This window comes from Monodon monoceros, unplaced genomic scaffold, assembly GCF_005190385.1.
Source record: "Monodon monoceros isolate NGI ecotype Baffin Bay Population unplaced genomic scaffold, NGI_Narwhal_1 Super_Scaffold_6, whole genome shotgun sequence".
In the NCBI taxonomy this organism is placed as follows: domain Eukaryota; kingdom Metazoa; phylum Chordata; class Mammalia; order Artiodactyla; family Monodontidae; genus Monodon; species Monodon monoceros.
Window position 1 is genome coordinate 91,698,935 of NW_021703783.1, and position 70,016 is coordinate 91,768,950.

At 51.6% G+C, this 70,016-nt stretch overlaps 1 protein-coding gene and 1 long non-coding RNA gene across 4 annotated transcripts; one reads left to right on the forward strand and one right to left on the reverse strand.

The window, feature by feature from the left end:
• Nucleotides 1–4,150: 4,150 nt before the first annotated feature.
• LOC114885360 lies at nucleotides 4,151–19,051 on the reverse strand. The gene is made up of 3 exons (XR_003791085.1): nucleotides 18,820–19,051; nucleotides 9,710–9,823; nucleotides 4,151–5,476 (listed from the first exon to the last, which is right to left on the reverse strand). It is a non-coding gene; the product is annotated as an uncharacterized LOC114885360 (long non-coding RNA).
• Nucleotides 19,052–19,222: 171 nt separating this feature from the next.
• Nucleotides 19,223–45,304, forward strand: TAB1 (TGF-beta activated kinase 1 (MAP3K7) binding protein 1). Of its 3 annotated transcripts, none has more exons than XM_029205132.1 (11): nucleotides 19,223–19,312; nucleotides 32,805–32,941; nucleotides 33,314–33,467; nucleotides 34,555–34,641; nucleotides 35,140–35,278; nucleotides 36,240–36,353; nucleotides 36,979–37,090; nucleotides 38,866–39,010; nucleotides 40,578–40,800; nucleotides 41,758–41,920; nucleotides 43,499–45,304. In XM_029205132.1, exons 1-11 carry the CDS (start codon nucleotides 19,280–19,282, stop codon nucleotides 43,704–43,706), a joined length of 1,515 nt encoding a protein of 504 aa, XP_029060965.1. In that variant the 5' UTR covers nucleotides 19,223–19,279; the 3' UTR covers nucleotides 43,707–45,304. The 3 variants fall into 3 exon arrangements, with proteins under 3 accessions (XP_029060965.1, XP_029060966.1, XP_029060967.1); XM_029205133.1 differs by having other exon boundaries at nucleotides 43,395–43,679; XM_029205134.1 differs by having other exon boundaries at nucleotides 43,503–43,679.
• The last annotated feature ends 24,712 nt before the right edge of the window (nucleotides 45,305–70,016 follow it).

Sequence of the window (70,016 nt, forward strand, 5' to 3'; positions counted from 1 at the left end):
CAACATGGCAGACTCCCAGACCCATCCTTGGCCCTTTTCTCAATCCATACTAGCTTCCTGGGTGAGCCCATCTCGTCTGTTGGCTTTAAACATCCACCGTATACTGACCACTCCCAAGGTTACACCCCCAGCTCAGGTCACTTGTAGATCCAAGCGCCTTTACACGGAGATACCTCGTCGACATCTCCCATTTAACATACTCAAAGCCCAAGTCCTGATGATGTTCCGCCCTGAAACCCAGACTCCCCAGCTCAGTGAACTCCGTCTTCCACATGTTCAGGGTGAAATCCTTGGAGCGGTCCTTGGTTCCCCTTTCTGTCATATTTCACATCTGATCCATTGGCAAATGTTGTCAGCTCTTCCTAATTCTCCATTTCCACTGTGGCCTCTAGTCCAAGCCCTTCTCATCGTTCTCCTGGACCATGGCAGGAGCTGCCCAGATGGCATCCCTGCTTCCACCGTGGTCCCCTCCAGTCTGTTCTCAACGGCAGCAGCCAAGATATAACTATTCAATATTATCATAATCACTGCTGCCACTATACGGTGCTATAATGTGCCAGAAACTGTTCCAAGTGCTTTCTTTACATTAACTTTATATAATCCTCACAATATCCATACAGAGTGAGTACTATTATTATCCTCATTTTACAGATAATGAAACTGAGGCACAGAGAAATTAAATAACTTGTCCAAGAAGGGAGGGATAAATTTGGAACATGGGGTTAATAGATACACACTACTAAATATAAAATAGATAAACAACAAGGACCTACTGTATAGCACAGGGAACTATATTCAATATCTTGTAGTAACCTATAATAGAAAAGAATCTGGAAAAGAATACATACATACATATATGTATATATACGTATATATATACATAAAGCTTATCCAAGGTCACCCAGCTAGAAAATGGTGGAATTGGGAATCTAAAGACCAAAGAATTCTTAATCACTAAGCTTTTAAAATACAGGTTAGAGCTTCCCTGGTGGCACAGTGCTTAAGAATCTGCCTGCCAATGCAGGGGACACGGGTTCGACCCCCGGTCCGGGAAGATCCCACATGCCGCGGAGCAACTGAGCCTGTGCACCACAACTACTGAGCCTGCGCTCTAGAGCCCGTGCTCTGCAGCAAGAGAAGCCACCACAATGAGAAGCCCGCGCACCGCAACGAAGACCCAATGCAGCCAAAATTAAATAAATTAATTAAAAAATAAAAATTAAAAAAGATAAAATACAGGTTAGCTCATGGTCCTCTTCTGCTTAAGACTCTCCAGAAAGTTTTCCTGTCCTTCTGAGCATAAAAGCTGGAGTCTTTACAATGACCTACATGGCCCCACAGGATCTGCCTCTGCCACTTCTCGCATTGCGTGTTCTCCAGCCACACTGGCCTCCTCACTGTGTCTTGAACACACCTAGCACGTTCCTGCCTCAGGGCATTTGCACTTGCAGTTTCCTCTGCCTGGAATGCTCTTCCCCACTCCAAGTCTCTGCCCACATGACACCTTCTCAATGGCATCTTCCCTAGTCATGCCTTTAAAAACAGCAGTCCCCACCCCCACTTTATTTTCCTCCGTAGCACTTTTTACCATTTAACATGTTTGCCTGTTTATTTCTTTACTGTCTGGCTCTCCTCACTGAATGTACATCTCACGAGAGCAGAGATCTTGTCATTGCTCTATCCCAAATACAAAAGTACCTGGCATTAAAAAAAAAGAAAGAGTGGATATATGTATATATATGTATAACTGATTCACTTTGCTGTACACCTGAAACTGACACAACATTGTAAATCAACTATACTCAATAAAAATTTTTTAAAAAAAGGTACCTGGCATAGAGCAATTAGGTGCTTAATTGGGAATTGTTGAGTTACTGAATTGATCTTCCCACCAAACCTCCACTTTTCTCTGTGTTCACCATCTCAGAAAAAGGTGCCATCAGTCTCCAGTTCCCGCCGGGGGTCTTATCCGAGATTTATCCCTCTCTGCAGAAATCCACCCCTGGATCTTATTGACTCAACTTCCTAAATTTTTTTTTTTTTTTTTTTTTGCTCTACGCGGGCCTCTCACTGCTGTGGCCTCTCCTATTGCGGAGCACAGGCTCCAGACACGCAGGCTCAGTGGCCATGGCTCACGGGCCCAGTCGCTCCATGGCATGTGGGATCTTCCCGGACCGGGGCACGAACCCGTGTCCCCTGCATCGGCAGGCGGACTCTCAACCACTGTGCCACCAGGGAAGCCCCCTAAATATTTTTTAAACCATCCACTTCCCACCATCCCTTCTGCCACTTCCTTGGTTCTGCCCTTTCACAACAGATGCCAGGAATGCATACAGTAATACACTGAGTTTGCATATTTTGAATTTTTCTGTGTCTTCTCCACCCCTGCCTCTCTCCATCCATCCCCAAGTCCCCCCAACCCGGGCCCCAACCTGCTCCTCCTGTCTCAGAAAATCCTCCACCATTGGCCCAGCTGCCCGAGCCAGGCACCCGGGAGGCATTCTCAGCTCCCCTCTCTGCCAATCTAAGGCCATTCTTTCTATTTTACCTATTTGGATATTTTGGAAAACTGCCCATTTCCTTTCCTCCTCATGGCCACCATTCTAGTCCAGGCCACCACCCCTGGACTTTTATTTGGGTTTTCTTAGCAGCCTCTTAGTCCTGGTCTCCCTGCCTGCCGCCTGGCCTGGGGTGATCTTCCAAAAACACAAGTATGATCACGTGACTCTCCCACTTAAATGAAGCCCTACTCCTCCTTCCCGTGCACCCTCCCCAGCATTCTGCCACATTCAACTTCAGCCATTGCCCAACACCCCGCAACCCACCCCTTGGTCGTGCTGTTCCCTTGGCCTGAAATGCCTTCTCCCTTCTCTGCCTGCCCAATTCCTCTCCCCTCCTAGACCCAGCTCCGAGGTCACCTCCACTGTGAACTCTTCCCTGACCACCACTTCCCACCTCCCCAGCACTGTGTAATTACCACCTTCCTCACCGGGGGCTCACTCATCCAGTTCTCACGAGCAAGGTCACCCTGGCTGAGATGATTAACAGGCCAAAAAGCAGTTTGGGGGGCCCCAATGGCAAGGGCCTTAGTAAACACCTTCTGTGAATCTGGAACTGTTCGCAGAATCCCAAGGTCAAAGGGTAGATGCATGTGGCATGAGAAGAGGGAGATGGGACTGGGAGAGAGAGGAAGAAGGGACGAGGACCAACACGTTCGGAGCAGATTCTATGTTCTCGTGCTAAGGGCTCTGAAGAAGCTACTTCATTTAAACATCATCACATCGCTGGGAGGTAGTAGGGATTTTAAAAACAAAGGAACTGGTGTATAGGATTTCCAAAACTAATAAAGGTAGCATTTCAAAGCCGTGGGGCAAAGAAGAGACTACTCAGTAGAAGACTTTAATGTGAAATTGGCTATATACTTGGAAACAATCAAGTTGGATCCCTTACACTGCATTAAAACTCCAAATGGAGTAAACACAACCATTTAAGTGATTATTTATGTGAATTTGGGGTAGGGGAGGTCTTTCTCAGCATAACACAGAAGGTGGCCACCAGAAAGGAAAGTACTAAGAGACTTGACTACGTAAAAGTGTAAACGCTTTAGGTCAACAAATTAAGTTAAAAAGACAATGGAAAACTGGGAAAAATACTTCCTACATGTTACCAGAGAGAAATATAGGTTCCTAATCTAAACAGACAATTCACATAGGAAGAAATTTAAATGGGCCAGAGTTCAATTTTTCTAGTAATCAGAGAAATATAAATCAAATCAAATTGAAGTACCATTTAAAATTTACCAAATTAGGGACTTCCCTGGTGGCGCAGTAGTTAAGAATCCACCTGCCAATGTAGGGGACACGGGTTCGAGCCCTGGTCTGGGAAGATCCCACATGCCACGGAGCAACTAAGCCCGTGTGCCACAACTACTGAGCCTGTACTCTAAAGCCCGCGAGCCACAACTATTCAAGCCCGTGCACCTAAAGCCTGTGCTCCGCAACAAGAGAAGCCACTGCAATGAGAAGCCCGCACACTGCAAAGAAGAGTAGCCTCTGCTCGCTGCAACTAGAGAAAGCCCGTGTGCAGCAATGAAGACCCAATGCAGCCAAAATAAATTAATTAATTTAAAAAAATAAATTTTACTAAATTATCAAACATTCATTTTAATAAAATGAGAGCATCATGGGGCGCCATGGGAGAATGCATCATAAAACTGCCGATGGTAGAAACTGTGACAATCGCAAAGGTTATAAACATCTTTTGCATTCTAGGGCAGCAGAGGGGATCTGTTTACAGAGACGATCCTCCCTTGGTTCTGGATTGTTTTGGAAAGACCACTTTCTTGGACCTCTTGGTCAGGCAGCTGTGAAGTAAGAGCTTCCTGCTGTTCTTGGGGACGCCCAAAGACAGCTGCTTTAGACTAAGATGTTAAGTATTCTATTCAGTTACATAAACTGGGTCAGCTAGTTAAAGAACTTTTTTTTCCCCCTTAATCTCGATTTTGGACTGCTCTGTGCAGGAGGGTGCAGGAGAAGGAGGTGAAGCAAGCTTTAGACGGGAGGCCAGGATTTCTTCTCCCCTGGGGTGGGGGGCTGGAGAGGTCTACATGCTGGGCAATAGGGACCCAGTCAAGGGCACTCACTGAGCCCCTGCACAGAGGCCAGTGGGGGCTAAGAAGAAAGCAGGCATGTGGCCCCCGTGAAGAATCCCAGACTGTGGACTTCCAGTTTATTTTTAATTTTTAAATATTTATTTATTTATTTGGCTGTGCTGGGTCTTTAGTTGCGGCCTGTGGACTCTTAGTTACGGCATGTGGGATCTAGTTCCCTGACCAGGGATTGAACCCAGGCCCCCCTGCACTGGGAGCACGGAGTCTTAACCACTGGACCACCAGGGAAGTCCCTGATCTGCGATTTAAATCTGCCTTTTGTTCTCCCCAAACCTGCAGCCAGGTTTTGTCAGGTTGGTGGTAGTTGTGTTTTAGGGAATTCAGGGAGGGTGCTGAGCCCAGAGAAGCCATCCTGAGAGCTGAAGCCTGGAGATGTCACCAGATGGCAGGAGGTTACCCATTTCTGGGGAGAAGGGCAGTGGCCCAGAGGAAGGGAGGTGGCCGAGGTGATGAGTGGCAACCAGGTCAGAGCAGGAAACAGAAAGCATTGCTTGGAAGTCACTGGCAAAGCGAGCCTTGGAAGGCGTGGTCTCCCGGGCTGACACTTAGGTGATTTTCACTTCAGTATTAAAGAGCAGAGTGGCCCAGGGGATGCAGAATCCCAGGACCCCTGGCTGCAGGTTGGAGGCAGGAGAACAGGCCCTTTTATATGCTGGATGACTGGAAACTGCACCTGCAAACTGGAAGACAATTTTCCAATTGCAGCAAAACCTTTTAAAAATGTGCATCTTCTGACCCGACAAAACCATTTCCTGGAGTTTATCAGAAGGTCAAAGAAAGGTAACTGTACAGCAGGGATCTGTGAACCTGGATGGGGAACAAAAACATGACACCTTTATTTCCAGGAACATCTCGATGAAATTTAGCACTTCCTTCACTTACAAATATAGGTAGCAAACCACAGTAGAATTAGCCATACCTGTGGCTTTGCTGTCAACAGAAATCACAGCGTTGCAGAAATCAGAGCGTCGGCCACTCATCACCATTTCAGAGTTCCATCATTATTAGCCCCGCTATGGGATCTTGCTATTAAATGCGTTCATAAGAAGCACATCCATAAGTACAACCCATTTTCTTTTGTTTCATAAGACTATTTTTTAGAGCAGGTTCAGGTTTACATAAAAGTTGAGTGGTGATCATTTTGAAATGTACAGAAATATCGAATCACTATGCTGTGCACCAAGAACTAACATAGTATTGTAGGTCATTATATTTCAAAAACAACTGAACAAACTCATAGAAAAAGAGATCAGATTTGTGGCAGGGGTGGGGGGGTGGGGAAAGGGGGAATTGGATGAAGGTGGTCAAAAGTACAAACTTCCAGTTATAAGATAAATAAGTACTAGGGATGTAATGCACAACCTGATAAATATAATGAATGCTGCTGTATGTTACATATGAAAAGTTTTTAAGGAAGTAAATCCTAAGAGTTCTCATCACAAGGAAAACAACTGTTTTCTATTTTTTAAAATTTTGTATCTATATGAGATGATGGATATTCACTAAACTTACTGGGGTCATCATTTCATGATGTATGTTAGTCAAATCACTATGCTGTACACTTTAAACTTATACAGTGCTGTGCGTCAGTAATACCTCAGTAAAACCGACAGAAAAGAAAATTGAGCAGGAGGGAATTCCCTGGTGACCCAGTGGTTAGGACTTGGCGCTTTCACTGCCAAGGGCCCGGGTTCAATCCCAGGTTGGGGAACTAAGATCCCACAAGCCACGCTGCGTGGCCAAAAAAAAAAAAAAAAAATTAAAATTGAGCAGGAAGGGACTTCCCTGGTGGTGCGGTGGTTAAGAATCCGCCTGCCGATGCAGGGGACACGGGTTCGAGCCCTGGTCCGGGAAGATCCCACATGCCACGGAGCAACTAAGCCCATTAGCCGTAACTACCGAGCGTGCGCTCTAGCGCCTGTGAGCCACAACTACTGAGCCCACGCGCCTCAACAAAGAGTAGCCCCCGCTCGCCACAACTAGAGAAAGCCCGTGTGCAGCAACGAATTCCCAACGCAGCCAAAAATAAATAAATTAATTTTTTAAAGAGTGTTAACAAAAATTGGGCTTCCCTGGTGGCACAGTGGTTGAGAGTCCGCCTGCCGATGCAGGGGACACGGGTGCGTGCCCCGGTCCGGGAAGATCCCACATGCCGCGGAGCGGCTAGGCCCGCGAGCCATGGCCGCTGAGCCTGCACGTCCGGAGCCTGTGCTCCGCAACGGGAGAGGCCACAACAGTGAGAGGCCCGCGTACCGGGAAAAAAAAAGAAAAAAAAAAAAAATTGAGCAGGAAATACAGAAAGTTCCCACATACTTCTCATCTCACTGCCCCCAGAGTTTACCCTATTATTAATGTCCTGCATTACTGATACATTGGTTACCATTGTTAAACCAATAATGATGCATTATTATTACTACTTTTAAAAAATTTATTTTGTTGAAGTACAGTTGTGTTAATTTCTACTGTACAGCAAAGTGATTCAGTTATACATATATATATATATATATTCTTTTTTATATTCGTTTCCATTATGGTTTATCACAGGATATCGAATATAGTTCCCTGCTCTGTACAGTAGGACCTTGTTGTTTACCCATTCTATATATAATAGTTTTCATCTGCTAACCCCAAACTCCCAATCCCTCCCTCCCCCACCCCCTTTCTCCCTTGGCAACCACAAGTCTGTTCTCTATGTCTGTGTGTCTGTTTGTTTCATAGATAAGTTCATTTGTGTTATATTTTAGATTCCACATATAAGTGATATAAAATGGTATTTATCTTTCTCTTCCTGACTTACTTCACTTGGTATGATAATCTCTAGGCCCATCCATGTTGCTGCAAATGGCATTATTTCAATCTTTTTTATGGCTGAGTAGTATTTCATTGTATATATGAATGATACATTATGCTTAACTAAAGTCCACAGTTTACATCAGGGTTCACTCTTTATGTTGCACATTCTATGGGTTTTGACAAATGCATAATGTCACGTATCCACCATTACAGTACCATATAGAATATTTACATTGCCCTAGAAATGCCCTGTGCTTCACCTATTCCTCCCTTCCTCTCTCTTCCTGAACCCCTGGAACCACTGATTTTTTACTGTGTCTAGTTTTGCCTTTTCCAGAGTGTCATATAGCTGGTATCATACAGCACGTGGCCTTTTCAGACTGGCTTCGTTACTTAACAATATGCAGTTAAGGTTACTCCACGTCTTTTCATGAAGCTTAATAGCTCTTTTTTTTTTTTTGGCCGTGCTGTGCGGCTTGCAGGATCTTAATTCCTTGACTGGGGATTGAACCCCGGGCCACAGCAGTGAAAAGTGCAGAGTCCTAACCACTGGAACGCCAGGGAAGTCCCAATAGGTCATTTCTTTTTATCTCTGATAATATTTCCTTGTCTGGATTCCCACAGTTCTTTATCCCTTCATCTACTGAAGGATATCTTGGTTGCTTCAGTTTTGGCAATCATGAATAAAGCTTCTATAAATATCCACGTGCAGGTTTTTGTGTGGATGTAATTTTCAACTCATTTGGATAAATACTAAGGTGCGCAGTTGCTGGATCATATTGTGAAACTATGTTTAACTCTGTAAGAAACCACCAAACTGTCTTCCAAAGTGTCTGTGCCGTTTTGCATTCCCACCAGCAATGAAGGAAAATTCCTCTTGTTCTACATCCTTGCGAGCATTTGGTGGTGCCAGTGTTTTGGATTTTAGACATTCTAATAAGTATGTAGTGGTAACTCATTGTTGTTTAATTTGCAGTTCCCCAAAGACATGTGGAGCGTCTTTTCATATGCTTATTTGCCATTTCTGCTCCAGGTTTAATCGTAAGCGTAGGTGATGCTTTCTGTAGGAAGACTATCCTCCCCCACTGTTATCAGTTAGCCTTTGCTGTGTAACACACTATTCCGAAACTCAGTCGTTTATTTATTTTTAATATTTATTTCTATTTATTTATTTGGTTGTGCTGGGTCTTAGTTGCGGCAGGTGGGCTGCTTAGTTGAGGCTCCAGGGCTCCTTAGTTGCAGCACATGGGCTCCTTAGTTGTGGCATGCGAACTTTTAGTTGCAGCATGCATGCGGGACCTAGTTCCCTGACCAGGGATCAAACCCGGGCCCCCTGCCTTGGGAGTGCGGAGTCTTAGCCACTGCTCCACCAGGGAAGTCCCAAAACTCAGTGGTTTAAAATAAACTCACACATCTGTGGGTGTTGCGGGGTTCAGCTGATCACGGCTGGGCAGGGCTGGGTGGGGCTGGGTGCTTCAGGCCACAGCCAGCCTGAAGACCCGTGGGCTGCTCTGTTCCATGGGTCTCACACCTTCTTTGGACCGCTGTAGCCCAATTTTAAAACATATTTTGATAAATGTGTTTCAGGATAATTGGTTTCCTTTGCAAACTTTGGTATATTATTTTATGCATTTTAAAATATTATTTTGGGGGGTGGCAGGCTTCTCCTGGTGGCCAGGGGCTCTCTTGCACAGAGAAGGTTAAGAAATCTTGGTCTACAGGGATACCCCATGCAACCTGGAGTTGAATCCTGAGGAGCAGGAAACAACCAAGACATCATGCAAGGGAAACTGGTTAATTAATCTTGGTTGTATCTTTACAATGGAATACCATGAGGGAAATAAGAACTTTATTGTAGAAGAATAATGAAATAAAACATTAAAATTATATTCAGTGGAAAAAACAGGTTATAAAATAATATGTACAGTGCTATCCAACTGCTTCCCTGCACCCCTGGTACCTACTGACCTGCTTTTGGTGACTACAGTTTTGCCTAAGAATTACTCATTAAAGAAAATAAACAATTGATGAGATGTTTAGAGAAGTTAGCTGAATTCCCTAAGGTTGGGCACCTCCTCCGGGAAGCCTTTTGGATTCTCCATCCTCTTTATTCCTCCCCGCCCCCACCCCATCCAGCGTGTCTGTCCTTCTACGCCAAACCCAGGGTGTGTTTTTACTAATCACTGATTCAGGTTCATCTCTCTCTCTCCATTTGCTTCTCAAGGGCAGGGGCTCCACGTTACTTACCTTTCAACCTCCAGCACCTTCTATAGCAGCAACAAGGCCATTTATGGAGTACTCATTGGGTGCCAGGTGCATGCAAAACTCCTTACCGACGTCTATTCTATCTTCCCAGCAATCCTGAAAAGAGGATGGTAAAATTCCTTCCATTTAACTGATGAGACAAAGAAAGCTCAGAGAGGTTAAACTACTCATCTGAGGTCACACAGTAAAGGGCTGAACTGGGACTTGAACCAGGTCTGTCCGAGTCCAGAGTCGTGCATATACCGCCCTCTCTAAGGGTCTGATGCACGGTAGGTGCTAGGTAGGTATTTGTTGAATGAGTGGCTGGATGGAGGGCCATGCAGCTAGCAGTGTTCTAGCTGAGGCTCAAACACCGGTCCTCCTTTTTCCATAGCCCTCTGGATGCTCAGGAAAGACACCTTTTGCCCTTTTCTTTGTCAGCTCTGACCGTCTTCCAGCAAACTCCCCTTCCTTTGGGCTCCTGAAGCCTGGGGTGGGCACTGGGGGTCTGGGGTCTGGGGTGCTCAGGGAGGGGTCTGGAGTGCCGGAAAGGAGAGGCCTTGTCTCCAGGAGCTGCCAGGTGGGGAAACAGCTTGCAGATGGGCAGCCTGGTGGCACCGGGCTGGACTCAAGGAGGATCTGCTTCCCTTGGACGGCTCGGAAGCCAGGAGTCTCCACAGACAGAGCTGAGGGGCAGATGCAGGAGGGAGGTCACGACTGGGCCCTGGGGGTGGCTGGCCAGAGGAGTCCCCCGCACAGATATCCTCCAGAGGGTTGAGCCACAGGAGGCAGGGACAGGAGCCACAGGACATGGTGTTGTCCGCGAGCACCTGGCCATGGTCAGGAGCTGGAACCGAGCCGGGGAATGATCCCAGCCTCGGTCATGCTGCTGGCTGGGGGCCGGGGCACATTCCTGCAGGAGTTGGCTTCCTCTTGTCACGCTGGGCCATTTCCAGGGGTTGGCAGGGACCAGAGGAAGTCAGATCCACCCGGGGCTCTAAGGGGCCTGCGTTAAGTTCCTGGCTCTGCCACATTCTAGCTGTCACTTGAACTCCCTGGGCCTCAGTCTCCCTCTCTGTAATAAGAGCACCACCTTGCCTTTCCCAGTTTGGACATCTTTGCATACATTCCCCCGTGTGTTGTGAACCCACAACACTGTGAAGTAGGTATTATGGCTCCACTTTAGAGAGGAATTCACACCGTCATATTGGATTAGAGGCCCACCTGACTCCAGTATGATCACATATTAACATATTACATCTGGGACTTCCCCGGCGGTCCAGTGGTTAAGACTTCGTGCTTCCACTGCAGGGGGCGTGGGTTCGATCCCTGATTGGGGAACTAAGATCCCACATGCCATGCAGCACGGCCAAAACAAAACAAAACAAAACATATTACAACTGCAACGACCTATTTTCAAATAAGGTCACATTCTGAGGTACTGGGGATTAGGACTTCATGAATCTGGGGGGACACGATTCAACCCATAACAACACTGTCATGAAGTAGGGGGTCACAAAGACAGCCCTTGAAGCAAAGGAGCTCCACTGCTTCCTAGCTGTGTGACCTTGGGCAAGTGACCTAACTTCTCTGGGCTTCATTTTTCATGACTGTAAAATAGGGATTGTGCATATCACTGACAGACGGCTCCAGCTGCTGCCTTTCCAGATCCACCCTCATGTTCCTGCCGAGGTTGCAGGAATGGACTGCTCCTAACTAGTGACTGAGCAGAGGGGAGCTAACTCGGGCTGGTCCCCACGAGACACAGGATGCCTTTAACCAGGACTCTCCAGGTCACCTGACTGACACTTTCCTATGACTGCACTACCTGCCATCTGAGACCCTTCTCACTCAACCCCCCCCCCCCCCCCCCACCCCCAGGAGTCAGACCTTTAGACCTGCATCATGGTCTGATGGCATATCCCAGACAGGGGTAATAGTAACACATTCCACGGGAGTGGTTATGACAACCCTGCACACGAAGTAATATGTGTAAAGCACTGAGAAAAGTGCTTGGCACTTGGTACGTGCTCAATAAAAGTTCATTCATTCACAAAGCATTTATTTAGTGTCTGCTATGTGCGAAACACTGGGGTTGCAGAGATGAGTAAAACCTAGTCCCGGCTTTCAAAGAGGTCACAGCATCTTTGAAGAGGTAAACCAAAGTGAAGATAGCAGTAGTGCACAGAGAAATCGAAAGCACGACGTGGGGGTGAGCGTTCTGGAAATGATCTTAAAGGAGTAATTCAGGGGAAAGTAAAGCTGCGAACGTGAGGACGCCTGGGGCCTTCTCCACCACCCACAATCCACCCCGCGCCCAGGAATCACAGAGATCAGAACGATCGGCCTCAAATCCAGATCTGATCACATCCTTCCCCAGCTGCCAGGCACCTGGAGGCCCCCAGACACTTATGGTTCACGAAGCACCGCTGGTCCTGCCCCTGCCTCTGCTCCAGCTTTGGCTCAGCCTCACCAGCACTGAAGCCAGACAGACCATCGCTTCAGGCTTTAGCTGCCACCTTTCTTTCTCTACCAGTTGTATGCTCTTGCAGGTACCTCTGCCTGGAACACCCTTCCCTTCCATATCATTTGACCACCTCCTATGTATCCTTCAGGCCTCAGCTAAGATGTCACTTCCTCTGGGAAGCCTTCCCTGATTTCCTAAGTCAGAGGAGGTGGCCCTCTTCCGGGTCCCCTAGCCCCATGCTATACTGCTCTGCCAGGGTCTGGTTCCTTGTCTGTTTCCTCACAGGACTGTGAGTTCCTTCAGGGCAGGAACTGTGTTTACATTTCTATTTTTAATTTCTTATGAAAAATTTCAAACATACACAAAAAAGGGAGAGAACAGCACCATAAAATTCCATTCACGCATCACCCCAGATTATACTGATTTTGTCCCACTGGTTCTATCTCCCTCCCCTTGTTTTCTTTTTTCCCCTTTGCTAAAATTGTAAAGCAAATCATTCCCTCCCCCCCCCCGCCATGTATTTCACTGTGCTTCTCTAAGAAATTTAATGAATGGTTTTCAATCATATGAATGACTGCTGCCAAGCTGTTTATAATAGCCCCCAACTGGAAACACGCTTATCAGCTAACATCTGAAAATGAGGGGGTGCTCAAAGGACTCTGATGCATCCTTTCAGATGGTCAGTATGAAGACCACACAGCCCCACGGAAAAATGCTTGTGACTAAGAAAAGCCCAGAAAGGCAGAGAGCCCAGCCCAGGATGGCCTCTGCACTCTCTCTTGGCGACCAGGCCAGATACCTGCCTGGGTTCCCAGCCAGAACGGAGAAGGCAGAAAGGAAGGTGAGGATGAGGGTGCTGGGATGTGGGCGAATCTGCTCTTCTCTCTTCCAAGTATTCTTCAGCGTCTTCAACAGCACCTTTCCAAGCTGTTACCTGCAAACCAGATGCGCTGCAGGGCTGTGTGGGAGGCTGAACAAAGGACTGATGGCATCTCCTGGCTCCATGGGGAGCTTGCTGGAGCCATAGAAAGCCTTGCTGAAGACCTCATGACAAAGGGCGGATCCAACCCCCAGGCACAGCCCTTCTCAGTTCCCAGAAGGTGGCCAATGAGCTACATGGCTGTTTGTTCTTCTGCTGTTGGGGGTTTGGAAAGGCCACGGTGTGGTGGCATGGAGTTATCTGATGTCCCGGGCCATGTGTGTGCTTCACTGTGCATCGGGGCCCTTGTCCCCGCCAGGTGGCTTGTCCACCTGGGCACCTGGAGCTTGCTCTGGCCATTTAAACAGTTATCAAGGTCAGCAGTTGTGACATCTTTGTTCCTTGGCAGAAGCATGACTTGGACTGATGGCAAACCCTGACCCACAGGGCTGTCCTGGGGAAAACAGGATCCACTTTACAGCTTGGTTCCCAGGCACGGTGACCCCAGAGAAGGGGGCCTGTCCCCAGCGGACTTCCTTGGATCCACCCCTACCCCTTGGGAGCTCAGTGTCCTGCAAACAGGAGGCGCTGACTTAATGCTTGTTCTCCCAAGTGCCATGCTGAGCCCAGCGTCTTTTTGCTCCCTGGAAGATCAGACTCGAGGAATTTTGGAAAAAGGATCCATCATGGTGCATTGGTTAGGGGGTCAGGGGTGGAAAGAGGCATTGGGGGGTTATCTAGAAGCCCCAAGTCTAGTCCCAGCTCCCCTGTAAGTCACTTGGGGACCTTGGGACTGCCTGTCCCCTACTTGCCTCATCTACCAATGTATCCATTCATCTCTGACTCTTCAATTAATTTGATGACACACACAGTCACTGAGAAGCTTCCCCAGGGCCTACGAGGAGACCCAGAGCTGAAATGCCATAGTTCCTGTCCTCGGAAAGGTCACTCCAAACAATAACTGTGGTTTTTTTTGCGGCACACGGGCCTCTCATTGCCGTGGCCTCTCCCGCCGCGGAGCATAGGCTCCGGACGCGCAGTCTCAGCAGCCATGGCTCACGGGCCCAGCCGCTCCGCGGCATGTGGGATCTTCCCGGACCGGGGCACGAACCCGTGTCCCCTGCATCGGCAGGCGGACTCTCAACCACTGCGCCACCAGGGAAGCCCTGTGGTTTTAAATGATCAACAAGTGACTGAGGGTGATTCTTGGTGAGGGAATCGATGGAGTTCAGGGCAGGCCACCTCCAAACATGCCACTCTGGCATATTGATTATTTTGAATTAAAGTTTCTTGGGAAACAGCCGGTGCAAGAACATGCTTACCCTCCTTTGTCCCCCTGAAAAAGCAGGAAATAAATCTCCCATGTGAAGATACCCTCTACCAGGAGGAGAGGAGGCATCCTTATCGCCAGAGATAGCAAATTCAAGGTCTCAAGGCCAAGAAGGCTGTATAAACAAACTTTGTTACTTCATTAATTTGCTACCCCAAGCAAAAAGGCTTCCGTGTTGTCAAATCTTCACAAGTAATTGTTTCTTTGCCTACAAGGTATAAAAGCTGCCTGCTTTAGTCACTTCTTTGAGCTTCATATGTTTGGGGCTCCTGGACGTTCGAAATTAAATTTGATTGTTTTTCTCCTGTTGGTCTGTCTTGTGCCAATTTAATTATATTAGACCAGCCAAAGAGAACCTAGAAGGGCAGAGGGAAATTTTTCCTCCCCTACAGGATCAAGAAAAATGTCAAGGGCTTTCATTTGCTAAGGGTCTTGAAGATGGAGCAGAAGTTCACTGGGCAGGCAAGTGTGGGAACAACAGGGACAAAGACGGAGGCAGGAAACACGTGGTTGTCTGAGAAACTTGAAGAAGTTATGCCGAGGCTTAGCTGGGAAGGGCCTTGGCAGGTCTGCTTACTTCACTGGTTGCCAGGAAAGGCCTTGGTGTCTCCTACTAACGTGTTTTTACCCACAACAGCAGGACACTTTTTTTTTTTAAATTTTGTTTGTTTTTGGCTGCGTTGGGTCTTCGTTGCTGCGCACAGGCTTTCTCTAGTTGTGGCGAGCAGGAGCTACTCTTTGTTGTGGTGCACAGGCTTCTCATTGTGGTGGCTTCTTTTGTTGCAGAGCACGGGTTCTAGGCGCACAGGCTTCAGTAGTTGTGGCACGTGGGCTTAGTAATTGTGGTGCACGGGTTCTAGAGCGCAGGCTCAGTAGTTGTGGCGCACGGGCTTAGTTGCTCCGCGGCATGTGGGATCTTCCCAGACCAGGGCTTGAACCTGTGTCCCCTGCATTGGCAGGCGGATTCTTTTTTTTTTTTTTGCGGTACGCGGGCCTCTCACTGCTGTGGCCTCTCCCGTTGCGGAGCACAGGCTCCAGACACGCAGGCTCAGCAGCCATGGCTCACGGGCCCAGCCGCGGAGCGGCATGTGGGATCTTCCCGGACCGGGGCACGAACCCATGTCCCCTGCATCGGCAGGCAGACTCTCAACCACTGCGCCACCAGGGAAGCCCTGGCAGGCGGATTCTTAACCACTGTGCCACCAGGGAAGTCCCAGCAGGACACTTCTGACACCAAGTGTGTGGTTCCCCCAGCCAGCAATTCTCCAGCTCTCTGCAGACACCAATGGGGCACCCTGTAATTTAATTCATTCTAATGCTAAGTATCTGGAGTCAGTGCAGACCCCACAGGTTAAGGGCCGAGTACACAAGACTGTCCCCCTCTTCAGTTGCAAGTAGAGATTCCTCAGGTTACCCACATTTCTGTACAATTTGGCTACAAATCAGGGATTCCCTCCACCCCCTCCTCACCTTTCATAATTTGCTGTAACAGCTCACATAACTCAGGGAAACACCTTACTTCTGCCGGGTTATTACAAAGGATACAAACAGCTACATGAAGAGGTACATAGGGTAAGATCTGGTAGGGTCCACAGAGAACAGAGCTTCTGTCCCCATGGAGTTTGGGGTGTACCACGCTCCCAGGAATTGCATGTACTCACAACTCAAGCTCTCCAAACCCCTTCGTTCAGGGTTTTTATGGAGGCTCCATTACATAGGCATGATTGATGAAATCACTGGCCACTGGTGATTAATTCAATTTCCAGCCCCTCTCCCCTCCCTGGGGCAGGGGAAGGGGGACTGAAAGTTCCAATCCTCTAATCACAAGGTTGGTCCCTCTGCGATTAACCCCCAACCTGAAGTTATCTAGGGGCCTCCAGACACCAGTCATTCATTAACCGTAAACTCCAGTACAGTGGAAAGCTGCTCGTTACGACAAACAAAAGATGCTCCTATCACCTCTGTCAGGAAATTTCAAAACCCTTTCAGAAGCTCTGCGCTAGAACTGGGACGAAGATGAAATATACATGTCTTATTATATCACAACATTGCAGAGTCAGACCTGAGTTCAAAATCCTGACATTTCTATGTTGGATGACTTGCTGAATTGGAGTTTCCTGCTTTATAAATTAGGAGATTACAATACCTATCTCACCAGGTTGGAGTGAGAAGTAAATAAGTGTATGATGAAAAAACATCCAACAAGTTCCTGGCATCCAGTAGGTGCTCGATGCGTGTTTATTCTCTTTTAAAAAATTAAAGTTTAGGGCTTCCCTGGTGGCGCAGTGGTTGAGAGTCCGCCTGCCGATGCAGGGGACACGGGTTCGTGCCCCGGTCTGGGAAGATCCCACATGCCGCCGAGCGGCTGGGCCCGTGAGCCATGGCCGCTGAGCCTGTGCGTCCGGAGCCTGTGCTCCACAACGGGAGAGGCCACAACAGTGAGAGGCCCGCGTACCGCCAAAAAAAAAAAAAAAAAAAAAAAAATTAAAGTTTACTCTGAATGTAACAAACATCAGCACCTACCACAGGTCAGGTCTCCCCGTGGCATCTCATTTAATCCTTGCAGTCATTCTGTCAGGTAGATTATCACTCTCATTCTACAGAGGAGGATACTGAGGCTCAGAGAGGGCAGGTGGCTTGTTCAAGGTCACACAGGCGACAGGATATGGAGCCGGAATTAGAATGGAGTGGGCTGGACTCCAAATCTTAATTCTTTCCAGACTCTTCCTCAACAGACAAACCACCAGGCCTCAGCAACCCCGTTCATGGCAGAGACTGCACATAAGCTCCTGGTATCCATTTCCCAATCTTTTTTCAGTAACAGAAACTGTAGTTGGTCACTTTGTAGTTCAGTCCAAAGCCTTCATTTCCTGACCTCCCTTTCAGTGAGATATGGCCATGGTGCTAGGTTACTGCCATTCAGATGTAAGAAGAAGCATCATGAGGAACCTCTAAAGTCTCCTTAAAAGGGAAGGGAGATGGCTTGCAAGTAAATGTTGATTTGAAAAAAAAAAAAAAAAAAGGAGGAAGCAAATGCCACCTTCCTACCTTTCTTTTTCCTTCCTGCTGGATGAACTCAGACTAAATGACTGGAGCTCAAGCAGTCATCTTGGGCCATGTGAAGCTGTGCTGGTAGGACAGCAAGATGGTGAATCACCATCCCAGTCCTAGACTGCCTCCTTCTTCCCTCTTCTGAATATCAGCTCTTCTCTATTAAGCCTTTCCTTCAGCATTTAAACAGGCTCAAGTTTCTCCCAACCTAAAAGAAAAAACTCTTCTCAAACCCATGTTCCCTCCCACCAACTGGGAAGAACCACCTATTCTCAAGGTCTTTGTGTCTCCATTTCCCAGCCATTCCTCAACTCACTGCATCTGGGTTTCTGTCCTACCATTCCATCCGAATTGCCTGGGCCAAGGGCCTCCAGACAGCTAAATCTAACAGGCTTTCTTCGGTTACCTTCTAACTGGATCTCTCAAAAGCATGTCATGTTGCTGCCCATGCCCCCCTCATCTTGGGTTCTGTGCCACCTCTGCTCCCCCTGCCTCTCTAGCTGCTCACTCTCTGTTGGCTTTGCTTATTAACCCGCTGCTCTGAGCTCTAGTCTTCTCTAAGGAATGATCTGACTTCTTTTCTTGCATGTCTCAAAAGCAACTCAAACTCAACATATCCAGGGAATTCCCTGGCGGTCCAGTGGTTAGGACTCTGCGCTTTCACTGCCGAGGGCCGGGGTTCAATCCCTGGTCGGGCAACTAAGATCCCACAAGCCACGCTGCACAGCCAGAAAAACCCAACATGTTGAACATTCTCCCTCTCCTCAGACCTAGTTGTTCTTGCCAGAAATCTGGGAGAATCTTTGACACATCTCTTCCCATCATCACCCACAACCAATCCATGGTCAAGCCCTGACGATTTCATCTCCTAAATAAAGTTCACCACCATCAGCTGACACAAACCACTCTAGGGACTGTTGCCTGGATCCAGTACAACATTCTCCTAATTAGTCTTTCTGTCTCCACGCCAATCCTCTTCTAAACACCAATTTTGTACACAGTAGTCAAAGGGATCTTTCTACCAACAGGGTCATGTCAATGGCTTGCTCAGAAGTCAACAACTTTCCTTTGTCCTCCAGACAAATAGCCCAACTCCTGCCTGGGGCTAGCAAGGTCAGAGCCTGCCCCCTACCCCCTTCACCTCACTCCCCCTCCATCTCTGTTCCAGCCACAGCGGCCTTCGGTGACACCCATGCTTCCTGAACCCACCCGCTCCCTTTCCTCGTGCCTTGTGCACTAGCTGTCCCCTCCAGCCCTTCCTCGTCGCCAGTTACCTGCCACACTGCCACGCCTGCCACATGCATAAACTCCCTTCCCAGTAAGCAGCAGCATTCGAAATGACTTACGTATGTAAATGTTGTCCTTCCCAATTAACATGTTAGCTTTTGGAGGGCCTGTCTTGCTTGCTGCTTCACCCCAAAGGGCCAGGCACAGTCACCCAATGAATATTTATTGAGTGAATGAATAATTCGCCCTCTCCCGCCCCCATAGTGCTCATAAAGTACCCTAATCCAGGGTCTTAGGAGCCCCACCTGAAAGGGATCCTGAAGAAAGTTCTGTAAATAAAGATGAAGAGGGGCTACTACATAAGGAAGCCGTCCTTCCCTTTATCTCTTACGGGAGAAATGGTGGGAGAGCGCGCCTGCGCACTCGCTTCCCTACGGCCGCATCCTACTTCGGCCGTAGGGTGGCGCTGGGCTCAAGCTCCCTGGCAGCGCGGTCCTCCTGGCCGGCTTTGGGCCGCTCTAGCCGCCTTTCTCGCCTGCTCTGCCGGGAGGCGGGCGCGCTCGCGGGGGTCCCTCCAAGATGGCGGCACAGAGGAGGAGCCTGCTGCAGAGTGTGAGGAACCCGCTCGCTCTTCGGGATGGGGGTTGGGAGCCCGGGGAGACCTGTCGGGTGCAAGCGCGGCTCCTTCTCCGCCTTTGGTCGCCTCCCCGTCCCTGGCAGGGTGTGGCCGCCGCCCTCCCCTTTCCCGGGCCGGTCCCCGCTCATTCCCGACCCCGGGTGCGTGCCGCGCGTGCGCGTTGCCGGCCGGGCCGTCGGGGGCTCGGATTCGCGGTCCAGCGGCCGCGAGCGTCAAGGGCGCGTGGAGGTTAGCGTTCTGGAGCCTGCAGGGACAGTGGCGCGCGGCCGCCGAGAGAGCCGGGGTAGCGAGCCTACCCCGGCCCCTGGGCGGGTCGTGCGATAGGAATCATCATAGCAGCAGCAGCCAGTTGTGTATCGCTTACTATATCCCAGGCTTTGTGCCAATAGCTTTATATTTCTAAGTTTAATTTTTCATAACAGCCCCGTGAGACAAGTACTGTAATTCTCCCTGTTTTACAGATGAGGAAACTGAGGCACAGAGAGGTGGTCTTTTGCCAAAGGCCACACAGCTGGTAAGTGGCAGAGGCAGGATTAAAATCAGGGATTCTGATTCCAGAAACCCTCTTAACCTCTAGGCTATACGGAGGGAATGACTGGGTTCTGGTCCTGGCTGTAACTCACTGTGCTTCCCTCAGTCTCAGTTTCCTTATCCATTAGGTAAGAGCAGGCAGTGGGAGGATTGTCTTGAGGCTCCCCCCTCCCACCTCCCCCCAGTCTGGACCCTTATGGGATTGTCACTGGTATCTTCCAGCACCTGCATCCTTTTGACACACATATACACAGATGCACATGCGTGTTGGCACCATGGACCAAGGGCAGGTTGCTGGTCCCCTGGGTCCTCCTCAGACATGGCGGTCTGTTGTACTTGCCTGCGGACTTGTCTGCCTCCTGTACTGGAAAGTGAACTTGAAGAGAGGGGAACACTGGATAGTGTTACCAGCACCTCCCATCACTAGGTGCTGGGCATTCAATAAATTGTTTTTATAAAATAATGAGTAAAGCATTTGAGGCCAGGTTCAGTGCTCAGCCCTGACTTTACAGAAATGCAGCACATCTTGGCCCTACTGCCCTAAGGGGTCTTGAAGCATTGGAACCAGTGGGTAAGGGTGGCCTTCACTGCTGTAATCTAATGAGAGGCTTTGCGTAGACTCCCTTTGAAATTGCTCCTCCAGGACGGCAATTCCCAGCTTTTCCCAGTGGGGAATGCTCTCTTCCCCTCCACACCTTTGGCTGTCCCTTTATTTTACTACTGCCTGGCAGTTTGGCCTTATCCTTTTTTTCTTTTTTTGCGGCACACGGGCCTCTCACTGTTGTGGCCTCTTCCGTTGCGGAGCACGGGCTCCGGACGCGCAGGCTCAGCGGCCATGGCTCACGGGCCCAGCTGCCCCGCGGCATGTGGGATCCTCCCGGACCGGGGAACCCGTGTCCCCTGCATCGGCAGGCGGACTCCCAACCACTGCGCCACCAGGGAAGCCCTGGCCTTATCCTTGTGTTGGTTAGGTAGGCCTGGCCCTCTGCTTTGTAGGAGGGCAGGGCCCTTATGTAAATGTCCCCAGTGTAGTAAACATTCCGGAAATACTGGGTGGGTTGTGGCAGATGCCGGTGTGGTTAACTGTCATAGGCTGACGTGGCTTGCTGAGGAGAGTGGCTACCAGCTTCCCTCCCTTATCGGTGTGATGGAGCCCAGGGGACTCAGGTTAGACAGAGGCGAGCATTGCTAGCTCCAGAACGTGTGCAATCTTTTAAAGTTGGATGGTTAGCTTTAAGCACATAGCACTGTGATGAAAGGCAAAGGGATGATAGGGATGTCCACACCAGACCCGTCCCACGCTAGTGATGATCAAGACATCTCTGCTCACAGGGTATCCAAGGGTCCACACGGTGTGCTGGGCTTGGCCTGCCGTCCACTGTCCTGAGTCCGGTGAGAGTAGCTCAGACACCGTCATTCAGCAGGTGGCTATGAGATCTGCTGGTCTGTAGTTACTGGGCCTGGGGATACGAAGATAAATAAGGCAGGTGTCCACCCCCACTGCATTTGCAGTCCTGCGTGGGAGAAGGAGCCTGTATCACTAATGTGATGTGTAAGGCACTCTAGTGTCAATGTGTTGAGGGGCTGCAGATGGCCTAATTTGACCAGGTCAGCGCAGGAGGGGCTGGGGATCTGCTGTCATGGTGCTGGGAGGGAGTGCCAGGGACAAGATGGCAGAGCGCTTCGTGGAATGTCATCCTGAGGAGTTTCACCTTTGCTCCCCAGGTAGTGTAGTACCTTAAAAGATCTTTTGAAGAAAAGATGAGCTTTTGAAGTAGCTTCAAAAGAACTTGGGCCCTTCACAGCCTGTTAAAATAGCTCACGGGTCCTGTATGACCTTGGGCAATTCACTAACATCCCTAAAGCTTGATTTTTCACTTAACATCCCTGAACCTTGGTTTCCCCACCCGAGAGGACTCCCAGGAGTGTTGTTAGTATTAAATGAACATGTTACACCCCTGGCCTGGTGTGTTTACCTCCAGCCATGAAGCTCCACCTTCAGTCCTGATGTGAATGAAGGCCTACGGTTCATTCCCGTAAACGTCACTGAGTACTCAGTATGTGGCAGGCACTGTGTAGATGCAGGGGACCCTGCCCTCGTGAAGCTTATGTTCTAGTGAGTGAGATAGGAAACAGAAAGAAGTACAGATTATATATGATATAATAATATCCAGAATATAACATAGGGGTGCTGCGAGGAAGAATAGGCCGGATTCACAGACGGGGGTGAAGGGCCTGTTTTAGACAGAGTGGTTGGGGAAGACAGTTGAACGTTTGATGAGATGAGGTGGGCGATGTGGGAGGGAGTATTCCTGCGTGAGGAAACGGGTGCAAAGGCTCCCCTATTAGGGGAGCGTCAGGCTGGAGTGGAGTATGTTGGGGGAGTAGTGGAAGCCGAGGTCCGAGGGAGCCTTGTGGATCCTGATGTGAGCTTTGGATTCTGTGCTAAGTGTGATGTGAAACTCTAGGGTGGGTTTGAGTAGGGGCGTGAAGTGATCTGATTCGTGGCTGGAGAAAGAGCCTTCTGTCGAGAGGCAGGCGTTTGAGCGGCCAGAGTGGAAGCTTGGGACCTGCTGCGTGGTGCTCCCCGTTGCCCAGGTGTGAGACGACAGAGGCTTGGTCAGAGTGACGGAAGAAGGGTGGTGAGAAGGACCCAGTTCTGGCTGTGTTTGGGGGGAAGAGCTGATACGGTTTGCTGACAGATCAAGTGTGAGGCGTGTGACAGGAAGAAGAGTCGAGAAGGACTACAAGGTTTTGGTTGGAACAACAGTGGTGCTGTTTACTGAGGTGGGGAGCCCTGGAGGAGGCGTGCCCTGGGGGCAGGGAGAATCAAGAGTTTAATTTTGCCTAAACTACTATTTACTTAATTATTTAAAAAGTCAACTTGAAATCAAATTTTTCCTGAGCAATTATATCTATGAAATCACAGGTCCTAGCCATATATTTTTCTTCTAATGTATGTTAAAATAAACACATAGCCTTAAAATAAAAACATCCTTTAGACCATCACCTACAACTGTCTCATATGCCGTCAGAATGTGGTCCAGCTGCTCCAGCACACGGTAAGCTCCACAATTATTAGTAGCCCCTTTAAAATGTATTAGTGCTATATTTGTGATGAAAACATAGAGGACCTTTGATGGAAACCCTAGTGAAAGAGGTGGGGGCCAGGAGTGGGGTCGGTCCCAGAGAAGTGAGGAAGGAAAAGGGGGTCATTCTGAAAGATAGAGATGGCAGGAGGCATCGGGGTGTTTTAGGCTTTTTGGAGAGAAAGAACTGCTACCCCCACCCAGAGTCATCTTGCTGAGGGCATGGTTCTCTCTTTCTGAGCTTCCTTTTTGCTTCTAAGTAATCCGGGTGCTTCCGCCACAAAAACACTCGGCCTTTTCATACTATAATTTGATATTCAGGCTGTGGCCCGAACTTGGAATCATGCTTTTGTCTATTTCTGCTGCCCAGGAGTTTGAGATGAGTCTCTGTGGGGACTTTTATGGACTACTTTTTTTAAATTAATTAATTTATTTTATTTTTGGCTGTGTTGGGTCTTCGTTGCTGTACTCAGGCTTTCTCTAGTTGCGGTGAGTGGGGGTTACTCTTTGTCGCGGTGCGCGGGCTTCTCATTGCAGTGCCTTGTTTTGTTGCGGAGCACGGGCTCTAGGTGTGTGGGCTTCAGTAGTTGTGGCTCGCGGGCTCTAGAGCACAGGCTCAGTAGTTGTGGCGCATGGGCTTAGTTGCTCCGCGGCATGTGGGATCTTCCCAGGCCAGGGCTCGAACCTTTGTCCCCTGCATTGGTGCAACCACTGCGCCACCAGGGAAGCCCTTATGGACTATTTTTATGTGACATGGTCACGTGTACGTGAGGTGCTGATGCTGAAATATATGTGTGCAAGGTGTGACCCCCTTAATGGGTTAAATACAATTGAATAACTAGAGAAATTTATACCAAAATATGAATTTTGGAATCTCCCTCAGAAAATCAAGTTAAAATTAGGCTTTTCGAAACAGATTCTTTCTTGTGAGAAATGAGTTTGTAACCCATCAAAGAGTTAAGTGAGCCATACTCACTGTTTTATGTGTTTATGAGGCTCTAAGCCTGAGACTCCCCTTTCTCAGCTTCTCACGACTCATGTTCAGGCGCTAAGCACCGCTTGCTGCTGGTGCTGTGGGCCTGGCATTTGCGGGCGTGGGAGAAAGTGTGCATCAGTGCGTGCAGGGGTGGAAGGGTGGGTGGTTTGTGTGAGTAGAAAATACATGACCTTTCCGAAAACTGTTCAGAAACGTGGAGGAAGGAAGCAAGAGTGTTGGCAGTCTGGTGGGTTTTAATAGAATCAGCAATGAGTGCTTGGTATGGATAATCCCCGATGGCGGTGGACAGAAGGGGGAGAATACAATTGAAGCTTACCCGGCCACAGCAGGGTGAGAATGATTTGAGGGCCACTGCTGAAATCAGGGAGGACCAGATACTCTCCCACTCCCACACGGGTAGCACCTCCTGGAATTGTCTGGCAGCTTGTTACTGAATGTTTGAGCTGCTGTGGGGACTGCACTCCATGCAGGGCCGTCGCTGAAGGAGCACTCATGAGTATCTGAGAAATTGCCCGTATGTCATTGGGTCTAAGACACTATGGATTATAAGGACACATCATTATTTTACATACTACTAAGAAAGAAAGTGCCCTGCTAATTAACTTGTAACACACTAACTTCAGCGATATTAAAAATGTTGAAAATACATGTCTTTGAATCGGTGAAATAAAGTAGCCAATTAACAATACCAGGCTATAACCTGAGAGTTGCCACAAGTTGCCAAATAGTTAATAGCCAGCGAGTAGGTACCCAGAATGCACGGTGAGGCCACGGGATGCATTTCTCAGGGAAGGGGCCCCAAGGCCTTGGGCAGTATTTTCCCAGAACCTGGAACACATTCAGTGAGGTGGTTAGGTGTATGCCGATGTAAAACGCATCCTTACATGTGGAGGTTATTTGCTCTTTAGTTCTCTTTGAAACTTTCTGATGATATCAGGAGATAAACTTGGTTTGGTCCTAGTACGTATGTAACACCTTTCTGGTTCTTGCTAATCTCCCTTTATTTCAACAGAGGGAGCAGGGCTTCAGCTCAGAGTGTAGCAGCCCATGACTTAAGCTAGAATTTAATAACCTTGTTTTGTTTTCCTTTCTTATTACCATCAAGATTTGGCAGGTAATAATGGTTTTCCACTTATAATACTGAAGAGTTTACATTCAAAATGAAGTCATTTTAATAAAAGAAAACATGGCAGATTAAAGAAAAAACATGAAATGGATAATTTGTTGAAGATGGTGAGTGGATGGTTGAGGTTTGGGAAACACGGGCCTCTGGCACCAGTGGGATTTGAGCTGGGCTTTTGTGGGTGGATAGGACTTGGAAAGACAGAAAGGGAGAGGCTCTGCCTTACCGTAGATACTATTTAATATGCTCTTTGGGTAATTTTTTTCTTATTTCTTCTTTCTTTATTTAAATAGCAAGGCAAGTTGGCTAGAAACTCATTGTTTAAAGAATGTCAATGTGAAATAGGAGAACTTCGCTCAGCAAGGTTCATATATAAATAGTTGGTTTGTTTTAAAGTATGTGCTTGTTTCTGTGACTGTACCTCTAGGGTCAGTAGCCTCTTTATGTGAGGTTCCAAAAATACATATGGCTTTTCAAGTATCATAAACCTTTGGCGGAGGTGTTACTTCCCTTCTGTGTTTGGTGCAGACACCTCCTGTCAGAAGCGGGTTAGCTTCCCACGCTTTTTCTTCTGGTCACAGTTTTTTAGAAGTCATTTGGAACACTCTGTAGCAGGCCTTATCTGTACAAGATAGACAGCTGAGTGAGATTGTTAATCTGTCAAAGGGTGAGATTCAAAACTATGTCAACAGGCTGCATGGCTGAGATGAAAGCATTAAGATATAATCCAACCGATATAAATTTAAGTTTAAAAAACTCCTCTACAGGAGTGTGGTTTTGGGGAACTGACTCAAGAGAACTTCAGAGGAAAAAGGCTTTGTTATTTTAGTTGACAGTAAGTAGAGGCTAGATGCCCATCTTTTCTTTAAGTATATGAAGGCTGTTGATTTTTTGTGTTGATTTTGTATCCTGCCATCTTACTGATTTATTTCTGAGTTAGTTAAATTATTTTTAACTAGTTTTATAACTAGTTTTATAAAAACTAACTATACTGAGTTAGTTTTATTATTTATTCTTTAGGGTTTCCAAATACCATCACATCAACTGCAAATAGAGATGACTGTACGTCTTTTCCAAGTCGTATGCTCTCCTTCTTTTCTCTTGTCTAATTGCATGTGCTGACACCTCCAGTTCATTATTAAGTAATGGAGATTATAGGTATCCTTGCTTTGTTCCTGATCCTAATGCGAATGCCTTTTGTGTTTACCCACTAAGTAAGATGCTGGTATTAGGACTGACTGAAGTATATATATAATGGTACATTAAGAAAATATCCGTCAATGACTGTTTCCTTAAGTGTTTTTATCAGAAATGGACAAACACTGCCCTTAAGCCCTGGAGTACTTACCCACTGACCTAAACACTGATTGCCAATTACTAAAACAATGCATTTCCAAAATATTACTAGCTCAACATTATGAAAATCCAATTTCAGAAAAAGCACTTAACACTGTAGAAGTATCCAGACACTAAGCGTAAATACTTTCTGAAGAATAAGGTACTTGTTAAGTAGGTTGACCACTGTCAGACACACAGTCTTTCTGGTTTGGGGAGCTTGCTACGCTCATGTCAGCTGGGCATGGCTGCAGCAGCCAGCATGGCATCAGCCTGCTCCTGAGAGCAGCTTCGTGAGCTCCCATCGTGAAGTGCTTTTACATGAATTGTTCCTCTGCCACGACACACTGATGTGGCAAGTTCCTCAGTCATCCATTTTGAGTTTATCTCCTTCCTTGTGAAAGACTAATGTACTAGTCTTTTTCATAGTGTATTTCTCAATGCCAAGTGGGCCCATAAGTTGCTTGGGTAATATTTTTTTTTTCTGGAAAGTATGAATTTATTGGAAAGATTTAAGTCCCCGGAAGCCTGTCTCTGACCCTTGCGGGAGTTAGATAATGGCAGAGGAAGCACTGTGATTGCAGCATCGATGACGGGTTTTGCATCGTGGGCGACACATTCATATTGTTCATCTCACATTAGAGGACGAGTTCAATCCATCTTAATCTCAGTTTTAATCACAGACAGGATTCTAGAAAGTATAAATGTCTTCTCCTCCCATGCTTTAAAACAGCTGGGACATTTTGGGGTGCCAAATACTGGCTTCTTGGCCCATCTTTTCAGGACAGGGGACACTCCTAGTTGGGGAGATGCTTTTGTGCCTCTGCCTTATCTTATGCTTAATTTCTTCCCAGTTGGAGGCAGGAGGCAGACCCTAGAAAAAGGAGCTTCTTTGGGAAATTTACTTGCGAGGTTGCCTGAGACCTTTGTGAGGTCCTTGGTGATGGAGGTATATTAATCAGATCTAAGACATAGGGGATGATTGGCAATATCTGTTCCTTGAAATATAATTCCTTGGCAATGAACTCCTTTCTGTGGCCTTAAAGGCCTTACACTGTCCTTACTTGGGCACACACGTGCGTGCATGTGTGTAAACGCAGGAGCAAGCCACTTTCCCTGCTGCTCACTACAGAGGCCACGCCAGCCTCACACTTCCTTAAACCTAAGTCATTCTATTTTCTACCTCAGGGTCTTTGCATCTGCTTGGAAGGCTCCTTACCCACTTTCTGAAATGGCCACTGCTCCATAATCGTTCAGGTCTGTCTCAGAGGTCACCTCCCCAGAGAGACTTCTTCTGGCCACCTCATCTGAAAGAGCCCTCCCCACCACTGTCTGTCCCCTTACCCTGATGTATTTTCTCCACAGCACGTTTCCTTGCTTAAAAGTGCCTTGTTTATTTATCGTATTACATGTTTGAAGTCTCTCTCCCTAGAAAGGAAGTTTCAAGCCAGGACCCTCGGTTGTTTTCTCCACTGTGTCCACAGCACCTGGAGTAATGCCAGCCTGTTGTAAATGTTCAGTAAACATTTGTTGAATGAATATATGTATTAATCAAATATACTCTCATTGCATAATGTCATATGTGGATTCCAAAGACTGAAGTTCACACTTATGTTAAGAGAGACATTTTTGTTGCTTTAAAGTGAGACAGGTCAGGATTAAAACTAGAAACAGTTTTGTGTTACTGTGAAGCAGTTTTTTGTTTTGTTTTGTTTTATTTCCCTGTAGCTTGACCTGAAAGAGTTAAATGCTCAGCATCATCGGGAGCTGGGCAGAATTTCAGCTCTTGTTGCCGTTCCTTTTCCATTAGTAGATTTTAGTCATATGTTCTGTTGTCAAAGACTGCTCGTAGGCATTGGTAGCTTTTTAGCCCTTGTGGTGAGGTTGTGTGAATTTTTAAAGTCCCATAAAGAAGACACAAGGACTTTTAAAGACATACCGTTTGATGAATTGCAAGATTCAATATAGTGAAGATGTCACATCTCCTCAGATTGATCTATAGATTTGAAACAATTCCAATCAAAATCCCAGCAGGATTTTCTTGTAAATACAAGCGGATTCTAAAATTTATATGGAAAGGTAAAGGAACTAGAATAGCCAAAACAGTTTTGAAAAAGAATAAAGTTAGAGGCATCACACCAACTGATGTTATAATGTAGATTTTACATACAGATTAATAAAGCTATGGTCATCAAGAGCTTTGAGTTGGTGGAAGGATAGACACATAGATCAACGGAATAGAATAGAGTCAAGAAATAGACCCATACGAGTATGGCCAGTTACTTTTTGACAGAGGTGCAAAAGGTAATTAAATGGAGAAAGGATAGTCTTTTTTTCTTTTTTTTAAAGTAACCAGAAGTATTTAAAATACTCTTTTTTTAAAAAATTTATTTTTGGCTGCGTTGGGTCTTTGTTGCTGCACACAGGCTTTCTCTAGTTGCGGCGACTGGGGGGGCTGCTCTTCGTTGCGGTGCACGGGCTTCTCACTGTGGTGGCTTCTCTTGTTGCGGAGCACAGGCTGTAGGTGCACGGCCTTCAGTAGTTGTGGCGTATGGACTCTAGAGCACAGGCTCAGTAGTTGTGGCGTACGGGCCTAGGTGCTCTGCGGCATGTGGGATCTTCCTGGACCAGGGCTCGAACCTGTGTACCCTGCATTGGCAGGCGGATTCTTAACCACAGCGCCACCAGGAAAGTCCAGAGAAAGGATGGTCTTTTCAACAAATACTATTGGAAAAATTGGACATCCATTTGCCAAAAAAAAAAAAAATTTACCTAAATCTCCTGCCTTATATAGAAATTAACTCAAAATGGATCACAGGTCTAAATGTAAAACTATAACACTTTTATTTTTTATTTATTTATTTTAAAATTTATTTGTTTGGCTGTGCCGGGTCTTAGTTGTGGCATGAGGGATCCTTTAGTTGAGGCATGCAGGCTCTTAGTTGCAGCGTGCATGTGGGATCTAATTTCCTGACCAGGGATCGATCCTGGGCCCCCTGCATTGAGAGCATGGAGTCTTAACCACTGGACCACCAGGGAAGTCCCTATAACACTTCTAGAAGAAAACAGAAGATATCGTGACCTGAGACTGGGCAAAGAGTTCTTAGAGATGACATCAAAAGCATGAACCATGAAAGAAAAAAAATGATTAAATGGATTTCATCAGGGTCCACAACTATTGAGCTCCCGCGCCTCAGTGAGAGAGCCCGCGTGCTGCAAACTACAGAGCCCACGTGCTCTGGAGCCCGTGTGCCACAACTAGAGAGAAGCCTGAGCACTGCAACGCAGAGACAGCTCACAGTAACGAAAGATCCCACATGCCTTAAAGATCCTGTGTGCTGCAACTAGGACCCAACACAGCCAAAAAAATAAGGAAAATAAATAAATATTTTTTAAAAAAGGATTTCATCACAAGTAAAAACTTTTGCTTTACAAAAGACACTCACTGGTAAGTGAATGAAATAGCAGGTAGAGACTGGGAAAAATATTTGCAAATCACATATGCAAGAAAAGACTTTTATCCAAAATATATGAAGGACTCTCAAAATTCAGTAGTTAAGAAAACAAACAACACAATTAAAACATAGGTATGAGACTTTTTAAAGAGACACTTCACCAAAGAAGATATGTGAATGGCAAATAGGCACATGAAAAGATGCTCAACATCATTATTAGCCATTAGGGAAATGCAAATTAAAGCTGTGATGAGATATCATTATACACTTCTTAGAATGTCTTAAAAAAAAAAATACCATGTGATGAGAATGCGGAGCAGCAAGAACGGTCGTGCGTTACCTGTGGGAGGCAAGTGGCGCGCCGCTTTGCAAAGCAGTTTGGCAGCTTCGTATAAAGTTAAACAGCAGTCTCACTCCTAGGTGTTTACCCTAGAGATATGAAGAGTTATGTTCACACAGAAACCTGCCCATGAGTGTTTATAACAGCTCTCTTCATAATTGCCAAAAACTGGAAACAGCCCAAATACCCTTAAGGGGATGAATGGATAAACTATACTATGTCCATATGACAGAATACTGCTCTACAATAAAAAGGGACCAACTGTTGGTGCACGCACCAGCTTGGATGGATCTCAAAGGCATAATGCTGAGTGAGAGAAGCCAGTCTCAAAAGGTTATGTACTTAAAGACATAGAGTACAGTGGTGGTTGCCAGGGGCTGGAGGGAAGGGAGAATGGGGAGTTTTTGTTTAATGGGTAGAGTTTCAGTTTTACAAGATGAGCAGAGTTATGGGGATGGATGGTGGCGATGGCTGCACAGCACTATGAATATATGTAACACCAGTAAAATGTACACTTAAAGATGGCTTGAAAAATGGTTAAGATGATAAAGTTTATGTTATACGTGTTAACCACAATAGAAAGAGGAAGAAAAAGGTTATACATTGTGTAATTTGATTTATGGCATTCTTGAAAAGACTGTAGAGTGATGGGGCACAGGTCACTGGTTGCCAGGAGTTAGGGGAGGGTGTGGCTTCAAAGGGGCAGCATGAGGGCGTGTTTGGGGAAGATGGGCTGTTCTGTATCTTTATTGTGGCGGTAGTTACACAAATCTCTACGAGTGTTAAAACTCATAGTCATAGACCTGGGGCTTCCCTGGTGGCGCCGTGGTTGAGAGTCCGCCTGCCGATGCAGGGGACGCGGGTTCGTGCCCTGGTCCGGGAAGATCCCACATGCCGCGGAGCGGCTGGGCCCGTGAGCCATGGCCGCTGAGCCTGCGCGTCTGGAGCCTGTGCTCTGCAACGGAAGAGGCCACAACAGTGAGAGGCCCGCGTACCGCAAAAAAAAAAACCAAAAAACCTCATAGACCTGCCCACCAGAAAGGCAGTTTTACTATATGCTAATTTAAAAATAAAAACAAACTCCCATCCCCTGCTGAAGTTGCTCCAGGGTGCAAAGCACAAAACTAAAGCGCTGGAATAAATGCAGCATAAAAGCAATTGAAATGAAAAAAAATAAATAAAAAAGCTATGAAGTCACTCCCTGTCAGTATGTAAATGAACAAAAGATGAAATTGGCCACGAAAGCTAACCACAGGCTTTTTACATATCTGATTGCAAAAGCCTGTTGAAGTAGTTTTCACATCCTTTTTTGAAGTCTGTTACTGCTAACTTGTAAGAAGTTGTGCACAGTATTCGTGCTTTTTAAATTTTCAATAAAGCTTTCAATCCAAATTTTACTCTCCTTGCAGTTGAACTTTGATTTTCCCAGTTTTAGTTTGCTCTAGTTCAGCTTGGTGGGCACGGGAATGCCTTTGTGAACCAGGCAGGGCTCTCAAGTGGGGGCTGGGTGTAGGGGAGGCTTTCAATGAGTTAGTGGATCACACCTGCGCCTGGGGCGATTCTGGGGCTTAGAAAGTGCAGGTGCTCAGAGTGCCCCCCCAAGGAGATTTAGGAAATTCAGAGTCTGTGTTTGGGCTGCCTCCTAGACAGCTCTGTGTATATGTGCGTGTGTTTGTGTTTAAAGCTCTGTCGTGGTTATACTGAACAGCCTGCTTTGAGATCCATGGGGTAGAATGGGAGTCAGACACAGGCAAGAGTGGGGGGCCAAGTGTAGTAGGGATACACAAGAGGGCTGGCAGCCAAGCCTGGGGAGGGGCGTCCTGAAGGAAGTCTTCCTGGAGGCGGTGACTCCCGAGCCAGAGTCCCGAAGGACATGGAGAATTATTAGACGAGGACAAGGAGGGTGTTCCACGCAGAGGGAAAGAGCGGGATGTGGACAGGGTACTGCAAGCATTTGGTAGTAGTGGAGAAGCATATGGCGGGGGGGCAGATGGGAGAGGACACCAGGGTGGAGTGGGGACCAGGGCGTGGAGACCCCAGTGCTAGGAAGAGTGACTGAGGCTGAGCTTCTAAGTCAGTTTCTCTAGGTGTGGATCTGTGTTGCTTGAATCAGTCCCCTGGGAGGAGCTGTCTACACTGCATATATCCTGAGCCCCGCCAGGATCAGACATTCTGTGGGCGGGGCCTGGAAATCTGCGGTTTTAACCAGTGCCCAAGGGATTGGAGTCAGAGCCATTGCAGTGCAAGGTGGGGACCACCAAAGAGTTTTTATACGAGGAGTTTGCTTCACTTGTGTGTGTGTGTTTCACTCATGCTCCACAGTGTACCGCACTCCTGGAGATCCCTGCTGAGCCTTGCATGTGGGAACTCTAGTCTTTTTCAGGTTTCCCGGGGAAGTTTGTGGATTAGCCATAAACCACGCAAACCCTTCTGCAAGTGTTTGTTCATACACGCATCATTGTTTTCCAGGAGGAAGTGGAACCCTCTGGGTGGGGCTCCGGGCCTGCTAGGTTTTTGTTGGGGAAGAAAAAGCAGATGAGGTGGGGTCTGCCCTGGGTGAGAAGGTAACGCGCTTGGTTTCCTGGTGTCCTTCCCAGGAGCAGCAACCAAGCTGGACGGATGACCTGCCGCTCTGCCACCTCTCTGGAGTTGGCTCAGCCTCCAACCGCAGCTACTCTGCCGATGGCAAGGGCACTGAGAGCCACCCACCAGAGGACAACTGGCTCAAGTTCAGGTGAGAGTGCTGGCAGCGCCCTCCTGGGCACCAGAAGTAGGTTTGCAAGCAAGAGAAAGCAGTTTTGCAGCTGTTTTCCGTGGGGCTTCCTAGTGCGATATGGCCCACGGGAGGTGATGTCTGCTGCTGTCCCTTCCACGTCGAGACCTCAGACCAGCTGAAGGCCTGCTCCAGGGGGCAGGGGTATCCTAGAAAGTCACGGCCAGAGTGCAATGATAGTCAAAGTGGGGACCCACGTGGGCACCTGAAGCCACAGCTGCTGTGTCTTTTGTCTCCCCAATGCCTTTCCTTTCTCCCCCTCGCTCTGGAGCTGGCATCACTCTTCTGTGAGCCCCTGGTCTCAGGCCACCCCCTGCCCTCTCCCTCTGTCAGGAGTGAGGACAGCTGCTTCCTGTACGGGGTCTTCAACGGCTACGACGGCAACCGGGTAACCAACTTCGTGGCCCAGCGGCTGTCTGCGGAGCTCCTGCTGGGCCAGCTCAGCGCCGAGCACACTGAGGCCGACGTGCGGCGGGTCCTGCTGCAGGTACTGGGGCTCGGGCTGGCTGGCCGTGGCTGAGTTCCCTGGGCCTCGGCCCTGCGACTGCAGAGCGTGCGGTTAGCCCGGGGCTGGTCTGAAGGCCTCGCTGGCTCGTCTCCGCAGAAGAACCAGCTCTGGGAGCCTCTCCCAGCGGCAGGGGCACCCCACTTCCCAGGTGCAGGGCCGGGCAGCCAGCAGCAGTCCTTCCCCACGCCTCGCGGGGTTGGCCCTGGACGAGATGCTCCTGGGGAAGGGGATTATGGACGTCACCTTGGACGTGGGGTATGGGGGCAGCAGCTGAGCCCTGGTAGAGACAAGGTCGTTGAGGGTGGCCCTCTCCCCCCGCGTGGCTCAGGCACTCAGTCACTGGGGGCTCCCCAGGCCCTGCCTCCTCGCTCCCGCTGGGCTTGTGCTTGTTTTGCCACTTCTGCGTTTCTGCTCGCTGCTGTTCTGGAGTTTGTCCTCCTGGCATCGCCTTTTGGAAGCAAGTCCAGGGGCACTTAGTCTTAGACGAGAAATGTGGATTCCTCTTCCTCGAAAACAGCGTTCCCAGCCATTTTCCTGCCTTGGCACCTGCGGGCCCGCGCGCCGGCCATGGCCTTAGGGCCCAGTGCCAGTGAGTGTCAGCTGGCGCCCTTGGGAAAGGCGGCAGCGTGAGCTGTGTTGAGGGGCCTTCAGGATGTGGCAGTGACACTAGCTGTCACTGACCTAGACTTGGTCTGAGCCGGGCGCTGGGTGCTCAAGGCGCACACCCTCAGTCACTGTCAGAACAGCGCTTCCCCTGAGGAGGCCGCGCTGCCTGGCCGGCAAGTGCCAAGCTGGCTGTCACCCTCAGGCAGCCTGTGCTCCCTACCTCTCTGCCGCGTCCCACCTCTCTGGTCGCTCTGCACTGCCACCTGGAAGGCACCAGCCCCACGGGGCCATCTTCATCAGACCTTGCTCTGCGGGAGCAGCAGTGCCTGGTGGTGCGCTGTACGAAGCCCCATCACACGGTAACCTGCGGTTGATGCAACTTGCCGCCGTTAATAGCATTTCAGCCTCAGATGACAGTGGTGTTTGAACTGGCCTTTGCCGCCTTGTCCTCTGCCACCAGGCCTTCGATGTGGTGGAGAGGAGCTTCCTAGAGTCCATCGATGACGCGTTGGCAGAGAAGGCGAGCCTCCAGTCCCAGCTGCCTGAGGTAACGTCCCCAGCCTGTGCCCCACGAGCAGCAGATCAAGGTCCAGCTTTGCTAGGAGCAAGGACTCGTCTGTCATGTCCCTCCCAGGCCATTGATACAACTGGGCCAGAGCGGCAGGCGTTAGGGGACAGTTTCTGATGGGATGCAGGTGGCAACGGGTCTGCCCTCCTAGGGCCCTCCTTGGCTGGCTACGAGCAGCCATACTCTGCGACTCCACTTGGGGTGGGCATAGGGTGTGAGAGAAGCTCCTTCCAGGTCGGTCCTCGGCCCGAATCTGTCCAGGCCTCGTCACCCGCCTGCTCACGTCATGCGCAGGTACCTTCAGGGCCGACGGGACGAATTAGGTCACGCCTGGCTCTCCTGAAAGAAGCCTGCCCTGGAGCTGCAGCCAGCTTCCTTCCCGGCCGGGCCTCAGATGCTCTGTCTTTAAGGGAGGGGAGGTTGGTGAGATGCTCTCCAAGGCCCTGGCCTGCTCTGACCGCCGGTGATGGCTTCTAGGGCGCCCCTCAGCACCAGCTGCCCCCTCAGTATCAGAAGATCCTCGAAAGACTCAAGACGTTGGAGAAGGAGATTTCGGGAGGAGCCATGGCCGTGGTGGCGGTCCTTCTCAACAACAAGCTCTATGTCGCCAATGTCGGTGAGCCACCTGCCTGTCCCAAGGCGGGAGAGCAGGGGAGAAGGTCAGCCTCGGGATCCGTGTGTCCTTTGGGCGGTCTGCTTCCCAGACACGGAAGACCTCCACCTCGAGCGTCCTGAGACCACTAAGTGTTTCCCGTTAACTCCATAGGACGTCTCAGTCCCAGGCCGGGGCATTTGAAGTACCTGCTGAGAGGCTGGTGTCCCGGCTTGAGTCCCCCCTGTGCCCCTAACTGGCTTGTGGCCTTGGGGAGTTGTGTCCCCTCTCTGGGCTACCTTAGTGGCTTCCTTGTCTAGAAGAAGTTGTCCGGCTGTGGAAGACCCACTTGGCATGAAGGGCGGCAAGATGGGCTGGGTTTGGGCTGGAGGGTGAGAGGTCACAGGGACATTTGGATTTGTAGGTGAAGAAGGGCCATGTTCGAGCCTGAGAAGGCGGTGCCCTCAGGGTGCAGTTTACTGCAGGGGCTCTGGAGAGACCCCACTGATACGGTCCCTCTTCTCTTCCTCCTTTCCTTAAGATTTCGTTACGGAAAAGATTCAAAACTGTAATAAACAGCATTTTTATGTGAAGAGCATTTAGTGAACTGCTGTGTGCCCATCCCCCATCCCCAGCATCCTCCCCCGGCCAGCCTCACTTCATCCACAGCCCTCTGTCCCCGCGTTGTTGTTAAGCAAACCCAGACGCTGTGTCGTGCTATCTGTAAATACTGCAGTGTGGCTCCTTAGGGAAAAGGTCTCGTTAAAATCCTAATCATAATTGTCCTCGGATGCCACTGGAAAAGTTTAACCTAATTCCTTAATATCATCAGCTCTCCCTGACTGCTGACTGGCTCCAGTGGTCTGAGCCTATTTTCTTTGCTCATTTCAAGGATTTCCATGTGTGAGATGCTTGCCTTTTCTCAACGTGTCCTGTTCTTCGCTGTGCTCTCAGTCTTTGCTCAGCTGCTTGAATTCTTCTGCAGGTACGAACCGTGCGCTTTTATGCAAATCCACGGTGGATGGTCTTCAGGTGACACAGTTGAACGTGGACCACACCACGGAGAATGAGGATGAGCTCTTCCGGCTCTCACAGCTGGGTGAGTGGGGGGCGGGGCCTGGTGGCTCACCCTGTGCCTTCTGTTGGCCACGTAGAGAAAGGCATGAAGTGGACGGGCTGTGACCTTGGGCTTGGGACCAGCCTGCCTGGGGTTGAATCCCAGCTCTTCCACTTACTAGTTGGTGATTTTGGAACTTACTCAAGTTTTCTGTGCCTCAGTTTCCCCTTCTGTGTAATGAGGATAATAGTAACACTTAACCTCAGGGTGTTGTGAGGATTGAAAGAGTTACTACGTGTGAAATGCTTCCAGGAGCCTCTGGTATGCACTGTTATTGGTGGAGACTGAGAGGCCAAAGAAGTCCTGGGGCTCCAGCTGCCGCCATGGCCACCCCCTCCCTTCCCTGTGAGCCCAGGCTGCAGAGGGAGCTGAGCTGGGCGGTGCTGGATCTGCTGTCCCGTAGGGGAGGACTCTGAGCCACGGGTGTTCTGATGGGGATGGGGGCTGAGGACACTGGGGGACTTTGGGCTAACTGCCCTCCAAGGTGCCTGCTATGATTTCACTTCCTGTTCAGTGCCTTGTTTTTGTGGATATGTCTGTATCCCCTTCTTTTGGTTCTTCTTTATGAACAAACTCTGAGGTTGTCGTGTTGTTCTTCCTCTGGTAGGTTTGGATGCAGGAAAGATCAAGCAAGTGGGCGTCATCTGTGGGCAGGAAAGCACCAGGCGCATTGGGGACTACAAGGTCAAATACGGCTACACTGACATCGACCTACTCAGGTGAGTGGCCGGCCCAGCTGCCCCCATTTGTAAGACCAGAGGCCTGGGGCAGATGCAGATTTTAGGCTCTAGGGACAAAAGGTACAGTTGAGGTAGTTTGGAGCCCAAGGAGATTCTTTCGTTCTCCCGGAGAGGTTGGTGTGGGGCAGGCCCTGGACCCAGCAGGCAGCAGGCCAGGAGTTGGGGTCCTGTAGAGCTAGGCTGGCAAGGGGTTAGGTGGGGAGCTGGGCCAAAGCCAAGGGCAGCAACCAATGCCCCAGGGCCTGGCAGGAGAGGCCAGAGTTGGCATGAGCTGCCTGGTGTGGATAGAGACAGACCGAAGGCCTGTTGGTCAGTATTGTCATGACTGGGGCCAGGGCGGGGCTGCCAGATGGGTTGTCCCTTCTGGATGCCACCCACTGCTCATAGCAAACAGACGATGATAATAACGTGAGCCTTCATCCAAGCCCATGCGCAGTTTTTTACATCCATTCTCTTATTCAGTCCTCAGGCCCTATGAAGTGGGTGCTCTTATTGCCCCAGAGGTATTTTCATATGAGGAAACTGACACATGCAGACACTAGGTAGCCTGCCTGGTCTCAGGGCTAATAGTGGGCTTAGGCAAGACTTGAAGCCAGGCAGGCTGAATTCAGAGCTTGTGTCCTGAACTACGGCGACCCTGTATGCAACAACACTGTGTGTGTGTGTGTGTGTGTGTGTGTGTGTGTGTGTGTGTGATGCCCACCTTGTGTCTTAGAAAACATGTGTTACAGCTCCTTACCCTCACAAGGTTTAAATAATTACGTTTGGAACCTTTTGTCTCTAATTTGTCGGGTTCTGTTTGCTTTATGGAAAGGTCCATCTGTGGTTTAAAACAATTCAAACAGTGCCCAGGATATGCAGTGAAAAGTGAATCTTCCTCCCACCCCAAGCCCAGACTCCTTCCTCAGAAGCTGCTAGTTTCTGAGGTATCCTGCCCTGGAGTTTCTGTGTACGTGTGCGCGTGTGTGTGCGCGCCGCATGCACTGTGCATGGCGCGTGCTTGTTGGGGGTGGGGAGGGAGCAAGTTGCCTTTTCAAAACACCCACAAATGCTAGCATTCCGCGCCCAGTGTTGTGCACTTCACTTTTTTCAGTATAGGCACCCACTCCTCCATTCCTGCACACCTACAATTTAGGCTGGCAGCATTCTTGGTAACAGTTGCTAGGATTCCAGTGTGTAGCTGTCAGCACTCACCTAACCCGCCCCTACTGATGGACCGACCTTCAGGATGTTGCCAGACTCACTCTTTCAAATCCTGTTGCCAGGAACATCTTCTTATCCTTGCCCTGTGTGCATGTGTGCATGTTGGAGCTTCCTGACATTGACCAGCTCTGATGGTGCATCAGTTCATAGTCCCTCTGCAGCTAGAGTGTATGTGGGGCCTGGGTCAGCTTGGAGGAGCCCAAGAGGAGTGGGCTTTTAAAAGAGAACCCATCCCTCTGGCTGCCCCCCCCTCCCCCTGCCACCCCCCAGCTCTGTGGACAGGAAATGCGGAGTGGGACCAGGATTGGGCATTTGACCTTGGCCGTTGTGACCCCAGCCTCGCCCTGGCTTTCCTGGCCCTCTGAGCTTTATTTTAAGAGCTGCCCTCAGAAGACAGGTCTGTTTTTCTGGTTTTCTCTCTCCTCTCTTTCTTTTCCTCTTGTCAGATGTGTGTTTTATTTTACATTCTGGATGTAGATTCTTCTCACCAGAATAAATGTCCCCAGGGGGCCATTCCAAGCACAGCTGTGCCCTCTGCTCTCTTCCCACAGCGCTGCCAAGTCCAAGCCCATCATCGCGGAGCCTGAAATCCACGGTGCACAGCCCCTGGATGGGGTGACTGGCTTCCTGGTGCTGATGTCCGAGGGGCTGTACAAGGCCCTGGAGGCAGCCCACGGGCCTGGGCAGGCCAACCAGGTGAGCTGGGCCCGAGCAGAGCATGGCTGCTCAGCCTGCAGGGTGGCATGCTCCCCAGAGCTCTGATTCTCACATGCTTTCACCAGACATCTTCTCTGGGTTCAAAGTTGGGAGAAGAAAAAGCCCAGAGTTCCAAGAACACCCATCCTACCCAAAAGCTTTGCTCATCTGGGCTTGAAGCAGTTCCAGTCCCCAGGGTCCTGAGCAAAGCCTAAGGGAAGAGGGTGAGGGAAATGAATTTCCACAGGCACACGTGGCTCTGGAGACTGTCTGGGAAGGGCCCGGGTGGGCCGCGGAGGAAAGCCCCGCAGGGGCGCGGCCTGGTACATAGAACGCTGGCCAAGGAGTCGTGCGGCCCGCCCAGGTCCCGCTCCACTGCCTCGGTCGCTTCCCTCTTTGAGTTGCACATGATACACAGTTCATTCCTTGTTTCTGAGACGGGGATGATGACCTCTGCCTTTGTGGGGTTGTGATGAAGGCTGGGCGTGGTAGACATAGGTTCTCAGCCAGGGGGAGCTGCTGCTTTTTCCTACACCTTGGGATGCACGTGTCAGATGGTCGTCACTAAAGCGGGACTTGGAGGCAGTCACATTGAGGATGACTTGAAGGGAAGCTGCCTTTACCTGACCTGGGCTTGCTGGGTCAGCCAGAGAAGTTCAGCTTGTGTTTCTCCTTCCATCTGTGATTCTGGTGAGAAGGTAACCTTTTCTGCTTTGTCCTAATTAAAAATAATGAGGGCAAGTCTTAGGCGCCTCACTGTCTCCTAATACCTGTGTTCAAGGTTTTTCATCTATTTTATCTCATTCCTTCCAGTAGCCTTATAACATGGTAGGGGCAGGGGCTCACTGCCATGTCAGGCTAGGGAACTTGGGGCTCACAGAGTTCAGGGTCTTGCCTGAGGTGACAAAGCTGGTCAGTGCTGGAGCTGAGCCCCCCGGACCGGGCCCAGGTCATTTCCTGTTACCTGCCAGCCTGCCCTCCTACCTCCAAGAGACTGCAGCCAGCCATCATGTAGAGGATTTTGTGTTTATATTTTTTATCTTACCATAGATGTGATCTTTTTTTTCCTTTCTTTGCTCTTCGTGATAAGACTGTCCAGTGGCTTCTGCTGGGTTCTAGAATACACGGGACAGTGGACTTCTCTGAGGGCAGGGACCCTCTCTTCATCCTGTATCCTCAGTTTCTGACAAAATCGACATATCATCTCCTACAATAAGTTTGTTCCAGGAAAGAAAGCCGACAATTTGTACTGAGCTTGAAGTGCCCTCACATCCGTTATGTTTTTTAATCCTCACTGTAATGCAGTGAGGTGGATATTATCCCCCATTTTTTTGGTGTGTGGAAGCCAAAAATCAGAGAAATCACAAGGTCACACCTTTTCTAATGAGAAAGTTCCAAAAGAATTATCCTGAATACCTTGAGAAGCTCAGGTGGCAGGCTTGGCTGGCGGGGACGTCCACTTGCTTGGCTGGTGACCCCTAAGTGTCCTGATTTGGCTGTGAAGGTGTGGCCTACACTCCCTGGGCCCCCTCGTTGCTCACCAGGTTTGTGCTCCCGTCGCCCCCAGGAGATCGCCGCCATGATCGACACGGAGTTCGCCAAGCAGACTTCCCTGGATGCAGTGGCCCAGGCCGTGGTGGACCGGGTGAAGCGCATCCACAGTGACACCTTCGCCAGTGGCGGGGAGCGTGCCAAGTTCTGCCCAAGGCACGAGGACATGACCCTGCTGGTGCGGAACTTTGGCTACCCCCTGGGAGAGATGAGCCAGGCCGCACCCACCCCCGCCCCAGGTATGTGTGCCGCAAGCCTGTGCCCGAGGCCACGGCCTTGCTGCCTGGGGTGGAGTGGAGTCGGGAGGCCTGGCTTTGAGCAGTTCCAGGCCCGGCCCTGACTTTAAAGCTGTCTGAGCTGTGCTTATTTTTCCCTTTTTGTCTGTGAAATGAGGACAATACCACCTGCCCTGGCCTCCTTTGAAAGACCTGAGGGCGCGGGAAGCACTTTGCAGCACCACGGGCCACATCGCGGGGACAGCGGCAGCTGCGGGCTCAGTGCCTGCTGTGCGCCAGCCACCTCGCCCGCGTATTTCCTTTCGTCCTCATTAACAACCCTTTTACAGAAGGGAAACTGAGGCCCTAGAAGGAAGGGACCTAGCCGAGGTTGGGCATGTCAGAGGTGAGGGAGAGACGCTTTACTCTCTACCTTTTTAATCCTGAATCATGTTGCCCAGGAAGAATTATTCTTTTGTTCTCCCTCCCAGTGCTGCTTTAGTGTCAAGACCATCAGTTCCTGGGGGCTGCATTTCTTTTTCTTTTTTTCAAACAAGCAAGCTCTAGCACTCAAGCATCAGATGGATTTGTTCTCCCACGGACACCGGGGTTACTGGAGTTTCTCTAGCTTGTTATTGCAGCCGTATTTTTGTTGGGCCAACCTCAACTAGGAGCATACTTAGCCCTTGGGTTAAAGCACCGTGGGAAGCCAGGCAGTAACCCTTCCGTTGAGGCAGCTCAGCACTTCTCTTCCTGCCTTGAGCACCGGCAGTGCTTTGCTGCTGAGCCGAGGCCCCTGCCTGGCCCGGAAGAGTCTCTGCCGCAGGTACTCCTTCGCTGTCCTAAGGGGCAGAGGGTCAAGCTAGGGGATCCAAGCCGGGCCACCGCCTACCTTCTCAGGCCCTGGAGCGGCCCTGTTGCTGCCACCCCAGGGTCCCCCCGAGCTGCGTCCTGTAGCCCACCACTCTCTTCCTCCCATAGCTGCAGGAGGACGCGTGTACCCCGTATCCGTGCCTTACTCAAGCGCCCAGAGCACCAGCAAAACCAGCGTGACCCTGTCCCTCGTCATGCCCTCCCAGGGCCAGCTAGTCAACGGGGCCCACAGTGCCTCCACCCTGGACGAAGCCACTCCCACCCTCACCAAGTAAGCGGCCACCCCCAGCCCCAGCCATCACAGGCCTGCTTCCTGGGCACAGCCCTGGGTCCCTGGACAGGAGTGGCCGTAGGGCCACGTCCTGTGCCTGAGGAACCTTGGATGAGACGCCCTGAGACGTGCTGGGGTCTTATTCCTCTCAAATCCCCCAGTTCCATCCCTGGGGAGGCCTCCGTAGCCTCCCAGGCGAGACTGCAGGTTCCAGCAGCTCCTTGAAGCCGGAAGGGAGGGGGTGGAGACAGGCAGCTCATGCTGACAGCCTGCTGCTCATTTCTTCTTGCAGGTGCCATGTATTCGTTTTCATTTAATGGGAAGGTTGTCCTCTTGTTCTTTTCTCTTCTCCCGTCTTGGAGTGTGTGATTTGGGGGGCCTCCCCCATGGTATCTGTGCTTGTGGGACATTGTTTGGCCTGTGCCGGCTTATGAGAGCCAGTGCTCTCTGACTGAAGCGTCAGATTTTAGCTTTGAAGCGAGTTCTCTAGTTTCAGGCTGGGGGAGGGGTGGAGGCAGCAGGGGGTCTGGAGCCTGGGGGTATGGTGGGCGGGCCCCCTCCTCACTCCTGGCAGACCTGCCTGACAGGTCGGGTGTCTGCCCCGCCCCCTCCACGTCTGGGGAATGTACCCCCACCTGCCACACCAGGGGGCTGGGCTCTGGTTTCCACATTCCAGCCCTGCACAGAATAATAGAGGTGCCCCACCCAGCCCACTCAGGATCTGGCCGGTTGGAAGGGCCACCGGGAAGGTTTCCCTGTGCCTCGCAGGGGGCCTTTCCTTCTCCCTGCCCCCAGGCTGCCGCCGCCACCCTTGTGGGCCGGACGGGCCTGCCGGGCAGCTGAGTGATGGGCATCCTAAACGTTGTACGGGTGGCCTCCCCACCCCTGCAGGGCTGCTCAGAGGAGCCGCCAGCTGTGTCCACAAAGGCAGGGCGTGTAGCAGCCATCCCAGACCAGGCCGGAGAACCAGCCATTCTTCTGTGCCTCGGGCTCCCTGGTCCCTCCATCCTGCGTCAGAGCTTAGTTGCCCCCCCACCCCGCTGCCGGGCTGGCCCAGCTCTGAGTGCTGGGACTGTGCAGGACAGTGGGTTAGCAGGTAATTCCCAGATGTTACAGGCTGTGTGGCAGAGGGTGGGTGCCCGGGGAGCTCTGGGAACATGGGGGGCCCGTCGCCACCCAGCTTGCGAGAGAAACGAGGAGGAGGGAGGAGGGAGGTTTTCCGGGAGAAGAGCCCTGGCCTGCCTGTGACCCGTGGGGTTTGGTCTGGGATGGATTTGGAGAGGTTGGAGTGGATGGCGCCCAGCTCGGCGCCGCTCCGCGGGTGGCAAGTTCTACATCCTACACAGTAGCCACTAGCCACGCGTGATTATTGAGCACTGAAGTGGGGGCTCCATTTGTTTCATTCTAGTTAATTTAAAGAGCTACATGTGGTTAGAGCTTCAAAAATACATTTGACTTTTCCTCTGCCCCGAAGGACCTCTGGCCGGCTGGCCCTTGTGGTTGCCTTTGTGGCCTGTGCCCTGAGGGGCTGGCCAGACGCCACGGCCCATGACTGATTTGCCCCTGTTGTGCTCCCAGCCAGAGCCCGACCCTGACCCTGCAGTCCACCAACACGCACACCCAGAGCAGCAGCTCCAGCTCTGACGGGGGCCTTTTCCGCTCCCGGCCCGCCCACTCGCTCCCCCCCGGCGAGGATGGACGCGTCGAGCCTTACGTGGACTTTGCGGAGTTCTACCGCCTCTGGAGCGTGGACCATGGCGAGCAGAGTGTGGTGATGGCGCCGTAGCCCAGCCGCGGAGTGCAACCCGAGCAGGACCTTGCCTGGGGACGGGGCCCAGCTCCGGGCCTTTTCCTGCCATTTGCCTGTGCCCCAGGGGCCAGCGGGGGCCTGGTGCTCAGCCTGCATCGTACTCTCACTCCACAGCCTGCGGTGCTGTAGAGAATGTTCTCTCAGTGCACCAACGCAGACCGGACCCCTTGCCACGGCGGCAGCACAGGGGCCGGAGGCTCAGTCCCCCAGCAGCCTCAGCCACGACCATTGCTGTTCCTCAGAGCAAGGGGCACAAGGGCGGCAGCCCACGAGCCCCGCGAGTGGCAGCCACTGCTTTCCCAAAGCCATCCCCTTCCCGACACCATCTCCCCTGGAGGAGCCTGTGGCCACTGCTAGCGCCCCCTCGCCCCTGGGGGGTGGTTCCCGCCTTCTCCAGCTGGCCTCCAGAGTGGAACCCCAGTTGGCGTCTGCACCTTCGAGGCCTGCACCCGTCCCTGGGCCCCGTCCCTAGGCCTCTTTGGGCTCGGGGGCACTGGGATGGCTGCAGAGGGGGCAGTCAGGTGGAAAGGAACCGGAGAGAACTGGTCCAAGAGGAGCACTGGTCCTGGAGCCCACCAGAGTGGGCAGGCTGGGCAGGGCTGGCTCCCCAGGGCCGGGTGAAGAGGGGAGGTGTGCCCGGCCTGAGTGGGCCCCTCCGGGAGTGGCGAGGCCCTGAATCGGGGTGAGCCAGTTCTGCTCTGCTTTTCCCCGCTGGAGCTGGGGAGGGCCCCAGGGTGGGAGCTGCTAAGACTGCAGTCTTAACCACTGACTGTGAGTCTCTGCCAGCTCCACGGTAACAGACAGGTCTTAGGCCAGGCCTCGGGGCTCACTGGAAACAGAGAACAGTGGAGAATGGTTCCAGAAGGTCCTGGAGACCGGCTGCTCTGGGTGGTCGAGGGCTTTGGAGACGTGCACTGTTCTTACAGACACTTAGGGTCGGGATCAGGCCAGCCCAGGCCCTCAGTTAGACCATTTCATGCATGTTCTCTGCCTTCAGTGGGGAAGGGGTGCCACCAGGGCTGTCAGCTGGAATTGCCCTTCGTATTTTCAGAGGAGGAAGCAGGCTCAGGAGACTCACACCTTGTCCAAGTCACGCAGTCAGTGGTGGAGCAGAACTCAAACTTTCTTGTCAGTCTCTGAGGCCCCCCTGGGTTCTTGCCAACACCCCCCCACCTGGTGCCCAGCCTCCTGCCCCATGATGCCCCAGACACAGCTCACCAGGGACTGGCTGCTGTGCACGGCCTCCAGTGTGCTTGGACTCTGAAAAGTCAAAGGCCAGTTCCAAGGTTCCCTGTTCGCCCTGTGGTCCAGGAACATGTTTTCCTGTGGCAGGGCAGGGCCCATTGTGGTGCCGGTTTCCGAGGGGAGCCGCGGCATGAGCAGAAGAAAAACGGATCTCAGCAGAAGGCCCTGACCCCCCTCCACTACGAAGCCATCTCCGTTGTGCAGGTGAGCAGATTCAAAATCAGTCACAGAGGCTTGGGCACAAAGGGATTCTCTTCCGAGAATGTCTCTGTATGCTGTTTGGTCTCTAGAGTTAGAATCACTTTTTTACGGCAGTAAAGAGATAATAAAGGGTGGTATAATGTGTCGTGCTATTAATAGTCTACGGGTGTCTTGTGTAGCTCGCGGCGGCCCTGGGAGGTGGCAGTCGCCTCCTGCCCCGCTCAGCATCTGGAAGCGCCAGCTCATCAGGCCTGGGAGTGGCAGAGCCAGGATGTGAACCCGGCCTCTGGACCGGACCGGTGCTGCCACCTCACAGCCTGAGGGGAGGGCGCTGGGTTGCTCAGCATCCCCCGAGGTCCCTGCACACCTGGAGAGGGTGACAGTCCTCCCCTGCTGCGCGCCAGCTCCTCCTCTTCCTGAAGGCAAGGCCGGTTCTCGGCGTGTGAGTGTGGTGTGGCTGGCAGGGCTGCGGGTCACCAGGACCCAGTCCTCCCACTCCCGCTCCCCACTGGTCAGTAGACCTTGAGAAGGTTCCTCGGCCTCATTTTGGTTTCGTCTGCATGGAGGATACTCTATGAATACTAGTCCACAAAGCGCCTCTTCCCGCTTTACGGGACTTAAGACCTTGTCCCTCTAACACTGTAAAGTCATGTATAAGGAAGGGTCTGCCTGGGGCCTTGCGTTCAGCAGGTGCTACTTGCCACTTCCCCTGGGAACCCAGACGCTGGGCCGTGGGTGTGGTTATTGCCTCTTCTCAGCGAAGCCCAGAGGGAGGCTGTCAGCCGGGCTCTCGGACGTTTCCTCCAGCAAGGGCATCTTTCATGATTCTTCTTTCTGGGCCCCCTGCTTTGAAGCCAAACAAGGACACAGATTCCTGCCAATCCTGATGGGCTCGGCATGAGCCCACGCAGAGGTGATGTCAGCCCGGAGCAAAGAAGGGCATTTCCATGAGCCTCTGGGCGTGCAGCCTCCTCAAGGAGGCTTTGAGGAGTATTGACACCAGCTCAGGGACTCCATTCCTGCCTCCGAGACACCCCTGCCTTCAGGCTGTGTGTACCAGCCGGCTCATCCAGCCCCTTCTTGCCCCGTTCTCCCAGGTCCCTCGGTGGGCCAGGGCCAGGGTGGACCTCAGGGCCCCACGCATTGCCTCAAGGCCAGAGCCCCCGCCTGTTTCCGCACCCTCTTGCAATTGTCACTTCAGCAAATCCTGCCCTTTACCCAGATGGTGCTGAGCTCAAGAACCTTCCAGAGCTCCTGCGTCCTGCCTCGAGGCACCTGCTGCGTTGGAGTCCTTCGTGTGCTTACCCCTCTCCCCCCGCCCCTCCACCCTGGACCCTGCACAGCCCCTGGGCAGGTCGAAGAAACGTCAGGTGAACGACGGTAGGTGCACTGCCCAGAGAAGAACTTCTGGAACTTTCCTACAGGAAACATCTTTACCCTGTAGAAAACTCCCACCCCAGTACCCCCCGAGTTTGGAAGTGTGTAAGCAATTAGATGTCTCCTAACTTTGAATATCTAGGTGAATTCTGCAGGCAAATCCACAATAATCTCATGGTTGTTTTAGTACAAAAGCAACATTTTTTTCAAAAATAATATTTAAAATTACTTATTGTCAAGTAAATTGATGCTTCAGGAAGTGCTCCATGTCAGTCCTATAGGTTTGTAGGTCTCAGCCCACCGCAGGGAACCCAGCAGGACCCAGGTGGAGGGGCCCAGGTGACCCTATAAAACCCGCTAACTGCTATGTGCCAGATGGGAACTTGCAAGGCATTAACTCCTGAGAGGCCCTCACGGTGGTCGCCCCCCACATGCCCACCAGTGCCAGCAGGCAGGGATTTGTGTCTGAAGGTTCACTGGGTCCTATTGTTGGTTCCCACTTTGGAGATGAGGAAATAAAGCACAGACAGGTGGAGGAGTTTGCGCGGAGTGATCGGGAGACAGATTTCTGCTCAGGATCGGAAAGAACTTTCTAATAGCGTGTGAGTTGTTAAACGTCGGAAGGGGCTGCCTATGGGAGGTGGGAGGTTCCGATCTTTACGGCGTGTGAGCAGAGCTGCACCCACAGTATCTGATGGAGCCGGAAGCGTTGAGCTGCAGGCCCAGCCTGGGTGCATGTCAGAGCCGTGTGCCAAATGGGGGGGGGGGGTAGTTGTTGAAAATACAGATTCCTTGGCCCTACCCTGGACTCACAAATCACAGCCTCCAGAGGGAGGCCCCCGAGTCTGGAATCTCACAAGACCATGTGCTCCTGGAGTTCCTGACTAAAGGCCGAGCTGAATGGCTTCTGCCCTCCTGCCCGCTCCGTGTGCCCTTCCGTGATTTGTTGCTTCTGTGAGTCCTACGTCTCTGTGTCCCTGAGTGGCCTTGGATGAGGCCCACGAGCTCTCTGATCCCTGTCTCATCTCAAAATGAAGGTTTACAGTTCAGCTTTTTGTGAAAACAAAAACAAGCCCCACGCCTATCACTTAATGAGTTGTAACCAGGTACCAGGCATGTACCTGACGTGATCTCACGGGATAGTTAACAACTCTGCAAGGAGCAGATGTCAGTGATCCCACTATAGACGTAAGGAAGCCAAGACTCAGAAAATAAGCCAGGTGCCCAAGATCACACAGGAGCAGGAATTTGAACTTGGGACTTTTCTCTATGCCCCACAATGTTTCCTCATGATTGAATCAAAGGCCCTTCCAGGCCTGAGAGCTGGGATTTGACAGCAATCTGTCCATGCTAGTTTAACACATCCTGACTCTCCTGGGTGTAGGAGGGAAACTTTCACAAGGACCCTCTGAGATCAAAGGTCACACTGGAATTTTGTCACCTGGTCTAACTTGTATGCTGGACTGGGGACAAGGGAGGTACCAAGCCTTTCCCAGCACTGGGACTTGGCCCTCAACTTCAGACCAGGCGAGAATCAGCCACAACCCTGTCCTGGCAGAGCTCACAGGCTGGGGCTGCCCCTGACCAAGACTCAGGGGCTCCTGGAAGGTTGCCTGGAGGAAGTGGGCTTGCATCTTGATGGAGCAGTAGCGATCAGCTGGGGGAGGAAGGGAGAGAAGGCAGGAGCACAGACCTAGGGTGTGGAGGGCCAGGCGGGGGCGGCCGCAGGGGGCCTGGGGATGCCATGGGGGTCAGGCCATTCTTTCTCGAGAGTCCTGGAGGAGGCAGTGCACGTTTTAGCAGGGGGTGGGGCTGGGCTGACAGAGCAGGTGACAGGGATCTGGGAGGAGAGTCAGGCAGTGGTGGGGTGGCAGGGAGTGAGGGGGAGTGTTGCTGGCGCCAGTCCTTCCCAGGAGGTCCCAACCCCTGAGGCTCTGTGTCTGTAGCACCTAATGAGGTCGGCCCTGCCTCGCAGGGACCAGCAGGGCCTCAGTTCCCTTTAGTGGGGTGGCCTGCAGTTGAGGTCCTGGCCCCAGCCTTCCTGAACTTCCAAGCACTCCTGGGGTCTCAGGCCCAGGAAGAAGATCCAAGAAGGGTTCAAGAGCAGGTAGGGGGAGATCAGGAGCTGAAAGCAGAGGGATGTCCCCTCACACTCGGCACTCGGTGGCTCCAAGCCTTTACCCAGCTGTGTCTTCTTCCCCGTGTGCCCTTCCCTTTTTCCTCTGTCTAGCGACAAAACACGCCCAGTGCCATCTCTGTGCAGCCCTGAGCCAGAGGGTGTGGGTGGGAGGGTGGAGAGAGGAGGGAGTCAAATGACCCAGTTAAGACTCCTGCCCTGGAGAGAAGATAAACCAGCACCTGGAGCTCCAGCCCGAATAGGCCCCGAGACCCAGGCTAAGCTGGGGACCGCTTCCAGCTGATGGGTTCAGAAGCTCCCCGGAGTGGGGGCTGGTGTACTTGTGAAGGATATGGGCTTCCAGGCTAGTCGTATCCTGACAACCTCCCTAAAGGTGGCAGACTAAACACATACGCCAAACGTCTTCTGCTCCTAAAGCCCCATGAAGACTACAGAAAGGAATTGATTCTCTTTTTCTTTTTTTTAAGGTATAGGATTCCCTGGCGGTCCAGTTTTAAGGTATAGGATTCCCTGGCGGTCCAGTGGTTAGGACTCCGCGCTTGAAAGCAGAGGACCTGGGTTCAATCCCTAGTTGGGGACTAAGGTCCCACAAGACGTGTGGCACAGCGGGGAAAAAAAAAAAAAAAAAGTATAAACCCATGAGGATGGGGCAAGCAGGACAGGATCAGTGCAATTTTGAAGCTGGAAAGTAAACGTAGAGTGACGGCTGACTTAAAGGACTCGGGCTTCCCTGGTGGCGCAGTGGTTGAGAGTCCACCTGCCGATGCAGGGGACGCGGGTTCGTGCCCCGGTCCGGGAAGATCCCACATGCCGCGGAGCGGCTGGGCCCGTGAGCCATGGCCGCTGGGCCTGCGCGTCCGGAGCCTGTGCTCCGCAACGGGAGAGGCCACGGCAGTGAGAGGCCCGCGTACCACAAAAAAAAAAAAAAAAAAAAGGTCTCAGAAAAGCCACATGCCAGCCAAGCAGGGTGGCAGCTAAGCCCCAGCATGATTTACCCCACAGGACCGCCAAGGGCTCAGCCTGAGCTGGCAGCCCCAAGTGGGGGTAATGGATGGGGGTGAAATAAGGAGCAGTCAGACCCCCAAATCCCCTCCCAGAGCTGCTAGGTAGTCACCCTCCCCCACCCCAGCAGGAAACCAGAGGCATTCTCTGGCGATGGTAAACCAGGGGTCCCTGGCCTGGGGATAGGGGCATTGTACTGAAAACAGGGAGCTGAGAGTCAGGGGCTTCTGAGTCTGGGTTCCCACCCTTGTCTCCTGTCCTGCTCCCAGCGACAGCCAGGCCTTTACCCTCCAGGCAGGACACTGAAGGTCCTCTCTGGAGATTCGAATCCTCCCAAGAACAAAGTCCCAAAAATACTGACATGGGGGGGATCCCCAGCAAGTGCCCCCCACAAGCCTCCTTTCAGCAAGATCAAGTGTCTGTCCTAACACACCCTGAGGAAGCAGTCGTCTCTTTGACAAAGTGTATCTAGGACTCTGGTAAATAAGGTAAAAAAGACAAACAGAACCAGCCTTTACCATATGACCGAGCAATTCCACTCCCAGGATATGGAAACATGTCCACACAGAATTTATACACAAATGTTCATAGCACCATTGCTTATAACAGCCAAAAGGCAGAAACAACCCAAACATCCCTCAGTGGGTGAATGGATAAGCTAATGGTGGTCTGTGTGTACAATGGAATATTATTCAGCCGTAAAGAGCAACGAAGCCCTGATAGGTTCTATAAAATGGATGACCCTTGAAAACAATATGCCCAGTGAAAGAAGATAGACACAAAAGGTCATGTATTATATAATTCCATTTATATGAAATGTCCAGAATAGGCAAATCCATAGAGATAGACAGCAGATTAGTGGTTGCCAGGGGCTGGGGGAGGAAAGAATGGGAGTGATTTCTCAGTGGATACGTGGTGTTTTTCTGGGGTGATGAGAAAGTCTGAAACTAGAGAGGTGGTGGTTGTCCAACGTCGTAAACACACCAGGGACCACATAGAATTGTACACTTTCACATGGTTGAGTGTATGTTATGTGAACTTTATCTGAATTGAAAACAAACAAGAGAGCCGGCCAAGGCTTCTGAGCTCCAAGTGGCTCCTCTAGACTCGCAAAGCACCTGGATTAACCCGCGAGGGTTATGTTTCCAACAGAGAGAGAATTCAAACCACAAACGCCATGGTAGATTCCGTAGTGGTCACACTCAGAAAGTGAAAAGATACAAGAGAAATTGATAAGGACAGAGTAAAGGGACAAAGTAGGTGATTAAGTAGTTAATCCCAATAGGGGACTGTAAGTAAAGAAAAAAAGTATGGGAGACCCCTGTAAGTTAATGATAACTCAAGAAAGCAGGTTTGCTTGACCACAAAACCAAGCAGGCTTGCTTAGCAACAAAACCATGCAACAGAAGCATGAGATGCCCCCAAACAATAAAACAATGGTGGCATGAGACCCACGTCCTGCCCAGTGAGCTCAGTAAGTTAATGATTCCCAGGACACACTCCTCTGTGTGCACTAACAAAAATCTAAGGAAAGGGTGACATTATACCTGAGATGATTCACCATATTTTAGTATATGTTATCACGTTTTGCCCATTTCTGTTGCACCACGACAGTCCCAGCTTGACCATGGAGGCACAAGAAAACTCCCCCACCTGACGTGGAGGAGGGGCTGATGATGGACGCTTGACATCTACTCAAGAGTGAGGAAGAAGGCGGTCTTCTCCCTCTCCCCACTTTTCCTTTGATTATAAAAGTGTAGCCCACTAAGTTCTCGGGGCAGCACCCTCTTGCCCGCCTGCTTTTAAGTCTTACAAGTGTCCTATTCTAATAAATCACTTCTTATCTGTCTCTTTGCCTCTTGCTGAATTCTTTCTGCCCTGAGACATAAAGAACCAGGCTCCTTGGAGCCCCCAAGACGCATTGCTGGGGTTTCCAAATTAATTTTAGTACTCTACTTCCTTTAACCCAGCATAGCCAAAATATTATCATTTCAACATGCAATCAATATAAAAACTACTAATGAGATGGCTCTTTCATGCTAAGTCTTTGAAACATGGGTGCCTTTACTCGCACAAAGCATCTCAAGTACAGGAAGGCTGGCCGAGTTCCTGCACTTCATAGCCACTCGTGGCACGTGGTCACCCCAATAGGACGGCATAGCTCTAGAGAGTCTCAAACTAGAGTCTCGGGACATAATTTGCAGAGTATGAGAGTTTTCAAATTAAAACTGTGAATTAGGGACTTTCCTGGTGGTGCAGTGGTTAAGAATCCGCCTGCCAATACAGGGGACACGGGTTAGATCCCTGGTCCAGGAAGATCCCACATGCCGCAGAGCAACTAAGCCCATGCGCGACAACTACTGAACCTGTGCTCTAGAGCCCGCGAGCTACAACTACTGAAGCCTGCGCGTCTAGAGCCCGTGCTCCACAACTACAGAAGCCACCACAATGAGAAGCCCACGCACCGAAACGAAGACCCAACGCAGCCAACAATAAATAAATTAATTAATTTTAAAAAGAACTATGAATTAAAAACAAATTGACGATAATCCTATTTAGGATCATCTGAGCAATCACCTAAAAATAAGTCCTAAATTAAACATAGAATTACCATATGATCCAGCAAATCCGTTTCTGGGTACACACCCAGGAGAAGAGAAAGCAGGGACTTGAACAATTATTTATACACCGATGTCCATGGCAGCATTATTCACAGTAGGGAAAAGGTGGAAACAACCCATCGATGGATAAAATGCCTATTGACGATGAATGGATAAATGAAATGTATTCACACAGTGGGATATTATTCAACTGTAAAAAGGAAGGAAATTCTGACACAGGCTACAGCACAGGAACCTTGAGGATTACACTAAAGAGAAATAAGCCAGCCACAAAGACAAATACTGTGTGTCTCACTCCTATGCCGTACTTAGAGGAGTCAGATTCATGGAGACAGAAGGTAGAAGCATGGGTGCTGTGGCGTAGGGGAGGCGGGGATGGGGAGTTAGTGTTTAATAGGGACAGAGTTTCAGTTTGGGAAGATGAGAAAGTGCAGGAGATGGATGGTGGTGGCTCTGCAACAATGTGAATGTACTTAATGCCACTGAATTATACACTTAAAAGTGGCTTAAATGGTAGATTTTATGTTATGTATATTTTACCACAATTAAAAAAAATAGGTCCTGCCCCTCAGTGTGTTGGGTGGGTGCTGACCAGGGCAGTTGAGAGTTTACAGTCTCTGGTGGTTAATGAGAAAAGATGCGGGGAGACTTCGTGCCCAGCGAGGCCTGCCTGGCTGCCCAGGACGGCCAGGAGCTGTCCCAGCACTGTCCCTGCTGGGGCCTCGCAGGGTGGGTGGGAGAGGACAGAGGTGGTGCAAGGAGTGGGGAGGGCCCACACTGTGGCCAAGGCCCCCCGGCCCCAGAGAACCAGCTCTTCGTTGTGTCCCCTGGACTGTGGTGAGAGCTGGCAAGGTCCGTTCCTGTGGTCAACTTGGTTTTTTTTTTTTTTTTTTTTTGGCTACGCCATGCGGGATCTTAGTTCCCTGACCAGGGATCGAACCCCTGCCCCCTGCAGTGGAAGCACAGAGTCCTAACCACTGGACCACCAGGGAACTCCCCTGTCACCTTGTACTTTTATTGGTTCTGCTAATATTCTTTATATTTGTTTGTACATTTGCTTTGGTTTTAATGTGGGAGGCAAACGTAAGCACAAGAGGTTTATACCTGGCTCTGAGTCTGTGCGCAGTTAAGAAACACTGTAATAAAAACCATCGAAGACAACCCCAGGGTCCCGGAACTAACATTTTTCTTTTTTTTTTTTTTTTTTTGCGGCACACGGGCCTCTCACTGCCGTGGCCTCTCCCGCTGCGGAGCACAGGCTCTGGACGCGCAGGCTCAGAGGCCATGGCTCGCGGGCCCAGCCGCTCCGCGGCATGTGGGATCTTCCCCGACCGGGGCACGAACCCGCGTCCCCTGCATCGGCAGGCGGACTCTCAACCACTGCGCCACCAGGGAAGCCCCTAACTTTTTTCTTTAAGAGAGTGTCCACACGGCATCGCTTGGATGTTGGGGTAACGCTGTGCTTTGGCTTCTGGGTCTGTTTCCCTTGAAGCACAGTCATCTCTGTGTCCCTGCAGGGCCAGTGTCCGGGCTGGGCCAGCGAGGCAGCGGAGCTGGAGACTCAGGGAAGGCTGGGGTGGGGCTGCATGCTGGGTCTTGAAGAGGGAGTTTGAGGAGTAGGAGATGGGGCTGGGGAAGGGCCCATCTCGGGGGGAGGCACCCGCCCCAGCCCAGAGGGTGTCAGGGCGTCCAAACAAGCCCCTGCTTTGCCCGACTGTCAGGGGTGGGCGGCCAAGAGACCAGCCTTCCCCCTCAGACACCCCGCAGCTCCCTCCTCCCCCTACCCCGGACATTACCTTGTCCTGTTGGTCTCAGCTCCTCTCTCAGCGCCACCTCACCTGGCCCAGCCACCATCACTTCTTCCCTACATCCCTGCACCTTTAGCCTCCCCTGCCAGTAAGGGATGTACTGGGTCCAGCAGGCCTTCACTCATTCACTCAGTAAACATGCAGTGACTAGGGCAGCACGGATTAGGAACCAAGCAAAGGCCCTGCCCAGTGGGAGACAGACAACAAACAAGGAAATGTAAGTGACATATGACAGCAAGGGGCCACAAGAGCCAGAGGAAAACAAAAGGAATCGGGGGAGGGGTGTTGTGATACCTTCCCTGGGTCCTCAGGTGGGTCCGCGCCTCCGGGCCCCTCCGGGGATGCCTGCCATGATCCAGCCCCCGCTCCTGGAGGATCTGATCATGTAGCCTGGCAGCCCCGGTGAGTGCCCCAGCCACAAGTGGTGAGAAAGCCGCCTTGGTGTGGCCTCAGGAAAGGGGGCCTCAGGGAAGCGACATGTCCAAGGCCGTGCAACTTAGGGGGTGTGCTCCTGGGGCTGGGCCCAGGCCTGACCCCACTTGGCCATCACATTACATGGTGTGGCTGTGTGACGTTGGGCGTGTTACCTTCCAGCTCCGAGCCTCAGCTTCTCCACCTGTAGGATGGGCATGGAATGGTAGGCAGAGACACTGCAGGGATCAGCAGGGCCTGGAATCCTCCAGGGAGGTTGAAGAGGAGCAGCCCAGGGAGGGAGGAGTGGCTGTCATCCCAGCCTCATTTACAGCAGCCCCTCTCCTGGCTCCAGGGCTGGAGACACCGGAATCTCACGGTTGTCTGCAAAGACAGATGTAGGAGGCCTGGCAGACTCCCAGCTCCCATCAGATCGCCCTGTGGGCCAGGAGTCCAGGTAACAGACGCCCCCACCAGCAGCCTCAGAGTCTGCCACGTGACCATCAACGCCTCCTCCTACCCCCAGGGCCCAAGTACTGATAAGCCTGGGAGGTGAAGGAAACCGGTTGGGAAAGCAGGAGCTCTAAAGCCCCCCTAACAACTCTGGGTTCAGGGCTTGCTCTGCATCGCGAGCCCTGGGACTTCCAAACCTCTCCCAGCCTCAGTTTCCATGTCTATAAAGTGAAGATGGTCGCTCCCGAGGTAGTAGGAAGAGTAGATCATGATAGGTAAACCATCCTCTACTGGGAACGAGCTTTTTTTGTTGTTTTTAATTTATTTATGGCTGCATTCGGCCTTCGTTGCTGCGCGCAGGCTTTCTCTAGTTGCGGCAAGCGGGGGCTACTCTTTGTTGCAGTGCGCGGGCTTCTCATTGCGGTGGCTTCTCTTGTTGCGGAGCACGGGCTCTAGGCGCCCGGGCTTCAGTAGTTGTGGCTCGCGGGCTCTAGAGCGCAGTCTCAGTAGTTGTGGCGCACGAGCTTAGTTGCTCCGCGGCATGTGGGATCTTCCCGGACCAGGGCTCGAATCTGTGTCCCCTGCATTGGCAGGCGGATTCTTAACCTCTGCGCCACCAGGGAAGTCCCAGGAACGAGCGTTTTTAAGTTGGTGATCATCTTGGTGGCAGTGGAGTGTTGGTCACAGGAAATGGGGTGGGGGGATCTGGGGTCACCTTAGTCCTCCCTTCAGCCGCAAAGGAGCCATTTCCCGTGAGCTGCTGAGAATTCACTCGGGAAGCTGGGGTCTGGGTGCAGGGCCAGGCCCAGCTCTGTCTCTTTCCTGCTGTGTGGTGTGGGCAGGTCACTCCCCCTCTCTGGGCCTCTGCTTTCTCTTTGGGGGCTGGTCTTGAAGGTAGCGAGGGTTGGCCCCCTAGGGGCTAGCCCCGGGACCCAGCTGCTTTGGACACCCTCCCCACCCCAGCCTGGGGCAAATGGCAAGGCCTGCTTAGGCGGCCCTGGCACCCACCCAGGCTCCTTCCTGCACAGAGATGACCCACAAGATAAAGTGGCGGGAGTGTGGAGACACGGCTTTCAGGAGACAGCAGGCAGTGGGCAGTGCGTGTGTCCAGGCCCACAGGAAGGAGGGTGGGGGATGGGGGAGGGCAAAGCTGGGCACAGGGGTGCAAGTGGACCCCCGGCTGGGGGACAGACACATACAGACAGATGGCCCCATGGTTGTCTTGGCAACCCCCAAACTCCATCAGCCCCAAGTAGACGTGCTTGCTCTGGGGAGCAGCTGAAGACACAGCTCTTCCTCAAGATTCCCCCTTGCACAAGCCTCTCCTGTGTAGAAATGTGGTCCTACAGTCCGTCTGGGGCAGACTGAGTGCCCTTCTTTCCATCGATTTCTCAAACAGGAGAGCCAGAAATGGGATGGTGGGCGGAGGGAAGAATGCGGCCCCCCCGGGGGAGCGCGTGGGCCAAGCTGCTGCTCTCTTTCTGTGTGGACTCAAGGCCCTCCAAGGGCCCTTTCAGCCCAGCCCTTCCACACCTGGCCCCGCAAGAGGGACCCCGGTACCGCAGGGGCTTGGTGGGACTGACAGAGGTGTGGCAGTGGACGGCTGTCTGCTGCCCCTGAGTAGCCTGGCTGGGGCCACTGGCACGTCTCCATCTTCCCCAGAGCAGGAAAGGGTGGAGGTGGAGGGGAAGGTGGACAGGTGTGGAGACACAGGCCTAGGTGGTGTCAGGGAGTCACTTTGTCTTTTGGCCTCACCCTCCCCTTCTGTCACTTGGAGCTCCATCATACGTCTCACAGGACGGTCGGAGGCTCAGAAGGGGTGGTGTTCCTGTGCGGACATGGTGGCTAGTAGGTTCCTGTGGCAATAGCCCTGGAGAGCATCCTGGTATCTCTGGGTCCCAGGAGACTTTGGCCAGCTTGAGAGGAGTCTGCCTGATTCAGTCCTGGAGAACTTTTTTAATAAATTTATTTATTTATTTAGGCTCTGTTGGGTCTTCATTGTTGGGTCTTAGTTGCTGCACGTGGGCTTTCTCTAGTTGTGGCAAGCAAGGGCTACTCTTTGTTGCGGTGCTCAGGCTTCTCATTGTGGTGGTTTCTCTTGTTGTGGAGCACAGGCTCTAGGGCCCACGGGGTTCAGTAGTTGTGGCTCGCGGGCTCTAGAGCGCAGGCTTAGTAGCTGTGGCACACGGGCTTAGTTGCTTTGCGGCATGTGGGATCTTTCAGGACTAGGGCTCGAACCTGCATCCCCTGCACTTGCAGGCGGATTCTTAACCACTGCGCCGCCAGGGAAGTCCCAGTCCTGGAGAACTTTTTAATTCAAAAGACCCAAACTCCAGAAGCCTGATGACTTCCCTGGTATGGGGAAGGAGAATGACCCCCTTGGTCTCCCACAGCAGCCCCCTCAGCAGGTTGGGTGGAAGCAGCAGTTATCAGCCATGGTGCTGTCAGGAAGAGGTGGGGAGGGACCATCGTTCTGCGGGGAGGGCTGTTGGCCCAGGGACCCCCCAATCCCGGGAGCAGGAGTGGCTGGGCCTCCACACCTCTTATCTCTCCAACACAACCTCTGGGCCAGCTTCACTCTGCACCCTCACGCCAGGCCATGTGATGCTGTTGTTATCTCTGTTTGTGGGGGAAACCAAGTCCCAGAGAGGTGATGTTACTGGCCCAGGCCACCAGTGGAAGCAGGACTTGAACCCGGTCTGTCATGTTGCTGTGATCTTGAGATTTCAGGGCCTTAAGATTCATGACTTGAAGTGTATTGGTTAACTATTGCTGAGTAACAAACAAGCCTCAAACCTAGTGCCTCAGTTCAAACACCAGCATGGATTTGCTCACAACTCTGCAGTTTGGCAGGGCTGGGCAGGGACTGTTTGTCTCTGCTGGGTGCAGTGTGGCTGGGGCAGCCTGACCGGTCTCCCTCACACATCCGATGCGCCGGTGGGAAGGGCAGGCTGGGTCACTCTCCTCCCTCCTGGCTCTAGGGCTTCTCTTCAGTGCAGAGTGGCCTCTCTCCAGCAAGGTAATCCAATTTCTTTACGTGGTCTCTGGCTCCCAAGCCGAGATAATGTATGCTGCAAGGCCTCTTAAGGCCTAAGCCTGGAATCTTATCCTATTAGTCACTTCTATCTTATCTTATTAGTCAAGGCAAGTTGCACACAGGCCACCCAGACTCCAGGGGAGAGGAGATGGTGGGCCTTGTGGCCGAGTTACAGGGTTGGGAGCAATTGCTGGCAGCCATCTTGGCAGACATACTTCCACCCAAGGGTCCTGGCCTTAGAGCCACTGTTGCCAGCTGACAGATTTCTGTGTGACGAGGGGTGGGAGAGTGGATGGTGACTCATGAGAATGCGGAGGAGGGAGCGCCCAGGAAGCTCAGAGGCCCAGCTGCAGGGAGACGAGAAGGGTAGACCAGTTCTGGCCAGGTCCAAGGGGACCCAAGGTCTCAGAGCCCTCTCTCTCCAGTCTCCTGGGTCTTTCCCCCTCCTAAGGCCCAGCGGCCCTGCTCCCTGCGCCCCCGCCCCCCAGGAGTGAGACAGCGAGCCCCAGTGGGGAATGAGGCCAGGCCTGCTCTTCCTGTTGATGACAGCACTCTTACAACTCCCTGCCTCGGCTTTGCTGGGGGTGCCTCGCTGGCAGGGAGAGATGCTGTGGCCTTGCCCGCCACCGGCCCTGCCCTGATCGGTCCTCCCTGATACTGAGAAACTTCCTTCCAGCAGTGCCACCTCGGCCCCACCCTAGCCTCACAGGTTCTGAGCAAATGCAGTCCTAGATAGTGATGTTCACGAGGGGGTCAGTGGGGAGGAGACCATGCGAACCCTTCCCCCACCTCCAGCCTCTGAGGACCTCAGAAACTTCACAGCGGCCCCTGAGTACAGGCTGTGGATTCAATCCTGGCTCTGCCACTCTTAGCTGTACCATCTTGGGAAAGTTACCTCTCTGTGCCTCAGTTGCCTCATCTAAAAAATGGGGAGAAGAGAGGGCAAATGTAACCACTCTGTGCAGGCCCTGCTCTCAGCAGTTTACATCTAGCAGCTCATTTAATCCTCCCCAAAACTCTATGTGGGCCAGGGGCAGGGGGCTCTGTTATTAGTCTCACTTTACAGATGAGGAGATGAAAGCACAGAGAGGTCAAGTAACTAGCCTGGGCTCACACAGTTGGTCATCATTCCGGAGCCTATGCTCCATCCACTCCTGCAGTGTCTGCTCCTCATCTCCTAATTCCTTCCCTTTTTTTTTTATTATGGTAAAATATACATAACATAAAATTTACCATTTTAACCACTTTTAAATGTATAATTCAGTGGCATTAAGTACATTCACATTGTTGTAAAACCATGACCACCATCCATTTCCAGAACTCTTTTCATCTTCCCAAAGTGAAACTACCCATTAAACAATAATTCCCCAGGACTTCCCTGGTGGTCCAGCGGTTAAGACCGCACTTCCACTGCAGGGGGCACGGGTTCAAGCCCTGGTTGGGGAACTAAGATCCTGTATGCTGTGCAGCCAAAAAAAAAAAAAATACAAAACAACCCAATAACCCCCCATTTCCTGTCAACCACTGTCCTGTCTCTATGAATTTGGCTTCTCTGGGGACCTCATGGAGCTGGAATCATACACTACTTGTCCTTTTGTGACTCGCTTATTTCATTTATAATGCCTTCAAGTTTCACCCATGTTGTAGCATCTGTCAGAATTTCCTTCTTTTTTAAGGCCGAATAATATTCTGTTGCATGTTGACACCACATTTTGCTTATCCATTTATTCATCAATGGACACCTGGGTCGCTTCTACATTTGGCTATTGTGGTTAAAGAGACTGTGAACGTGGATGCGTAATTACCTGTTCAAGTCCGTGCTTTCCATTCTTTGGGGTATATACCCAGAAGTAACATTGCCGGATCATAGGCTAATTCTATGTTTAATTTTTTGAGGAAGTGCTGTACTGTTTTCCACAGTGGCTGCACCATTTTACATTCCCACCAGCAAAACACAAGGGTTCCTTCTTTCACCCAAGTGTGACTCCAAGCCCAGGGAATGCTGGCAGCCCTGGCAGGGCCAGGTAAGAAGCTGGCAGAGACTGTCCAGCAGCTCCTGAGTGAGGGGCATGTGGGGAGGGGCAGTGATGCTGGCCATCCTGGTGGGCACCAGAAAGCCTGTCCTGCCAACATCCCCATCTGTGGACACTGAGCTCTGGGCTCAGTCCTCTGGCTCTGACCTTTCCTGACCCCTCTCTGCCAGACCAGGCTGCCCCAGGGCAGAGGGAATGAGAGGGGCCCACGTGGGAGATGCTGGCAGGCTTAAGGCCATGGTACAGTCAGACCCTGGGGCAGGAGGGTCCCTGCTCAACCAGGCCTCACCCTGCCCTGCTGCATCCCTTTACCTTGTCATCCCCCTTCCCCAGCCTCGGTTACCTCCTCCCCCTTGTAGGGACAAGCCTGAGAATTGGCTTTGTGACCTGGGAGATGCAAAGCTCCTTTGAGGAACTGTCAAGGCCAAGGCCCTCACTGTGCACGTGCCTGTTGGTGAGTCAAGGGGTGTGGCTGTTCTAGAACCCTGGCTCCTGGCTCCCACCCTGGCTTTCTCTACACCCTGCCCAGGCTGCCAGCAGCCTCCCAAGAGGTGTAAGGCCAGCAGGCCCCCGAAAGTCTAGACTCATTGAAGGCCCTGGTCCCAGGCTGAGGGTGGGTGCTCTGCCCTCCAGAGAAGGTGCCAGAAACAGGGTGTCTCTTCTGCATAGGCCCCAGTCCTGGCAGGAGGCAGGGGCCAAACATTCTGAAGGTGGCAGCGCAGAGCCCAGGGGAGTGGTCTGGGCTTCAGAGCCTTGGGGCCACACACATGCTCTAGGTTGAAGACCATGGTTATGGGGTCTTGTCCTAGCAGCTTCGTATGGTCTCGGACAGGCCCCAGCCTCTCTCTGAGCCCTGTCTCCTCACTGGTGTAATGGGGATAGGCTGGAACTCAGTGGTCTTCAAAGACCATTCCATGACCCTAAACTTTCAGAAAGGGAGGAGAAGTCAGGGGGGCTCTGAGTGGCTGGAGTTTCTGGACAGTAACCAGCTACAAGTAGTAGTAATAACGGCCCTTGCTATGTTCCAAGCATTTTTTTTTTTTTCGGTACGCGGGCCTCTCACCGTTGTGGCCTCTCCCGTTGCAGAGCACAGACTCCGGACGCGCAGGCTCAGCGGCCATGGCTCACGGGCCAAGCCACTCTGCGGCATGTGGGATCTTCCCGGACCGGGGCGCAAACCCGCGTCCCCTGCATCGGCAGGCGGACTTTCAACCACTGCGCCACCAGGGAAGCCCTGTTCCAAGCATTTTGACACGTGTAAACTTATTTCATCTTTACAACAACCTTATGCAGGAGATACGATTCTTTTTTTTTTTTTTGGCTGCACCCCGTGGCATGCGGGATCTTATTTCCCCGACCAGGGATCGAACCCGTGCCCCCTGCAGTGGAAGCGCAGAGTCCTAACCACTGGACCGCCAGGGAATTCCCAGTAGATACGATTCTTATTCCTACTGATAATTTACAAAAGAGGAAACTGAGGCACAGAGAGGTTCAATGACTGGCCCAAAAGTGCAACAATAGCAAAATTCAAAGCCTGCCTTGTTGACCCATATTCTAACCCACGATCCTATACCATAATGTGGCTGAGGTTTTTTTTTAAACCAGAATTTTTATGAGCACCTGAGCCTTTCCAAGTGCCAAGTCCCTGAACTTCAGGTAGCAGCTGGCAGGAAGTGTACAAGAGTGGTCAGAAACCTGACCGCAAAGGCAGGTGGCGTAAACCGGAGGGTCGGCCCGTAGGGGGAGGGGAGAGGCCCTCGGCCTTTGTCTGTACTAGTCAGGCTGCATCTGGGGAAGGGCAGGGGCAAGTGGGAGAGTGGCTGGAATGGAAATTTCTAGAAACCCTGTCATAAGAGTAGCTGCTAAAGAACCTGGGAGGAGAAGTGGTGCAGGGACTCTTGCCAAATTTCTGAAGGACTGTGGCATTCATGAAGAAACTGACTTGCTCTAACCAGTTCCAGGTGGCGGGATCTAGGATTTCTAACAGCCAAATCTGTCCCACAATAAAGAGCTGCTGTGGGAGAGAGTGAGCGCCATGTCACAGGAAGCATGTAAGCAGAGCTGCCTGGGACGGGGGTCGGAGGAGTTGACCTTGAGCGTGAGGCTCAGTTGAGCCACATCTGCGCAGCCACAGTAGCCTCGGGGTGCACATGGATGAGAGGTTACCAGCTGAGCCCCTGCTGCCAGCTTGGGCCCCCAGGTGGAGACCCATCCCCACCTGGGGCCTTTCTCTGTGGCCGACCCACAGAAAGATTTTGGGATGAATTCCTCTTTTCTTCCACTCCCACCCGTCCACCCAGCTCCAGCTGGACAGCCAGGGCTCCCCACACCACCTCATTATTTACATTTCTGGTGTCAAAAGGACCAGAGAGCCTGCTGAGCCAAGGGACATCTGAGACCCCTGGAGGGCCACCTCTGGGCCCGGGGCTTTCAGGCTCAGACAAGTTAAAACAGTCTGGACGTTCCAGGCATGGGAAATGTGACCGAGGGGCTGTGGGCAAGGTCCTGGCTCAGCAGCTGTGAGGATGGAACCTCGCTGATGGGCCCCAGGAGCGCAAGCTGCCATCGGGTGGACAGGCCGTGCGTCAGCATCGTGGATTTGTGCCCCTACCTCTGTTCATGGCGTTTCAAGGCACATTTGCTAAGGCAGGTGCTGGTGGCATGGATGGGAGCCGCGGCTGCAGGAGGAGGGGGCTCTGGGTGGGTGGGGCCCAGCCCTGCCCTCCCGTCTATGGCCCACAGGAATGTTGTCGGGTGAGTCTGTGGGGAGTGCCCAGCAGTGTTTTGTGGGTGCAGGGTGTGTATCCTGTGTGTGTGCACATGGGGTGTGTCTGTGGGTCTCTGTGTACAAGGCTGGTTGTGTATGTGTGAGTGTGTGAGTGACATTAGGGTGGGGAGTCTCCAGTGGGCACACCTGCTCCATGCATGTGCCCGGCATAGGCACGCAGGTGTGGTTGTGTGTACTTCTCTCTGTGGGCACGGCCACTGGTGTGACCCAGCGCGTTCCCCTTGGTGACCTGGCCCCCGAGCCTCACTCCAGCAGGCCCCCCTCCTGGCTGGCATCTGCCACAGTGGGGGTCACTAGCTCAGCTGGTGACAGTCCAGCTCTCAGCACGTTTGGTGTCCTTGGAGCCTGTGGGGGTCCTCAGGCAGAATCCCTCCCTCTGTGTCCCCTGCACACTTTCTGCCTCTAACCAGTCCCTTCCCTGTCCACCCTCAGCCTGGATGCCCTTTCTCCTCTTTTGCTAGTTTCCAAATCTACCCCACCCTTTGAGGCCTGGCTGAGATGCTGCTTCCACCTTCCCAGCCCCTCAGGGGGATGGCACGGCTGCCTCCTGTTGTGTTTCTGTCTCATCCCCTGCTCCCCATGTCCCAGGTTCTCCTGGGGGCAGGAAAGAGTCTGATTCGTCTAGCCCAGGGCCTGGCATACGGTAGGTGCTCAATCAATGAATAGATGTAACCTCAGCCCCGCCCAAATGTACTCTCCCTCCTCCCTCAATGGGGTCTGCAGATGTGGATGAGAGAACTTGCGGGGTGACCCGCCCCTGGTGGCTGGAGCTCTGCCCTCAGCTGTCGGGTGGGCTCTGTCAATCAGTTTCCTCACCTGGGGTTCCAGTGTGTGAGGCTTGGGGGGGCTCCGGGGAAGGCAGCGGGGTGGAGATGGAACAGGCTCCCGAGTTTCTAGGAGAGGTTGCTGGGGCCCAACTAAGTGTGCAGTTCATGGTACAAAAAGCGACTGGCTTCCTGGGTCACATCCGTTTACAATCACACAGCTGCCCTGGTCCTGATGGGAGGACTCTTCCATCTGAAGGTCTCCCTCGCCCCGCTCCCTCCGGAAGGCTGACACTTCCCTCTCTAGGCTCCCACCAGCCCTCAAGCCCCACACAGAAGACACTTACAGCTGAGGGATGTCCCCCAAACCCACACGGGGGTGAGGCTTCCTTCCTACAAAACAGAGCTTACTGAGCGGCTGCTATGTGCCAGGCTAGTGGGTACTGGGGAGACAACAGTGGGGTCAGGATAAAGATCGCTGCCTTGCTAGGGGTTATATTTAGTGGGGAGACAAGCAAAGAACAAGAAACATAGGAGGGGGTGTTCCCTGGTGGCCTGGTGTTTAGGATTCTGGGCTTTCACTGCCGTGGCCTGGGTTCAGTCCCTGTTCAGGGAACTGAGATCCTGCAAGCCGTGCAGCACAGCAAAGGAAGAAGGGAGGGAGGAAGGAAGGAAGGAAGGAAGGAAGAAAGAAAGAAAGAAAGAAAGAAGAATAGGAAATTACCTAGTGTGCCAGAAGGTGAACTACTGGGCATATACCCTGAGAAAACCATAATTCAAACAGAGACATGTACCACAATGTTCACTGCAGCTCTATTTACAATAGCCAGGACATGGAAACAACCTAAGTGTCCACTGACAGATGAATGGATAAAGAAGATGTGGCACATATATACAATGGAATATTATTCAGCCATGAAAAGAAAAGAAGCTGAGTTATTTGTAGTGAGGTGGATGCACCTAGAGTCTGTCATACAGAGTGAAGTGAGTCAGAAAGAGAAAAACAAATACCGTATGCTAACACATATATATGGAATCTAAAAAAATGGTACTGATGAACCTAGGGGCAGGACAGGAATAAAGACGCAGATGTAGAGAATGGACTTGAGGACACGGGGAGGGGGAAGGGTAAGCTGGGGCGAAGTGAGAGAGTGGCATGGACATATATACACTACCGAATGTAAAAAAGATAGCTAGTGGGAAGCAGCCGCATAGCACAGGGAGATCGGCTCAGTGCTTTGTGACCACCTAGAGGGGTGGGATAGGGAGGGTGGGAGGGAGACGCAAGAGGGAGGAGATATGGGGATATATGTATATGTGTAGCTGATTCACTTTGTTATAAAGCAGAAACTAACACACCATTGTAAAGCAATTATACTCCAATAAAGATGTTAAAAAAAAAAAAAGTGCTAAGAAAAAAGAAGAGCAGCAGAGTGATCAGGAAGCCTGCACCTAACAGGGTGCTTGGGGAGTCCCCGCATTTGCACTGAGACTGGGAAGAGGAGGAACCGAGCGGCACCTGGGGAAGAGCATTCCAGAGGAGGGAACAGCCAGCCTGAAGGAAGTAGATGAGCTCAGGGAGCGCTGAGGGGAACGGGGCAGGGGGGCAGCAGCTCAGACCGGGCGGGCCCTTGTGGCTCCTGAAGGACTCTGGCCTCACGCTGGGTGAGATGGGAGCCACAGCAGGATTTGAGCAGAGGAGGGAGGGGGTCGGACTTGTGCCTTCCAGAAACACACTGACTGTTCTATGAGCCAGGAGCAGAAGCATCAGTGGAAAAGCTACGGCAAGAATACAGGTGAGAGCCATGGCGGGGTGAGAGGGCAATGTGGGAGCCCGCAGGATCCTCCACCGTGGGAGGAGAGTGGAAGAATTGGGGGAGGGGCCTCTGAAAAGCCAGGAGAGCCCAGGAGTCCCTCAGCTTGGTCCCCCACCCTTTGAGAATCCGATAACAGCTATGGGCCCTCAGTAGCAGCAAAGGCCTTGAGGTGGGAACTCTCCACATAGGGCATGAGCAAGGCCTCTGGGAACCAGAGTGGCTTTCATGGGTAGGGGATATGTGGGTTGGGTCTTGAAGGATGAGTAGGAGTTTTTCCAGAAAGGCTCTCTGGGCAGGGCTAATATATGCCAAGGCACAGAGGTAAGAAACGTTGGAGAAACTACAAACTTTTCAGAGGGCTGCTTGCTGTACGCTTTGGGGAGGGGCTCAGTAATGAAGGAATGGATGAATGAATGAATGAATGAATGGAGAGCACGTGGGGGAGGGTAGGAGAGGATGCCAAGTTTGGTGACTTCATCTGGCAGGTGATGAGGAAGGAAGGGGACTAACATTTATGGAATCCTTCTGCTGCCAGCCCACACGCTGTCAGGCAGTCACCTCATGTCCATTCTGCAGATGAAGAAGCCAAAGCTTTATTTATTTATTTTTTGCCACACCACCAGGCGGCATGCGGGATCTTAGTTCCCTGACCAGGGATGGAAACGGTGGCATCGGCAGTGAAAGCGCAGAGTCCTAACCACTGGACCGCCAGGGAAGTCCCGAAGGCAAAGCTTTGAGCCAGCTCACTCTGCCCGTGGCGCTGCCGTGCTCCTGGCCCCCAAGGAGCCTTGGCAGGGCAGGTGCTTGGCCCTCATCACGGGTCAGGAGACTCCTCAACTGGAGACCCAGGGCCAGGCGTGAGATGACCCAGGGAGGGGAGAATGTAGTTCCCACAGGCCAGGCAGCAGCTGCCAAAAGGGATAACAGACCTAGCGATTGTTCCCAGAACCAAACAGGTCCCGGGTGAAAGGGGACAGCAGATCTGTAAGGCAACACCTGCCTTGGGGTGGCTAATCTTGTATCTGGCCTCTCTCAGCTCCAGCCTCCTACAGCCTCCTTGTCAGGCAGCCTGGCCCCAGAGGAGGAGTGGAGAGGGAGGACCACCTACTGAGCCTCTGCCTCCCCACATCCCTCTGATGGCCTGGAGACACAGCAGGGAGTGAGTGAGGGGAAGGGAGAGGATGGGGACATCCAGGTTCCACACTAATATCAACGTGATGACTGGGCAGGGATCATCCCCATTTTCCAGATGGGGAAACGGAGGCTTAGCACAGTGAAATGAGTGGAACAGGCAGTGGAGGTGCATTATAACCCAGATCTTTTTTAAAAATTTTTTTATTTTATTGAAATATAGTTGATTTACAATGTTGTGATGTTGTGTTAGTTTCAGGTGTACAGCAAAGTGATTCAGATATATATATATATATATATATATATATACTTCTTTAGATTCTTTTCCATTATAGGTTATTACAAGATTTTTTTAAAATAAATTTATTTATTTTTGGCTGTGTTGGGTCTTTGTTGCTGCATGCAGGCTCCTCATTGTGGTGGCTTCTCTTGTTGTGGGGCATCGGCTTCAGTAGCTGTGGCTCACAGGCTCTAGAGCGCAGGCTCAGCGGCCATGGCTCACGGGCCTAGCCACTCCGTGGCATGTGGGATTTTCCCGGACCAGGGCTCGAACCCGTGTCCCCTGCATTGGCAGGCAGATTCTTAACCACTGTGCCACCAGACAAGCCCCTAGAACCCAGGTCTTAATCACGACAATACTTGGCTTCTCCCCCTGTCGAGCAGCTACTGGCAGCCAGCCCTCTATAAAAGCTGGAGGGGAAGAGACTGGGGAGGAAAGAACTGGGGGTTGTTTCCCTCCTGGCAGCTATCTCAGAGGTGGGCTCCTGGCGCTGCAGGGCCTGTACAGGGAGGGTGGAGAGGTGGGGCCTGGTGTGCCCAGCTCTGCCAGAGGCAGGTTGTGTGTGACTGGGCAAGTCACCTGTCATCTCTGTTGGGGTGGGTGGCAGGCATTTGCCACGTGCAGTTCCCAACACAATGGGCAGATGGAGGCCGACTGTGGTGTGGCCCCAACCAAGTCTGACTCCCCTGTGGTCTCCCAAGAAGCTTGGGAATCTGGAAAGTTCCGGAGAACAAGGACCCAAGTGGGGAGAGGACACAGCATGCTTGAGCAGGCCCCCAGAGTCTCCCTGTCCCGGCCAGCTCCGAGCAGGGAAGGCCAATCGCACTCTTGTTCCTCCACACAACTGCCCTCCCTGGGGGGTGCCTGCCTTTAGGTCCCTCTCCAGTGCATGGGCCTAAAAGCACCCACATGTGGGTGGAGGTGCCCCAGTGAGGGATGCAGGGTATAGCCTCCTGAAGCAGGACACTGGGGACACAGCTTTCCCAAGTGGCCATTTTCAGACAGGTCAAAATGGCCAATCACTGTTTTTTTTAATGACAAGCAACACGCACACAGCATGAACTCATTTTTTTTTCTCTGCAAGTGTTGATTGAGTGCCTCCTGCATGTCAAGCCCTGTACTCAGGGCTCAGGAGAAGGCAGCCCTGAAGCTAAGATAGAGACTGGATGGCAGGCCCCGAGGAGGGCCTCGTGTACAGGGACCCATTTCACCCTCTGAGCAGCCTTATGAGGGAGGCTTCCTTATCCCCATTTTACAGACAAGGAAACTGAGGATTAAGTCATTTGCACAAAAACCCAGACTGAAGCCAGATGTCTCTGGTTCCTGAACCCAGTTACCACCGTGCAAAGTGACCTGCCCACAAGCCTTACCTCTCACTCGGCTCCATGGGCAGAGCCTAGGGGCTCAGCGACAGGTGACCACATCTATTTTGTACCTTATTAAAAAAACCAGAAGGGAGTCAGGCTATAAGTGGAATGGATTGGTTTTTAGGTCACAACAAAATGGCTTCACATCAAACGAGCTGCATCACAAAAAATGTCATAAGGGTAAAATCCTTACATAGAGGGAAGCGTGCTTTCCACCTGCCACCCTTCAATAATTTTCAAATTTGCCCTGTGTGCAGCTATTCTCTCTTCACTCAAGTCAATTAAAAAATTTCAAAGGACAAAAAGGCATACTTGTGGCTCAGGCCTTGATCTGGACCTGCGGGGCTCGTAGTCTAGGGGGGAGCCAGAGCTTGTCAGGGGCAGAAAGAGCACACACGAAGTGACAGATGAATACTACGGACCACCCACCATGAGCATCCTGGCAGAGTGAAGACCGAGAAAGCCCCACAAACTTGAACTCGAGCCCAGGGCATGTCATTTCACCACCTCCCCTTTGCCGGAAGCTGTGAAGACTGAGGGATATGATATTTTGTGCCCAGCTTGGTGCTGGGCCGGTGTCCAGGTTTCTTAGATGCCCAGAACAAGTCTGCTGGGGAAGCCAGACCTGAAACAGTGCTCCACTTCTGGGCCGAGGGATGCCCAAGCTACTGCAGGAGGCCGTGGGAGGAGATTCTCCTGGGGACGTGGGGGGCAAGGGAAGTGTCTCTGAGAGCACTCTTTCCAGGTGGCAGGAATCCCCAGGCAGAGGCACAGGGAGGGGCATGGCGAGGTGGAGGTGAGTGTGTGTGAGCAGTAGTGAGGATTCCGTGGGGGTGGAGAGACAAGGGCAGAGTCTGCTAGAGAGGCAGGTGGGGGAGAAGAGGAGGCTGACATTTTCGGGGTAGAATCGATGGGATTTGGGGGGCGTGACAGATTACCTGAAGCAGGTGAGTCATGGGGATGATACATAGGGCTCAGGGATCTATATACCTAGAGCAGTGCCAGCTAGGAATGGTTTTTACATTTTCAAATGGAAAAAAAAAAATCAAAAGAAGAATGGTTTACCTTGAGTGGTCATAAATAAAGTTTTATTGGAACACAGCCATGCTCATTCCTTTACACAGTATCTGTGGTTGATTTTATGCTACAGTGGCAGAGTTGAGTAGTTGAGACAGAGACCCTATGAGCAGCAAAGCCGAAAATATTTACTATCTGGATCTTACAGACAATAGTTTGCTTATCTTCGGCTTAGAGGGAACTTTCAGGCAGAGATGAACAGTAGGGGGTGATGCTGAAAAACTGGATGGGTCCAGGTCTCCGGGGCCTCCTTCTTCCCCGTCCAAGAACTGAGCTTAAGCTGAGAGCAAGTGGGAGCCATCTGGGGTTCAGGGAGGAGAGTGACCTGCTCAAATGAATGTTGAAGAAGGGTCCACCTGGCTGCTTAGCAAGAATGGATAAAGGTGGGCCTGGAGCACCTGGAGTAGGAAGACCAGCAGGAGGTGGCTCCAGAGGTCCGTGGGGCTGCCCTTGGGAACATGTGCTGGGACCTAGCCTTGAGGCATCTCCCCGTCCTGCCCTGCTCCCCTTTGCCGATGGTCTACAGTGGTGCTGCTGTATACCCAAGATGCCTTGCACACACGGGTGGGAGTGAATGCTCAATGGGACCCCCAGAGCGGAAGCTTGAAGCCCACCGCCCCGGAAGGGCAGGAAGCACATGGAGGGTGCCTCGAGCCCGGAGCAAGAGCGTTAGGGGCCAAGGTGTGAAATGGTGGGCGCTTGGAGAGCTAATGCTGGCCGCGTAGCAGGAGAGGACG

Coding starts and splice junctions, on each gene's coding strand:
- TAB1 (XM_029205132.1), top strand. CDS start 19,280: ATGGCGGCACAGAGGAGGAGCCTGCTGCAGAGT. Junction 32,942..33,313: donor GACAACTGGCTCAAGTTCAG/GTGAGAGTGCTG, acceptor TCCCTCTGTCAG/GAGTGAGGACAGCTGCTTCC. Junction 39,011..40,577: donor GGCCTGGGCAGGCCAACCAG/GTGAGCTGGGCC, acceptor CGTCGCCCCCAG/GAGATCGCCGCCATGATCGA.